The sequence below is a fragment of the Phymastichus coffea genome, unplaced genomic scaffold, assembly GCF_024137745.1.
Source record: "Phymastichus coffea isolate CEN01 unplaced genomic scaffold, Cenicafe_Pcof_1.1 PCOF00001, whole genome shotgun sequence".
In the NCBI taxonomy this organism is placed as follows: domain Eukaryota; kingdom Metazoa; phylum Arthropoda; class Insecta; order Hymenoptera; family Eulophidae; genus Phymastichus; species Phymastichus coffea.
In genome coordinates this window covers 17,115,271-17,176,218 of record NW_026706812.1, presented here as the reverse complement: position 1 = coordinate 17,176,218, position 60,948 = coordinate 17,115,271, and the positions used below count along the sequence as shown (strand labels likewise).

The 60,948-nt window shown below is 36.1% G+C and overlaps 5 protein-coding genes across 6 annotated transcripts; all 5 read left to right on the top strand.

The window, feature by feature from the left end:
• The first annotated feature begins 3,517 nt into the window (after positions 1 to 3,517).
• LOC131675220 (uncharacterized) lies at positions 3,518 to 5,712 on the top strand. The gene is made up of 2 exons (XM_058954131.1): positions 3,518 to 3,580; positions 4,771 to 5,712. Exon 2 carries the CDS (start codon positions 4,935 to 4,937, stop codon positions 5,361 to 5,363), a length of 429 nt encoding a protein of 142 aa, XP_058810114.1. The 5' UTR covers positions 3,518 to 3,580; positions 4,771 to 4,934; the 3' UTR covers positions 5,364 to 5,712.
• Positions 5,713 to 9,775: 4,063 nt separating this feature from the next.
• On the top strand, positions 9,776 to 11,987 carry LOC131675444 (uncharacterized). Its single transcript, XM_058954426.1, has 3 exons — positions 9,776 to 10,007; positions 10,498 to 10,726; positions 10,816 to 11,987. The coding sequence occupies exon 3, from the start codon at positions 10,937 to 10,939 to the stop codon at positions 11,756 to 11,758; it is 822 nt and encodes a 273-aa protein (XP_058810409.1). The 5' UTR covers positions 9,776 to 10,007; positions 10,498 to 10,726; positions 10,816 to 10,936; the 3' UTR covers positions 11,759 to 11,987.
• An 84-nt stretch (positions 11,988 to 12,071) lies between these two features.
• Positions 12,072 to 26,939, top strand: LOC131669048 (uncharacterized). The gene is made up of 10 exons (XM_058943663.1): positions 12,072 to 12,577; positions 13,548 to 13,778; positions 13,846 to 16,608; positions 16,674 to 17,034; positions 17,097 to 17,488; positions 17,563 to 18,212; positions 21,489 to 24,165; positions 24,249 to 24,603; positions 24,767 to 25,153; positions 25,236 to 26,939. Exons 3-10 carry the CDS (start codon positions 13,986 to 13,988, stop codon positions 25,915 to 25,917), a joined length of 8,127 nt encoding a protein of 2,708 aa, XP_058799646.1. The 5' UTR covers positions 12,072 to 12,577; positions 13,548 to 13,778; positions 13,846 to 13,985; the 3' UTR covers positions 25,918 to 26,939.
• Positions 26,940 to 29,577: 2,638 nt separating this feature from the next.
• LOC131675419 (exostosin-2) lies at positions 29,578 to 33,619 on the top strand. Its single transcript, XM_058954398.1, has one exon. The coding sequence runs from the start codon at positions 30,393 to 30,395 to the stop codon at positions 32,502 to 32,504; it is 2,112 nt and encodes a 703-aa protein (XP_058810381.1). The 5' UTR covers positions 29,578 to 30,392; the 3' UTR covers positions 32,505 to 33,619.
• Positions 33,620 to 34,712: 1,093 nt separating this feature from the next.
• Positions 34,713 to 38,927, top strand: LOC131675408 (neprilysin-2-like). Of its 2 annotated transcripts, XM_058954386.1 has the most exons (10): positions 34,713 to 34,972; positions 35,038 to 35,117; positions 35,202 to 35,270; positions 35,574 to 35,819; positions 35,883 to 36,094; positions 36,238 to 36,402; positions 36,513 to 37,013; positions 37,479 to 37,770; positions 37,862 to 38,109; positions 38,457 to 38,927. In XM_058954386.1, exons 1-10 carry the CDS (start codon positions 34,950 to 34,952, stop codon positions 38,820 to 38,822), a joined length of 2,202 nt encoding a protein of 733 aa, XP_058810369.1. In that variant the 5' UTR covers positions 34,713 to 34,949; the 3' UTR covers positions 38,823 to 38,927. The 2 variants fall into 2 exon arrangements, with proteins under 2 accessions (XP_058810369.1, XP_058810376.1); XM_058954393.1 differs by lacking the exon at positions 36,513 to 37,013.
• The last annotated feature ends 22,021 nt before the right edge of the window (positions 38,928 to 60,948 follow it).

The window sequence follows — 60,948 nt, the reverse complement described above, 5'->3', positions numbered from 1 at the left end:
AAGAAATATAGTCACCATCGCGACTACGATCTACCAGATCAGCACATATTCGACACATTTTGTTTTAACGTAAGCTGCGTTGTTATGGGACACGCTACGAAGGTCATACAACCGCATAAGCCGTTATTTACGACTTTCCAGTCAACGGTCAAAAAGGGTTGTAGCCGGAAAGTAAACTATCATGATAATCTTTGACCTGCTCAAGTGCTTACGTCATAAATGCCACATGTTTTCCTTGTATGCGCAGATCTGTTAGATTGCATAGAGAAGGAAAAATATATTGTAAACACGCTATATTCGCGCTTAATTGTACTCCCTTTATTATGAATGTGATTTGAATAAAATAAGTAGAATATAGTAATACCACCAGAACAATAAGCGCCAAAACAAGACGATATTGCGAAAGTAATAGAAAGAGATGTAGAGTTCCTCTATTATCACGGAATAGGCTAAGAGACTAAAAATTTGAAAATATGTAACATTGTTAGAACATTGTTGATAGGGAACAGAAGCCACCCCATCAACTCAACTAGCAAGCACATCGACAGACAGATGTACACTTTGCTATAGCGAGCAGATCGGAATATACATTCAATCTCAATTAACAAGAAAGATCTTGAAAAGATCTTTGAAGCGCGGCGTCATGTGACAACACTGCACAAGACATCTATAGTTAGCGAGAAGCGCCCTCGTGAAAAAATGAGAGTAAGTTCTTTTGGAAGAACTTACCCTAAGAACTTGCATAAGAACTAACGTAAGATATCGCATAAGTTCTTACGTAAGTACTTGCGGGTAAGAATTAGCCATTGATGATAAGTTTTTACACAAGTTCTTACGTAAGAGCTTACGTAAAATTTACTTAAAATCTTACTATCGATTGTTTTACAATTACTATCAATGGTAAGTTCTTACGTATCAACTTATGTAAGAACTTACTATCAATTTCTTTTTAATATAAAATAATTTATATGAATTTATTTTTAATAATTTTATATTTTAATTCATTTCTTTAATCTCGGATCAAATTATTTAATTATAGTGAATCAATTTTAGGTTTAAAGAATATCAAATGAATACATTCATGACAGTAAATTACTTTATTAGTATATACCAATATCACTTTATACCAATATAAATGGAATAATTATTTGAATTATTATAAAAGTATGCATTTAAAATAAGGATCAAAAAAATTAGAAGTGGTAGATTAGAAAAGAATGTATACAAGGTGTCCCATTTGAACTTGCCCAGTAAGATATCTCAAAACTTGGCAAGGTAATCGAAAAATGTTTCAAACGAAATTTGTATGGTTTGGAGGAGGTCAACTTATAATAACCTTCAACTTAACCTTGAACTTTAGTTTCAAGGTTATTTGAAGGTCAATTTTGTTTTTTTAAATGGAAACCCCTATTTTTTATCCCGGATTAAGATAGAGCGGGAAATTTTACGTTCAAATCATGTAATATATGTGGGGTCCAAATGACCCCCACCCCACCCCAAAGTCATTTCGAGGTCAATCTTACTTTTTAAATGGGACCCCTCATTTTTCGTCGCAGGTTTGAATTCTACGTGAAATTGTACGTTCAGATGATGGGATATTTATGGGGTCCGAATGACCCCCCCACCCCATCCCCAAAGTCATGAATTCAAACCTGCAACGAAAAATGAGGGGTCCCATTTAAAAAGTAAAATTGACCTTGAAATGACTTTGGGGGTGGGGTGGGAGTCATTTGGACCCTACACATATTACATGATTTGAACGTAAAATTTCCAGCTCTATTCGAATCAGGGATAAAAAATAGGGATTTCCATTAAAAAAAACAAAGTTGACCTTCAAATAACCTTGAAACTCAAGTTCAAGGTCAAGTTGGTGGTTATCATAAGTTGACCCCCTCCAAACCATACAAATTTCGTTTGAAACATTTTTCGATTACCTTGCCAAGTTTTGAGATATCCTACTGGGCAAGTTAAAATGGGACACCCTGTATATATTATTTCAATTAATGTATAAAAAGGACTCATAAATAATCAATTCACAATTTTCAATAGATGACTGTAGAAGTCAGAACGATCAGGACAATATTTCTTCTCATATATATATATATATATATATATATATATATATATATATATATATCAATACCTTCGCACGACGATGAGAAGGTAAGAATTCATTAAAAAATACAATATAAATTTAAAAAAACAAAGGACGAAGAAACCAATAAAATATATCGTACAACAGAAGATGTAATATTGATAGTGCATTATTATCGAAGTTAAATCCAGCATCAAATTAAATGTATCTAGTAGAATATATTATTATGTTATGTTTTTTGAAATTATAAAGTTTTGATAATTTGTTTAAATAATTTGGCTGCTTTTTTGTTCTCATACTTTGACGTCACATGATATTAGTACAGTCCCTTTTATTTTTTGAATAGCCTTGTGACACCGTGTATGGATTGACTTGATACCTTAATGTTTCGGTAATTCTAAATTTGAAAACACCATGCCAAGTAAACGCAAGAAACAGTTGAATATTCGACTATCTTGAATATTCGATTGCATATTCATAAAATGTATATGTAAACATAGATTCATGAAAAGCAAAACAGGGAAGGGAATAAGTATAAATTATATAAAGTACGTCGTGTTTAATTGTTACACTATTCGAGTAAATGAAGGAAAACCAGATTAGAACACAATGAAAAAATAATCGTTCTGAATAATTATTGCAATTATTGCTTATCGTCGCTGGTATGTAAATAAGTTAAATATCAAGCGATTTCATTGCTACTTAGGTTGAAATACGATTATTATTTTCCTCAGTCGAATTAGAAATAATCAAGTTTAATTCCAACAGAATGATACTTAATTTTCAACGACTCAAGTTTACATACTAATTATTTATTGTGTTTAAACTGACAAGATGATTATATAGCACAAAAATGCAAATATACTCATACATAGAGGGTATACATTGAAATAGTTGACACATTGATATTCTATTAGAACAGATATCAAGTTAACATCATCATATAGTCTTCATTCGAAAATTATAATATTTTACTTTGAAATAATATAATTAAAAACTGAAGTTGTTTTATGACTTTACATTATTTAAAGACCTAAGTACCAATAAGCAATTTGACGATAACATAATTTGAAATGCTTCTGTTTGTTCACAATTAGTATCAATTAAATTGCAACTTTTGAATAATTCACTTTAAATGCAGATAGATATGTACATTCCTTCGTTCACTGCATTTTGAACTTATATATACAACTAATTTACACATCAAATCCCATAACACTATTTTCAAACAGGCTACTACATTTCATATACTGCATTTCAAATTCTTTACGCCTAAACATTGATTTGTAATTAGTTTTTTATTCATTTTTTTCAACGGAAGTCTGGAACAAGAATGGCAAGATAGGATTTTCGTATCATTTATTACGTTTAATCATATTTCACACTAAGTTTTTTTCACTTTCCATAACAAATTAGCATAGCGACGCCTTCTACTAAGAAAGACCTATCTCGGCGAGCTATTCGAGAAGGGGGTCTATATCGTTGGTGAGTAAAAAAGATCTTAGTATTTAATTCGAAAAAGAGCTATTTCGCGGACAATTCAGAAGGTGCTATTTTGGCGATCTATGTGAAAAGGTGCTATATCAGCGATTAGTTCAATAAAACGCCATATCGGCCGCTAAATTCATAACGTTTCATCGGCAATACTCTCTGCTTACCGCGGAATATGAAAACGGTAAGTTAATAACATTTATATGAGTAACAACTATTTAGGAGTCCGACTACATTTATAATTTTATGCTGCAAATATAATCAGTAGCAATATGCCTGATCATAATTATGATATGTCTTGATTACTTTCTGTTTGTTTCTGATCAAGTCAAAATCAACGTGAGATAATTTTCTTTCGTTGAAGTATTAGTCGTATGCAATAGGTTGATGATAACAAATTTGGAAATATTTGCAGCGGTCAAAGTCTCTAAGAGCATACTTTGTTTTTTTGTTACTTAGCAACTTGCAATATCACATTTGGAATGAAAGTATATTTTTTCTCTCAATTTTAATATATTTTCAATATTACGTTGTTGGCATGCAACCACTTACATAAATTTATAAATAAAGTCGGACTTTCAAGTAATAGTTAGCACGCATTACGAGCTTACCGTTTCTATGTTCCACAGCAAGAAATGAGTTGTGTAGATAGAATGTTACTAATTTGGAGAGAGCACTTTATTTTTATTTTTCAAATTAGAAATTAGCTCTGACATTTTTATAGCTTGGCGTCTTTATAAAGTACGAATTTCAACATATAATTCGTCTTTGATGTTTTTGAAAAGTAGAATTTTCAACTGAAAATTTCAAATGAAAATAGCATATTTCTGAATTTCATTGTTCTCACTCACCGAATCTTTGATATAAATAAATAATTAATTACTCTGTCAGTTTTGTTGAATCCACTTTCGTTATATGAATTTAATTTATAATAATTAAAAAATTCACAATTAAAATTTTATTGCAAATAATAACCAGAGATCATATAATTCATATTTGTAAGTGATATATATAAATTATCAAAATTACCGTATAGGCATATGTTAATATAAGTATCTCATTACTAACATGAAAACTGTTATTAAGAAATGAAATACCTTGAAGGCCCGATTCCTTATGCATTATCTTTATTAATAATTTGAATTGGTAAAAATATAAATTAATTTGTTCCCTGACCTTTGTAGAGTCTACAGTCTTCAAAACACTCAAACTCGACTCAGCCATATCATACTTTGTCAACCGTTCTTTGGTCCTGCCTTATCCAGAAGTTTCATTGCATACGCCAGAACTAATAAAGTGTGATTTCTTCTTAGTTGTGAGAACGACTACTATTCAATTAGAAATCAAAATGTTGGCGAAACAAATGCTATTGAACAAATGCTCTATAGCACCGGTTATTCTGATTGTGATAGTTGTCAATGTGAGTTACGCACATGCAGATTGGGAGGTGATTATGAAGTTCGGAGAAGAGGTCAGTCCGAAAGTACAACACCGATACAAGCTTGCAGAAAATATAATCACCATTCCATCAATTAACAACTCCGTTAGGAACTTTGCCGTTACCACTCAAGCAAACCGCCAAATGGCCACTAAGGTCATATATGTATTTAGAGCAGAGGAAAATGCAAAAACAAAAATCAACAAAGACTATTTTGTGGGCCTCGTTGGCGGAGGTGTCGGTTATACTTGGGCCACTTTCGAATTTACGACACTTCCGAATGCCAATAATGAAGAGATGAAGTTTGCCGTGCAGCTCATTGGATTCTCAACCAGTTAATGATTACTTTTGTTAACAAATCAAAATGTTACGACTCATATTACAACCATAAACTTCAACATTTTACTTCATTGTTATTTTGAAAAATATCAATGTTAACCTCTTTGAAAAATGATTAATAATATAGTTATTTACTATATCACCAGATCAATAATCGTTATACCTACAGTCGTTTATAAAGAACAACACCGAAACTAATTTTTAAGTTACTTATAGCATACAATTTAATCAATGTAAAAGTTTTTATAAACAAAACAAATTCTAAAGTCTACAAATCTTATTCGCAAGATTGTATATCTCCAGTGTTCTAAACTAATATTATACAAATAAAACTAAAAAAATTCTTCATCTCGATACATATCTATTTTTATTCCATGTTGATGAGGGGAAATCTTGTATTTGACTACCTCTGAAAGTGCAGTCCGTAAAAAGTATGGAGAATCTTACAAACTAAAATCTTCCCAAACTGAGTTACCCTCGCCACTTATAGCACTCTCCGGTACTCCTTTTCAGTGGATTCTATTCTGATCACAAGGATCCCTCTTTGTATGCTCTTTTCCTTAGCCTATCAGTCTTTCGCTCTCTTTAGTTATCTCTTCTCATTGCTAGCTTCTCATTGTTCTCTCTTCTTTTTTTTTTCTTTCTAATTTTTTTTTCTTTAAAAAACGGAGTACATTTTACTTACAGGTTTCATACATGGTAAATACGGTATTTTAGAAATATGTGTCATTATTATAACAATTTTACTATATTAAATTATTTAATTTTTTATTATTGCTATATTTGCCGAACTCGAATGCTAAATCAGAACGTATATGTAACATTGGACTTTGCAAATAAGGAAAGATCAACTAGGCTATCAAACGATTTGTAAGATTTTATTATCGCTGCAATATATTCACAATAAAGGAGAAATAAAAAAATTTGTGCTTATTGAAGAAATAATTAAAGAGATGGAAGATAGCAATACAAACTTAAAAGAGAAAAAGTCGAAAAATTTATGTATAAAAACTAAAAGTGATGAAGCTATTGAATACAGGAGCAGAACAATATCGCAAGATTTAATAAAATCTTTTAAAAGGGATGATAGTAAAGCATTCTGGAGCTGGTAGGAACTCAGGCCTTTACGGCGCGCTACCACAGTACTTAGGGCCTAACTTGGATGCTATAGCTAAAAAAATGATATGGTTCTTAACCTATATAGTTTGTCATCCACCTTGTACGTAAGTCTCATCGCGGTGCTTTTTAATATCGTAGATGTCTTGATGATTTTGAGCAGCAATACTGAATTCTCGGTTGCCTTAGTTCTGTATTTTTCATGCTTTTCTATGCGCATACACCAAACTTCCTGAGCTTCTTGTAGCTCCTTAAACAAATTAAAGTCTGATGAAAAAGTGTTAAATAAATTTCTTTCATAATTTTTTCCGTAGAATCGATTGCCGTGATTAGTTTTTAAAAATACTGGCTTCTTGGGAAATTTTTTTAAATAACTTTTTATAAACAATTGCAAAAGGCAAAAGAAAAAACACGGATAAGTTTTTTTTTCGATATGCTATAAATGGCGTAGTTAGTTTGAAGCTATCTTTTCCAATTTCGCCTTAGGTCTTAATGGATTAATTTAGGCGGTAGTCTCCAGGCGTATTAAAGTCATCCTGTTCCCGGGGTTGGTTTTGGTTCATTGAGGTGGTTGCTTCTGGGTTGGCTCGGATGCGTCTTCTTTCAACCTTCTTATTTCCTCCTCCTTAGCGGTGGTATTCTCTTTCAGCTTTCGTATTCCGCTGAACGTTGGAAGGAAGGAAGGGCAGAGGCAGTTCTTTCGTCCACTTTTTTGATGAGCTGGCAGATTAGCCAGGACACTAAGTTGCTCGAATGGATAAAGGACCGACCCTGCAGAAATGGGATAAAACCCCGCAAGTCCGCGAGGTCTGTTTGGGTAGAGTTATCCTTTCTATAAAAGGTCATAGCCAAAAATTATTGTGAATCAATTCTCCGAACATGCGTGCATATGCAAATGTTCGGATAATGTAATTTCGTGTATTAATAAGACTTTTAGTGGCTAGAAGTGAAAATAAAAAATCATACGTATTATAATAGTTATCAATAGCAAAGTGGTAAAATACCAGTCTGCTAACATGAAGGTTTCGGCTTCAAGTCTCAGTTAGGTCAATATTTTCTTTCATTTTTCCATTTTTCGTATCTAGTTGAAAGTCTATGGAAGCTGGCCACGTTATTTTATCCACAATATGCATGTATAATTTATTTATACAACTTTTAAGAAAAAGTTGATTATTGGTATACAAAACTTGTATAAAACTTTTACCAAACTTGTAGAAGGGTTATACAAATTTCGTACATATACTTTAAAAAATTTGTATACATATTTTCAGTGGAGCTTGAAGTTTTCTTCTGAAACACTAATATTTGTGATTATCTTCTAAAGTTTTTTGAAACAGCTATCTGCAATAGAGAAAGATATATATATATTACCGTGGTATTAAATGCAAAATTTTGGTGAATTGTCTCATACAAGTTTACAACACAGATATAAATTTGAACTTCAGACGACACTTTGTGTGCAAAGCGCGTTTTTGGCAAAAAACGTGCGTTGAAAATCTCACTTTCTACACGTCGTATCGAAAAATACAGTAAGATACATGTTCGAGAAAGAGTTTTTCGTCTCGTATATCTTTCCACCCTCGTTTCGCTCAGGTATATAAACGCCATACGAGATAAAAATCTACTTTCCCGCACTTGTATCGTAATGTACTATTACGCAACTGAAGGATGAAAGTGGAACGTGGAATATATACCTAAATCGATGTTAATAATTTGATGGAATAATTTCCGGCCCCTAGACGCAATTTTTCGAGCGGTAACGCTGCATACGTTCATACATATGCACCCTAACGTGCCTATTCGCTATGTAAGAGTTGATGAATAATAATTTTTGAATAAATAATATTACTGATTGCAAACAAAAATTATGTAGAAAAACTGCGTATTTTTGTTAACGACTGAATAATTTTTTTTGTACAGAAACAACGTTATTACGCCACGTAGATACAATTACTTACAAATTAAGAGGTGTCAACTTTGAGATTTTTTTATTGATGAAATTGAAATTGCATGAATTTGTTAATAAGTTTTAGAACTATCAACCTGGTTTTCTTAAAATTTTTTTGGAACGATTTTCTTTAATTTCCTTCCGTTATTTGTAAAAAAACATCAAATTATTATATTATTATTATTACCATTAATATTAATCAGATTCAAAAAATAAGGATGTTATTATAATAAATGGAAGTGCAGTTTTTGTACCTAATTTATTTTTTATTATTTGCAATTTTTCCAAACTTATCACCATTACATGAAAGAATATTTAAAATATTATTAGATAACTTAAAGGGTGCGCTTAAAATAATCAGTATATATTTAAAGGGTTTCACTCTAAATACATCCAATGGTATAACTTTCTTTTATTTATTATTATAGGGAGAGTCTACATGTATATCTTACCCCTACCCCTACCCTTACCCTACCTGTCCAATGTTTCAATGGAGTGTCCTATTTTAACTGTTATGTATTCAATTGCAGATTGATTTGATAGTAAGCGTTGACACATATAGCATTTTTATATCGAGTTTTTTGCTTCGAATTTAATCAACACGTTTTCGTTAAAATATTTGTGAATGAAATGAAATGGTAAGTGATTTTATAATTTGTAAATATGTAAAAAAAATTTGTAAATCATTACTAAATAACATCTTAATGTAATTATTTTTAATTAAAATAAACTTACAATAAATACAAAAATAATATATAAACAGTGCAAAATTTTAAATATACGTAGCCTAAGCAATACAACTTCTGTACAGAGAAGCGTTTAATACTTACTATCGAATCTGCAATACAATAGATAACAGTCAAGATAGGACACTCTATTGAAACATTGGACAGGGTAGGGGTAAGGAATTATGTGTGGAATCTCAGTAATGAGTAATCTCACGTCTCTGAAATATATCTTACAGACTCGCGTGAGGGCGCTGGCTCATGTTCAAGTTCTCGCGTCCCCGGTCTTAATCCCAGACCTAAGGGTCTGTCTCCATAGGGCCTGCCTGAGTCCGTCCGAGCCGGCCGAGATTTTTTATGGGCACGCCATCTCTATAATTTCGTGTTCATGCGTTTCTCGTATTGGCTGCGTCCGATCGGGCTCGTTTATGTAAACGCAGCCATTCACTATGAAACTCGCCATTGGATACGAAATTATAGAGATGGCGTGCCCATAAAAAATCTCGGCCGGCTCGGACGGACTCAGGCAGGCCCTATGGAGACAGACCCTAATGCATCATGTCTATCTCAATTTTCGATTTGGACATTTGGACATCAGCTTCTGCATGATAGTGGCAACGCGACTCATTTTCATATATAAAATATATAGCATGCCTGTAAAAAATTCACAGAAATTGAATTTTATTATAAATGTTTCTTTAAACATAATTAGTTATTATTTATTGTAGAAGAATGCCTTTTTATTAATTCAATTGTATAATTGATAATTATTCACTGATAATCAATCAAATAGATTATTTGTTATTTATTAAAAGCCATAGAATAAGTTCTAACATCAAATAAATTTTAGATCAGGTATGTATTTTTTTTAATTTTAATATCTTGTTTTGTTATTAGATCTCAATCGAAATACAATTTGTAGTAGTTCTTGAAATGGTACTTAAAATGAATAGATGGTCTTTGTGTGATATTGTTAATTTACAGGACTTTATTACATATAACAGTTAGTACCATTAAAAATGTGTTAGTCAATGAACATTATAATTTTTGAAGAAACAATTAGTATAATTAGCATTCAATTTGTTTTTTTTTATTTCATGCTATCATAGATAAATACTAAAAAGAAAAACAAATGTCATCATTATTAGTGTAGTTATTATGTAAAACAATGGTAATTACGTAAAATTTTAATTATTACAAATTGCAAATTGGATAATAAAATTATGAAAATAACTTTATTTCAAGATAAAATGAAACAATCAAAATGATTTCAAATCTTTTTATTATTTCTCATATTCATAATTTAATGTTCATGCTCAACTAATTCAAGTTTTATCATTTTTAGAAGTAAGCAAAATCATTATTTTAATATTGATGGCGTTGAAAAAATCAAATTCAAATGAAGTGCAGCATAAAAGAACAGAATAATTCTATGGTCTTGATAGTTCTACTCATATTAAATTTGTCATAACTGGGACCGTAGTTTAATCGACTTGGATTATTACATTCGAGTTGGAGGTTTTTTCTTTTGAAGGATACTATCGAACAAAGTATTGTCTATTTTTATTTAATCTGTAAGTAAATATACAATTTAAAAACATAAAAGAAAATGAATGAGGTTATGTATATTTAAAATAACTAAACTAAATATGAATTCACATAGGAAATCCATATTCCAAAAATAGTGAGAATTACATGAAACAACTGGCATACATGTATAACTAAATTATGATTCTGTATCATAGTATAACATCCACTGATGTAAATTAAGTATAAAAACAAAAATGAGTTATGACCTAGAGTTAGACAACACATCAGATGCAATGAGCTCACATTTGGTACTGCACAATATGGTGGCAACTCATCAGCCAAGGTCTGATTCCAAACACTACATGCGGTCAATGGAACGCTATCTTGATGAGAGTGATGATCACGAGCTCAACATACAAGACTCTCATGGTCGCACAGCTCTTCATGTAGCTGTTCAATATGGAAACGTTGAAGCTATTGCCGGTCTCCTAATGTGCGGAGCCGATGTAAATGTGGCTGATAAACAGGGTAAAACGCCGTTCACCTACTGTCTGGAAACATTTGATCAGCGCAAGTACCAATCAAACCACATGTTTTACATTTTTCTTGGTCATGTGCACAAGCTCATCGAACTGAATCTCTACGTCAACGAGGAGAACCGCCAGTGTTATTCGAAAGCTCGCACCCGACATGTATTTAATGACAAGCAGCTTCGAATAAGTTACGCTGTAGAACTGGATAAAATGGAAGATGTGAGAGTGAGCAATAATACAACCTTAAGGAAGGTTTTGTACGAGGGTGCCGAACAACTGTCCACCTCGACGCTAAAGAGACAAATGCTTGAGGAGATCGTTACCGCTAGTGACTTTTACCGTGAGTTTCCGAAACTCTGTTGTCTGATCAAGTTACAGTACAGGCGGGGTATTACTAGAAGAAAGCAGATGCAGCCTCTGAAATATGCATTACGGATATTGCTGGGTTTGAGTATGCCAGATCCGTGTACCGAACCCATTATTAGCTATCTAACTGACAACGATCTTCTCAACTTACTAAAAGCTGTAGACTATGATTGCTAATGACAACGACGTTATTACATTATCATTACGGAACGTATAATGATTTTTAAAATATTGTTTTTATAAATAGAGATTGTTTCTAACGAGTGCTTGTTTATTTTTTATTTCTTTTTTAAGTTGTTTTAATTCTAATTGTTAGGCTGTTTTAGTCAACGAAATTTTATTCAATAGCCTATTTTTTATTATTTTCTTTTGTAACCACAAAATAATGTTTATTTAAAACATTAGAATAATTTTATGGCAAGTACAGTGAATGACAGTTTCAGTAATCGTTTATTATTTCTCAATAAATTTCTAAGAAAATCAAATTATTTTTAGCATTGTTCTATTGAATGAAAAACAATGAAAAACAAGGGTTAAAAAATACTGTTTTGCATGCGATACGCATGTAAATAGAATATCCATTACTGTAAGTAACCAATTAATATTAATTTAGATTTTACAGGTTAAGTTGTCTCAAAACTTGTATCATAATAGTTTGAAATTTTCCTGTAAATACCAAATTCGTGCTTCAGTAAAATCTCGCTGTTAGTATACAGCACTACCCTATGTGCCTTAGCGTGGAAAGCGCATGTGCAAAAATGACAAGTGCTTTAACTACAGTTTGCAGTCTGCAGTTACACAGCTGATTCACAAAAACAACCGGTTACGATGAGTAGTCGGGTAATTTCAGCAAAATAAGTTTGTTTCATTGGTTTTATGCGATTATTTGGATTTTGTGATAAGATTTGAGAACTTACATTTTGTTATTCACTGGATTACCTTGAACGCAAATAACAATATATTATTAGCACCTCGAGGTTAGTCAAAGTAACATAGGTACGTACGGAAAAAATTGAGAAATTGAATTTATGATAATCGAATATATATTCGATTAAAGGGAAAAACAGTGCTTCTAATTATAGTTAAACATATCAATTTGATTTTTTCAATGTTGATTAACTATTTAAAATATATTTTTAAATGCGGTCATAGTAGATTATTTATAGCTTGATTTCATTTCAAACTATTCCGCTTATAAGGATCATTTAATCATGAGTCACAACTAGAGATTTGTACACGCGCTGCGCGTTTCAACGTAACTCGCAATCAATAAAAATGTATAAATATTGTAGAATAATTTATAAATATAAAATTAAAATTTAATAAATGTATGGAAAACTATTTGAAAAAAATTGCATTTTTCCAGTTCAGTATATGTTACTTGTCAGTTCAATACTATTTCTTATATGTCACAATAATATATAGGTCTTACATTTAATGACTGGAGAACACTGTATGAAATTAAGTTGTAAATTTATAAAGTATAAGAAAAGAAAGTACAGAAAATATTAATTTTTAAGGTAGAATAAACAAAGCTTTTTTTATTATTTTTTTAATTACATTTGTTTAATAGCCTTTTAAATCTTATCATTTATTTAAAGTTATAATTTTATTCAGATCCGTAGAAACATTAGAATATAAATTTTAATATGGGAAAAAAATTGAATTATAAAATATGATCTTTTTTCGTGATTGCGTAAATTAATTGCAATGTGTGTCTACTTTTTCCCACGTTTATCACGCCGGTCTTATAACGATCGTTTACTTGTATTATTTCTGCTAACATTAATCGACGATAATTAGTTTATTCATATTTCTTGATAGACTTCGGACACTTTGAAAAAAGTGATATCATAGCCTCTGTTCTTTTCCTTTTATAAAAGACGTTTTAAGTTACTACAGTACATTTTTTTGTATATTTGTATTTAATAATGCTACGATGATATATTTGCTATTTAACTTGCAGTACCTGTCCCTCTTATACAGGATTGTGTATCTACTAGCATCCACTTTATTATACATTTTTTTGAGAAGTCATTCAGATTATGGTTGACGCTGGCCGTTGAAAAATATTGAGAAAAATCTAGTCTTAGAATGGTTGTCTCCTAACGATACCATCTCCTACATGTTCCAGAAAGATGTAATCTTAATAAAAGGTTAAATCATAGATCTATTTGAGTATTTGGAAGCAATGTGTGTGAGTTGTAGTAGCATAGAGAATATCATTTGTATTAAACGTGTTAATAGAAATTTAATGATCGTAGGTATTTGTAAAAGCAGATTTCATGACATACTCAAGTTGAATATTGACCTAATAGCATGATAGTTTTCTTCACATATTAATTTGATTAGATGATTACTCGATAATCCATCTTGACTGCATGCATCATTCGCCAAGGGAAAAATGAACTCTAAAGATTACATCAAATTAGCTCAGCTGTGTGCTGCGATGCAAGAACAATCAAATAAAAAACACGCTATTATTCATGAAATCCTACAACGCGAGGGTGACATCAACTTTAAAATCCCAGCTCAGAGCTACGTAAAGCAATATGGCGATGATTACCGCAGTTATGCGGCTTTGCGCTGGGCGCTGGATTCTCGAGAAATCGACGTATTCAACACCCTGCTGGCTCATGGTGCTGATTTCAGCCTGAAAAATGAGAAAGGAGAGACCATCCTTCACCAAGCCCTCGCCAACAGTTACATGCAGTTTGCAAACTGTTGGAAAATAAAGGGCAGATTGGAGCATCCGTTCATCGATTCCATCTTGTTGGCGCACGTAAACGCTAATAATTGCGACAATTCCCGCAACGAGTATGGAATTTCGTACTTTCACGCAGCTTGTATGACGAACAACGTAAAAGCCGTTGAATTTTACTTGAATCGCGGTGTGTTGGTTAACGAGGCTGTTAATGCGGATTCTTCGGTGCTAGCCGGTTACACTGGCTTACATTTAGCTGCGAGATACTGTTGCCTTGAAATTGCCAAGCTACTTTTGAGCTCTGGCGCTGATCCACAGCTCAAAGATAATAAAGGTCTGACACCGCTGCACATGTTGATCGAGCGAAACATGCAAATCGTCGACTGGATGAACACCAGCAAACGAGCGTGTTACGATCAGTTCATCGCTGATTTCGAAGATAACGAACAGATGATCGAACTGATAATGTCAAGGAATTACAGTAGTTGGAAATGCCTTGATGGCATAGGTTTGTCGCGTTTCCACGTGGCTTGCACGATTTACGATCAGTCGAAGATCGAGCAGTATCTCGGAGAACTTATCGATTTGACGCGCTCTATCAAGGCCAATTCTCCTATTTGGCCTGGTTACACAGCTCTTCATTTTGCGGCACATTTCAACGTCGAGACGGTGAAGCTGTTGGTGAAAAATGGAGCGAATCTACTAGCTAAAGATGCCAGGAATATCACGCCTTTCGACCTGTGCTTGCAGAGATACGAAGCCGAACACATTCACTTTCTCATAACGAATCAGCCGTCGTGGAAATACATTCTCCTATCCGACAATAAAACTCGCTTGTCCGATCTCGTGTTTGCCATGCGGTCGGCAATGGAACTCAATTTTTACCTAGACAATATTGCGCACGTAAATACGTTCGTTTCGATGAACTCGCCGCTCTGGCCAGGTTGCACGCCTCTACATTTGGCAGTAATACTTCCCGAGAGAAACCGCGACATTCAAGATTTGCTGGCAAGCACCGAATACAATCCGCATGAGGAAGCCGACAAGAGGTACTACAATTGTAGCCAAACCAAGGAGAAACTCTATCTGTTACGAATTAAAGTCTGCTTGCAATTCAATGCCGACGTCACTGCCCAAGATGTTCGTAACTCAACCCCTCTTCATCAAGCCTTCCGTTTGCAGAGGGAGAGTGCTGTTAACGAGCTTTTGCGCAACCTACGAGAGATTAGAAATTACTACGACGACGACGGTCTGACATATCTGCACATTGCTTGTGCCACGCAACGTCGAGACATCATCGACAAATTGTTGGACAGGAGAAACGTGAACGAGCCAGTGCCAGCGAGTTGCAAGTGGTTCATCAAACCTTATTACTGGGACAGCAGCACCTACGCATTTCACATTAGCGCCGAATCGACATTACTTCATATTGCCGTCACCTGCGAGAACGCCGATTTGGTCGAGATGCTCCTGAAACACGGCGCGGATGTTTACGCCAAGGACGTGAATGGCTTGACACCGATCCACCGGGTATTCGTCATACGTTCCCGCAGTAGCATCGCGCTAAACCTCTTCTCGACAAATCCTCTGAGAAATTGCGTTATAGAGGGAGGTTTGAGTCATTTACACGTGGCCAGCTTGATGGCTAACAGAGAGTCAGTAAAGAAGCTAATCGACAACGGAGCGAACATCAATGGAGTCGTCAATCATAAGTCGTCTGTGCGTAACAACGACGACGGCACATTACTGTCGGGCAACCCAGCGTTCGACCTCTACGATGACACTTCGTCGGACCCAATGCGCTTTTTGAGTCTCTACGACGGCCAAACGCCACTGCACTTTGCCATGGACAATCATCAAGATCCGGACGTCGCGAAGTTATTGTTGGAACATGGCGCTGACGTGCTAGCTAAGAAACCCGACGGTTCAACGCCGCTTTACAGCGTTCTGGCGGATAATAGGCATCACAGTTTGACGGACTTTTTTGTTTCAATGCTGAAAAAGGATTCCACATTGCAAGAGCGTATATTAAAGGACGCGGGAATAACAATGTTGCATGTTGCTTGCGCTACATTGGACGTAGATTTCGTGAAAGAACTGCTTGCATGTGGTGCCAACGTCAATGCTCGTACACACGATGACTCGCATATTTGGCCAGGATGTTCTCCTCTTCATATGCTGATGACGCCGCTGTCTGAAGACGAAAGAGATAAGATTGGCGCCGTGATTAATCTGTTACTGCAGCATGATGCTGATGTTACATCAATCAATGTCAAGCAGAGCTCGCCAATACACAAACTCTATTCTCTCATCGAACCCTACGGTAAGTTTGATATATTAAATTATGCCAATTGCAATTGTTACCAACTGTGACTCGATTTATTTCAGTTGAAAACCATCTTCATGTGGACGCTCTTCTCACGGCTCAAAAGGATTACAGTATCAATCCTATAAACAGTAAAGGACTGTCGCACTTTCACGTGGCTTGCGCCAGGAATCAAGTTGCTATTGTTGAGGAGTTTTTGAAGCACGGCATTGATATTAATCAAGCAATTGATCATTTTTGCATCAGTTTTGGAGGTTACACGACTCTTCACATTGCCGTTTTCAAGGACAGCCGAGAAACGATTGATTTACTGCTTAGACATGGAGCCAACGTGAACGCCGAAGATCGCTATGGGAATACTCCGCTTCATGTCACCGCTGAACGAGATGATATTTCTAGGAGATTAATTGAACAAATTATCAAGTATAAATATATTCCATGCAAAAGCCATCATTCGCATATTTTTCATGCTTTTGTCGTTTCAGCGGAGGAGCAAACATCCATGCAAAAAATCTGCTTGGTAAAACTGTCTTCGAGGTTCTCATGACAAAATGGACCGATGTTTCCGCCCCAGTGTTAGAGCTTTTCCTCAAACATGGTTGGCAAGTCAACACGTTTAATCCATTCAGCGAAGAAGGTACCATTGCAATGGCTTTCAGTACGAGTAATGAAAATATAAGGGGCGTCGAAAAACCTGCCTTCCAAGCGCTAATGAAAGCTCCAGACATAGCGGTTGTAGATGAAATTGGTCGTAATTCCATTCACAATATCGTTTCTATGCAGCAACCTCAGCATAATAATTCAGCCGACGATTACGCGGATGCTATTGAAATACTTGTACGCTTAGGTTGTGACTATGATCATCAAGATACTTTGGGTAATTTTATTTTAATTTGCTGAATATTGTTCTTACCTTTATTCTCAAAAAAATTTAATGTCTGTCTGAAACAGGACGAACTCCTCTACATCTTGCTGTTGAATTCCGACAAATCGAAGCCATAACAGGTTTGCTGCAATCTGGCGCGGATGTTAATATAACGGATACAAAAGGCAACCCAGCTTTTTCCTATATTTTGAAATATCTTCATAAGCATTTAGAACACGATCGCCAAATAGTCAATAGATTGTCTGTGTATTTGCTAAAGATGGTTCGCTTGGGACTCGACGTTAACAGAATCAATGTGGAGGCTATCGTCGCATCGCGAAAGTCCATCCCGTTCAAGATAACAGTGGACAAGGCATTCGAAGAGCAATTAGAGAAGGTGAAAGAGCGAAAAATCAGCTCGACTAATATTAGGCTTCACGATTTTTTGTCCGAAACTGGCGCAGTGTCTTCCTATCCATATACAACTCCACAAGAGCGATACGCCATAAAAAATTTTTTTGAAAATGACTTCGAGGCATTACGAAAAGAGTTTCCTGAGGTGGCTGGCTTCCTCAGATTGCAGTATAAAAAAGCTCGCGCGAGACTTGCGCTTATTAATCCTGCGATTGCATCACTCGGAATTGTTATAGGGTTTGAATTGCCTGTACTTTGCTTCGATGTTGTATTAAAGTTTTTAAGAAATGAAGATCTCAGAAATCTGATAGCCGCGGCTGATTATTAATTATGATGACTTAGTATGATGTTCTTTGTAAAATTATAGCTTTAGTATGAAAAATCATATATTTTTTTAATCAATTTTATTGATAAGTGTGAAAAGAGAGTAACCAGTAAAAATTGTTATATATTTTGCGCTGGTATGAACATTATAGGCTTATTTACAATCATTACTGTGACAGTTTGTTGGATTTATAACAAGAGAATATATTTATATTACAATTATAAGATAAAGATAACCCATTAACGCCTAAATGACATGAATTGTTAGTAAATTTTCAATGGGTTTATTTTGTATGTTATTAGACTAAAAAACATTTGTAATACCACTATTCTGACGAAAAAATTGATGTTCTTTCATAATCAAGGCTTGAAATTTTGATTAAACACCAAAGAATAAAGATATGGTCGATTTAATTATGAACAAGGTTCAAATTTTCGAAAAGTTTTACTTTTGGCAATTTTTTTGGTATGTTAATAGACGGAATTCTTGCTCCAATCGTAATCAGAAGTGATCAGGATACTTTAAAATTAACGGTAAATTTTTATACAATTATTGAATCACTCCTTTTTACTATATAGCGGCTAGAACTTGAAAATTCTATGAAATCATTAACTATTTCTTTTTCGGAATCTATTAAGTTAAGAAAAAATTATCTAAGAACAAATATGCCTTAAAAATGATCAAAGAACACCCTTAAATTTTTTTCAGAATTCCTAAGATAAATTTTATTTGTCAAAAATAGCACAAAATTGAAATATTCAGAAATTTTTTTTTTAAACTTTAAAAAAATTTGAGGGTGTTCTTTGATCATTTTTACGATATATTTATTCTATATAAATGTTCACTAAACTCAATAGTTTCTGAAAAAAAAAATTAGCGAAATACGTCATTTGAACTTTAATAATTTTTTTCTCGAAAAAAATAAGCCCGTTGAAAACTTATTAACAATTAATGTCGTTTGAACGTTAATGGGTTAATTCTAGTATATAAATTACATGCAGCTGTTAACAGTATATATTTTTCATAAAAATTTTTAATTTATTACTTCAGACTTGATACTTGTATTTAACAAATTGTAACATTTTGTTTATAACTTGAAAGTCTATAACATAGTTGTTAAACTTATTAAAACGATGTGATTTAGTCTTTACTACAATAATTATAATAGAAATTGTAAATGCAAAACTAGTGTATAATTACCTGTAATAAAATATTATATTCCTTCATTGAACTAAGAACATTAATTGTCTTGAGTTTTCATTTTAATTTTCATTTAGTTTTCTGTAACATAAAATTTGTCAACATCTTTTAAATATATTTAAAGTTATATTATATGAATATATATAGACGTAATGAAACGATATGATATATATATTATTTTTTAGGATTTTTCATTCTCAAATAATTTTCAAAGTTCAATAATATCTTATGATTTATTTAAAAGATGTAGATGCTATATATTTTTAAATTATACTGTACATCATAATATTAATAATCTAATGACAGTTTTGGAGATTGCGGCATGGAGTTCCGGATTCCGGTCCAGCGCGGCGGCGTGTGCACGTTGCACGAGTAGCATGACGATGACCGATTGATTCTAAGACTGCGCATGTGCCAAAATATGTATAGTGATGTAAAAACAGCTAACAACGTAATTTGGCCGGGTGCTAGTGAGTGCACACTCGTGCTCTGTGGTTATGTGTTAAATGAAATGTAGATTTCAAAACCATTTGAAATATATTTTCATAGAATATTACGTTGGAAAGTGATATATCTTTATTTTCTTCGTACTTATAAGTGATGATTGAATGTAAGAATTCAATTCTTTTTTGCAAAATAAGCCGAAAAGTAAGGTTAGCAAAAGTAAATAAGTTACTAATTTTAACACGTAATAAATGCATATGATACCATTTAATAAAATTTACTAATCTAATAAGCTTGTTTATTATCCAACTACAAATGATTAACAAAGGAACCTTCAAATTCTTCAAGTTGAATCTTTATAAAACGTGATATTGCTAAAAATAGATTCATAAAGAAACTTGTATAAATAACATGCTGAAAGAATGTTATTTTATACTTATATGATTAAGAGATGATTAGATGCGGTTTATTATGTCCAATTATCCATATTTAGATAGCAAGGATACTATATATCATTTATGATATTTTTAAAGTTAATATTTTTAGTTTCTCAAAAACTATAATATCAATGAGAAGTTTAACATCTGTATCAATGAAAATTGATTTTAATGATTTTTAACACTAGTATTACTATTATTATTATTTTTATTTTTAGTTTACATACTTCATAGATACTTAGATATAGATTAATAATGAATTAAAGTTGTTAATTAAAATTTCATGAAATTTTTCTCTTTCAGAGTCTGTATCAGAAAATACTCTAGATCTTTGCAATAAAAAGAATATCAATTTTAAAAAATTAACCCAGGACAAAGTTAATAAATGATCTTTGACAGAAAGCGTAAGTAAATATTCAAATTGAACATTTGTTGTTACAGTATATCTCTACATACAAACAATATCATGAAACTTTTTATCCAATGTTAATATTTTAGAATATAAATATTATACCAAATTTATATATTCATTAATTGTAAAAAAACTGGTTTGTATTTTAGTCTGAAAAATAATCAAAAATTAAATGCTATGCGTAAATGTAATATAAATGTAAATGTAAATATAATAGTAAAATAGAGTTACAACATAATAATTAACAAATGACTCACTTAAAATAATTATTGCAGGAATGTAAGCATCAATTTCATTGATTACGCTATAAGAAGTATGATTATTATAAATGCCTGATAGACATTCATAATAAGTTATTAGAATAAATTGTATTAAATAAGATTGTATTGTACAAATATCAAGAGTATATTATACGTGAGTAGCTAAGAAATTTTTATTTGATTTCAATCATAAACTGTTTTGTGTCTATTGTGCTTATATTATTTTTATTTATAAACAATGAAATAAATTTATTTTTTACAATATTTTGAAACATTTTAAATAGATATAGTTGAAATTTTTAGATTACAACAATATGCATAAAGTATAGTTAATATGCTCTTTTTTGAATTATAAAGAATGATATTTTATTGAATTTTTATAATTCATTTAAGTGTTTAACATTGGTATTTTCTTGTTAGTTTTGAATTGAATCATTTTTCAACTTTATTAAAGAGATTTTTATTTTTTGTAACAAATAATTTGTATTGCTCAGATATAAATATTCAAATGCTTTGTTAGCATATGATTTGGATTACTGAGGATAACAAAATGTCAACCCAAAACGGTGAATCAAAGAGTTTGAAAAATTATACAAGATTAGCCCAGTTCTATGGAGCGATTTCCGCGCTTTCACTTAAAAAGTTTACCATAATAGAGGGAATCCTACAACGAGATGGCGACATCAATTATAAAATCTCTTCAAACAGTTTTGTCAAGTATAGACGACCACATTTACTAGGTTACACAGCTCTGCATTTTACACTTGATGAGGGTGAGGTCAAAATATTTGATTTTTTAATCAAGCGTGGGGCAGATTTTACAATAAAAAATGACAATGGGGCAACTGTACTTCATCAAGCCTTCGAGAACAGTTACAATAGATCTAAACGTTGTTGGAAATTGAAAGGCAAGCAGAATCATCCGTTTGTTAATTTAGTATTATCAGCACACGTAGAATACAAAATCTCAGCAAATCCTTGCAACAAAAACGGCATATCACATTTTCACATCGCTTGCATGGTAAACCACGACAAAGCCGTTGAATTTTTCTTGAACAACGGAGCTTCGGTGAATGAAACCGTTCATAGAAATTCACTAGCGTTACCTGGTTACACGCCGTTACATTTCGCCGCAAGGTACTGTGCTCTAAAAACAGCCGAGCTTCTCCTCAGGTACGGTGCTAATCCAGAACTCAGAGATGCTCAAGAAATGAGTCCGTTACATATTCTCATCGATCGAAATATGGAAATCGTCGACTGGATGAAAACAAGCCTACGAGAGAATTTCGGGCAATTGGCATTAGATCTCGAAGATAACGAGAAGATGATAAATCTACTATTTAGCAATTGCAACGATTCGGACGTTGTCGAGAACACAGGTTTATCGCGCCTACAGATAGCATGTACGTTGCAAGACACGAGCTTAGCCGAGCAGCTAATCCAGAGGGATGTAGATTTAGAGCATTTTGTAAATACGGATTCAGCCCTTTGGCCAGGTTACACAGCTTTACACTTTGCAGCGCACTTCAATTTCAAAACCGTTAGGATACTGGTAAATGAAGGAGCCAACATTCTGGCACAAGACTCCAAAGGAGTGACGCCCTTCGATCTCTGCTTGCAACGTTACAAAGCTGAGGAAATTTACTTCCTCGTGATGAGGCAACCGTTGTGGAGGAACGTGACCTTCTCGGACGGCACAACTCGATTGACGAATATAATCTTAGCGATGCGTTACTCTTGCACTTTCTACACTTTTCTGCAACAGATAGACGGCAACATAAATATGTGTATTCCCTTCGATTCACCAATCTGGCCTGGCTACACGCCTCTCCACTTGGCTATTATCTTCCCTGAAAGGATCAATAACATGAATGACTTGATCGAGGACACCGATTATTTTGGAACGAAGAAGGTCACACCGGCGTTTTACAATTGCAGTTTCGATGACGAGCGAGTCTACCTCGAACGAGTCAAGGTGTGCTTGAGTCTGGGTGCCGACGTTACTGCTCAAGACGCGCGTGGCTTGACGCCGATACATCTGGCATTTCGACTGCAGAAGGAAAACGTTGCGCAGCTTCTGCTGCAATTCCACCAAAAAATCGTCAATCCCGTGGACGACGACGGCTTGTCGCACTTTCACATCGCTTGCGCCACCAGGAATCTCCATCTGGTCGACATTTTACTGCGTAGTGGTGTAGACGTGAACAGCCCGGTAATGTCGAGCTTCAAGTGGTTTGGCATGCCGTACTATCGAGAGACAAGGCCTTACGTGTTCTACATTAGCACTGGTTCGACACCGCTGCACATCGCCGCTGCAGGCGAGAGCCCAGAGTTGACGGATATGCTAGTAAAGAACGGAGCCGATATCTACGCCACTGATGTCAACGGCTTGACGCCCATACACAGAGTACTGACGACTCGGGGCTATAAGGAAACGGGCAGTTATTTGACTTCGGCTATCGACCTCAAAGACTGCACGGTCAGAGGAGGACTGAGCCACCTTCACATCGCTTGTTTGGTCAACAACGTGGCTGCGGTCATGAGCTTGCTCGATCACGGATCCAACATCGAGTCGACCGTCACCTATCGGCTGCCGATAGAGTATGGTCGAGGGCAGGCACCCGAGCTTCGCGATGTGTTCGTTGATCCCTACGATGACCGTTCGCTCGAGCCGTTGTCCTTTCTCGCGCCCTACTCCGGTTACACGCCGCTGCACTTCGCTATGCAGGAGCATTGTAAGGACGTGATCAAGTGTCTCATTGAACGTGGCGCCGATGTGCTGGCAAAGAAGGCTAATGGCATGGCGCCGTTGTACGCGACCCTCGACTGCTCGTATGCCTACATGGCTAGTGTTTTCGCGCAAGTGCTCAGGAGTGATGTCAGAATTCAGAAGCGCATGGAGGACGACATCGGACTGACCATGCTGCACTTAGACTGCGTCAGTTTGAACATTGAAGGAGTCAGAGAAAGGCTCAACGCCGGGGTTGACGCCAACTCGCAAGTGAAGGCCGAATCAAGTGTCTGGCCTGGATGTACTTCTCTGCACGTACTCATGTCCAGGTCGCACGATGAACGTAATAGCCGTTCAACTCTTGAGATCATCAAGTTGCTGCTACAACACGGAGCTGACGTTACTTTGATGAATGAGAAATGCGTAACGCCGGTTCACGAAGCTTATACGCTATTCCATCTTAACGGTAATCTCCTACTAAACCTTAAACCTTCAGTTGCCATCTGACTACTCGTTCGCTACTCGATCTTACTTTTTTTTCTTGGGTAGCTCATCCTTACGTAGATATCCTTCTGGAAGGACAGCGAGATTATAGCGTCAATCCATACAGTGTCGACGGTATCTCACATTTCCACGTAGCCTGCAGAAGAAACAAAGTGAAGATTATTAAAAAATTTTTAAATCACGGCGTTGATGTCAATGACGCGATCGATCACTTTTCCAATGATCATGGCGGCTACTCGGCTCTCCACCTGGCTATGGTTCACGATGCGAAAGAAACCGTCGATCTGCTTCTATCGCACGGAGCTGATGTTTTGGTTGAGGATTATCTTGGTAATACTCCTCTACATGCTGCTGCTGAACATAGTTCGTCTTCCAAAAATTTGATAGAAAAAATAATCAGGTACATTGCTTTTTTATAATCTTGTGTAAACATTATTCATCTGCATATAATCATTGCAGCATTTATTATTGATTCTAGTTCATGAAAGTGGATTCTTACAACATAACTTTATTCGAAGTAATCCGTTTCAAATTTTTATAACGAAAATGTTATACGTTTACAGCGCTGGAGCAGACATTCATGCTAAAAACGTATTAGGGGAGACGCCTCTCGAGTTACTGTTGAATTCAAGCGATGCTCCAGCATCAGTAATCGAGCTGTTTTTAAAACGCGGTTGTAAAGTCAATGTATTCAACCCTATCAGTCAAGAAGGCTACATCGCAATGGCATTTAACACGGTTAATCAACGTTCGAGCGCCATACAAAGGCCGGGTTTTCGTGCAGCACTGAGTGCTCCCGATGTGAAAAATCTTGACACAATGGGTCGCAACGCTGTTCACAATATCGTCTCAACTTTCAAGAAAAATAATTCAGCTGCTGATTACGCTGATGGCATCGAAATTCTTACCAGAATGAATTGTGACGTTGATCATCAAGATAACCAAGGTAGGTTATTTTATCTTGACATTTTATTTTGAATGAGAGATGAAATGTGGGATTATAATAGCACTTTTTATCACGCCAACAGGTAGAACACCTCTCCATCTTGCTGCTCAATTGCGAAACTTCCAAGCAATAGCTGGTCTATTGATGTGTGGCGCCGATGTAAATATTTTAGATGCAAACGACAAACCGGCATTTGCCTATAGCTTAGAGCATAGCGAACGTGGTCGAGAACGCGATTTACATATTATCGTCACATTTTCAATGCATTTACGCAAACTTCAATTACTCGAGCTCGACGTTCATCAGCTAAACATAGAGGTCGACATCGAAGCAAGGAAAAGGTTTCCTTTCGATGTTAAAGTGGCTGAACGTTGTCAAGACGAGTTAGAAAAGCTGAAGGAGCGAACAATAGATCCTTACTCGGTAACTTTGTTCGACTTCCTGTCAGAGACTGGGGCGGTGGCTGCTTATCCGCATATGCCGCAAATCCAGCGTCACGCGATTGACGAGTTTTTTTACAACGACAGTGTCGGCCTATGTAAACAGTTTCCTGAATTGGCTTGCTTACTCAAACTGCAGTACAGAAGGGCAGTGGCCAGGATGCCACTTATGGAACCTGCGACAATGGCCTTAAGTATTGTTTTGGGATTTGAGTTGCCTTTATTATGCTCCGATGCTATTGTCAGATTCATGAAAAACGAAGAACTGAGAAAACTTATTGCCGCTTCGGAGGAGCAGTGCGACACAAGGAAACGTTTGAAAACTTGATAGTGGATGAATGCAAAGTTAGAAATTAACATGCGTTTGTGTTTACCTATTTCCAAAGCGTATTTATATCTACTTTTGAATACATTTGTTGAATTTTTACAATGAACTGATACTCGACATTTAAAAAATAATGTATTCGAGAACTTTTAATAGTATAACAATTGTAAATCTGCGTGTAGTTTACGACAAAGAAGTAGAGCTTTGGAAAAGATACATATAGGTAGGCTTTTCAATACATTGAAATTGTAATATATATTGAATAAAATTATTTGGTTAGACTTATTATGTTGTTAGTATTATAGTTATATGAAACATTTACAACCATCAACTTGTTCTCCTCTTATTAATAAATTCAACAGGGAAATAAAAAATTCTATGTTCGAAGTATCAGTGTAATAGTTCGGAAATTAAATTATTGTACTCAACCGACATATTACGCATTTTTTTCGCATACAAATATTTTTACTTATTTTATACAAAATATTGTTTTAATTTATTAAATAAGAAAAGAAAACGAAAATTCATAACAAATACGTTTTTTCTTTAAGATATAATATTTTGACTGTCTGGTACAGGAACGAAATAGTGAACGTTTAAATAAAGTTTATTTTAGTAGTTGGCCGGGGTTATTTATAACGGTTAGTCGTCAATATTTGTTACTACATTTTGTTTTTTGTGCATTAAATGCAAGTCAAGATTAAATAAATCATAAAATTGAAATTTATATAACAATAAATAAATACATTTAAAAAATTAATTCTGAATACCTTTATAAATATGTTATCATGCATGTTTTACATAGTCTTTCATTTTTAAAAGGTGAACTAGTCATGTTTATCAATTTTTCGTATAATAAATAATTGGTTTTGGTAGGAGAACCACAATTTGCCTCGGTGGTTAATCTATTAGACAATTTTTTCTTTACCATACTTTGAAAAATATAACTATTGTTCTTCATGTAAACTTTATGGTTTTAATGATACGCGACCATGAATACATCATTTTAAATTAACTTAGAAACTCCAAAAATAAAACTTGTACTACGTTTACTTATACTTTTTCTCTAATATTGTGTATGTAAAGCTCTTTACACATCTACTCCCTCCCTCCAATATAGTTATAAATTTCTTTTTTTCTCCTATATTATTTATTTTTTAATAAATTCCAGTATTACAAAAGTATTAATAATTTTAAAAGCACGGCTGAATTAACCGCTGTCTCATTAAGAATTGATTTTTTTTATTCAAACATAAATTTTAACAATTCGTAAGAAAATTTAAAATTTATATTTGCCGAAATATGGTGGACGGACTAATACAAGGTATAGAAATTAAAAGGAGTTTTAGTAGTTGGCAATATCGAGAATAAAATATCCATCAACTTAATTAATCATAACTAGAAACATGCGCACGATGACTTAGAAGACAAGTTAAATAAAATCGACTGGTAATTAAAATCTGAGTAGAGAGATGTCTTCAAAATTACTTATTTTAACAAGAAATCATTAATTTAAAATCGCCGATACGGCACTTTTTAAAGTTTTTCGGTCAAATGTAATTATGTTATATAAACGCTTAATTTTTTATTTGGACAGTTTTTTTATTTTCTTTTTGCATTACATTTTACTCCAAATTTATACTCGGAAAAAATTTTTGCAAATATCAAATAACAGCTTGAAATATAATTTTTTATTAATAAATATTAAAAAAAAATTAAAAAGATGATGAGTGTAACTCAATAAATATAATGTCATATGCGTCAAAGTAAACTATACCGTGTAGTCAATCACTATTTTACTCGCGCATAGTGTTTATATTTAACTTTTGCCAGGAACTTGAGTAGATTGAATATGCGTGGAAAAAGATTCTATATGTGTCAGTCAAGCTTGAGCCTTGTTCGCGAATACCTTTTCTATTCTATATTAAAGTCTTCGTAGTAGGAATTATGATGAGAGTATATTATATGAATGAATTCCAAATATTGAGTGATCCAACGTGTGTCGAAAAAAGATGGTGTTAAAACAGTTGAATCATGGTGCATCACATGAAGAAAACAGATATAGTATTTATTTATTATGTTTGGGTGACTCCAAAAATCTATTCAACATTCATAACCCTGCTAAAGTTAAAATTGAAAAACTAATTGGATTAGAAATCTTATACTTAGTACCTTGTGTGATTTGTAGCTTATGCCAAAGAAAGTTGTATTAATTCAAAAATTTAGAGGATATGAAAAAAAATCAGTTTATCCAATTACTCACTTTTCAATCGAATTATCAGTACATGATCAGTGCATAATGATTAGTAATTTGCGAATTGCAATAAAATGCTACTTAAGTTCCTGGAAAAAGTCAGATATAAACACTATATGCGTAAGCAAAATAGTGATTGACCACACATTATAGATTATTTTTACGCTTATGATATACTTATTGAGTTACATTCATCATCTTTTTATTTATTTTTTTAATATTTAGTAATATAATTTTATATTTCACGCTGATATTTCACTTTCGTAAATTTTTTTTCCGAATATAAATTTGGAGTATAATGCAATGTAAAAAGAAAATGAAAAATAAACGTTTATATAAAATAATTACATTTGACCGAGAAACTTTAAAAAGTGCCGTATCGGCGATTTTGAATCGATAATATTTTGTTAGAATAATAGTAAAGTAATAGCTCATTTATCCACTCAGATTTAAATTACCCAATCAATTTTATTTTACTTGGCTTCCAAATCACAGTGAATATTTAATTTTAATCATATAATACAAAATTCTACTATGAATTACAAGTACATAAAAGCCTGTTCTAATGAATTTTATGTTTAAACTGGAACTACTAAGCACCGAATACAAAAATGACGGTCACACGTATTGTGAGAAAAAGTGAAAAAGAATTTTTATTTTTGTATTATTTGTATTTGATATGTGTTCCAAACATCAAGTAATAAAAATTCAAAACACAATTTCATATTAAAAAATTATAATTTCAATTTTTATTACAAATAAAAAATATGGCCGATTACTCATATCTTTACAACAAATAAAGCATTTTTTAAAGAAAATACTGTTAATACGATAACTTGGAAAGTTTGTAAAACATTCTAAGCAATGTCCAATATTTTCCATCTGGTTATGAAATAAATATTATTGAAATAAGATTTGTTGAGAAAAAGGCATGTTGAATTAGTAATTTTTTAATTATATTAATTTTGTCAAGAAAAATGTTATAAAAAAGATCTATATAAACTAATTATATTTTTCTTAATAGAGATGTCATAGGTCTACACTTGTAATAAGAAGTAACATAAAAATTAAAAGTTTGAAGATTCGCGCACATATCACAGTTCTGTAACATACAAAACATGAAATATTTTCTATTGAAAAAAATAATCGGAAGATAAAAAGAATAATTTCATTTTCTACTTTGAAACGTTAACTTTAAAAATATGTGTTAATAGATATTTATATAATTGTCATGTTATATTTAGTTATATTGAGAAAAATAAAATGAAAATTAAGCTCAGTTTGCTAAAATAGATTTATATCAATGAGTGTCAATTTGTTGCTTTGATAGAATCATCATAACTAATAAACACGATATAATTTATACTGATGTAAATTAGTATTAACAGATACAAAACAGTAGTAAATGATGCTTGTTGTTTGCAAAAAATTTCATTATTTCAATGAACACTTCATTAATGAACTTTCATATTTCATATTTCAGAAACATTATTATTTGATCTGATTTCTTATACTTGTTTTTCCCGCTTTACTGTATATGCGCGCTGCGCCCACGTAGTGGCTGGAACGGAGACTATAAGATCTGCTGAAATGTGTATATATTCTGCTCTGTAGCAGGAGGGAGTAGGAAGTAAATAATGTTGATAACATTTTCTTCACAGTATTTAATTTACCTTAGTTGAAACTGTTTGACTCGAGTAAGTCTTTTTTTTACTTATAACAAGTCAATAGCAAAGATTAGGACGAAACTAGTTGTGCACGAATAGATTCAAATGACAGTTATGTTATATCATCGAGTAAAGTGAAAAGTATGTGAACGGCACGCTATTAATTATGATGGTAAAGCAAGGCTGGCTTAAAACATTGTTTGTAAGCATTGTCCTTGAACCAAATATCCAACTGTGCCAAAATTGTGATGAAGCTGTTATTATCTCATTAGTAAAGCTTTACACATCGTATAAGCAGTGCATCCATTGAATCTCTCTCATTCTCTCTCTCTCTCCTTCCCTTTCTTTCTCTCCCCGCCACCTTTGTGTACTTGGGTGATACACCGACGCGCGCAGCAAGAGATCACGTTGCGCAGAATCAAACCACGTGCAAGTGACAATTACGCGTACGAAAAATTCAACATTATTTTCAACAGTGCCAACCAATGGAAGAATGACAGTTAAAACATTGCAGTAGTTTCCTACAAATGATTTAATTTTGATAAGATTGTAAAATCATGACTGGGAATAAAACTAAAATAAAAACTTTCATCTTTATCAAATATAATAACTTGAAGCAGAGTATCAATGAATTCACAAGCCATACGATTCTGTTTTTTGCGCTCGTTCTTTTGATTGTGTCAGTGTTAGTATTAATACTTGCGATCCAGAGAAGTAATTATCAGAATAATAGGTACGGAAACAAGAATAACAAATTTGGCAGTTATTTGGACATGGTTCACAGAAATAATTTGAGAAACACAAAGTGTAACTTCATCTCTTGCTTCGACATATATCGCTGTGGCAATGTCGGCAAGGATTTATTTGTTTACATCTATCCTGAAGCACTAGAAATAGCTCATACGAACAATATGACGAAAGAGTTTCACACAATCATACAATTTATACATGGAAGTAAGTACTATACGTCGAATCCTAACAAAGCTTGCATCTACATACCATCGATCGACACGCTTAGCTCAAGACAAAGGAAGATCAACACCAGAGATGAGCCTGACAGGCAGCGTTTCTTCAACGCTGGCAGAAATCATTTGATTTTCAACATCGAACGTAAAGATGCTCGAACTTTTAAAAATAATTCGGATAATCTTTTGACGTACGCGATGATAGCCGACGTTAGTTACACAAAATCGGAGTTCCGAAAAGAGTTCGACATAAGTTTGCCCACGTGGAGTGACTCGTTGAAAAATTTTCAATCAGATTTGTACGGTGCGAGAAACTGGTTTGTCACCTCTTCGCAATTGAATATCGATTACTTTCTTGAGAAGGATTTGGCGGAGTTAGCAGTGCAGTATTCGTCCGAGGTACGCATACTTCACAACTGTTCGCACTTGAACGAAGTGAATTTACGCTATCGTTGCTATAACCACAACAGATACAGGTATCCCGATGTCTTGAAATCGTCAACGTTTTGCTTGATTTCGCGCGGAGAAAAGTCTGGTTTGTCTATATTATTAGAGGCACTAGCTGCCCAGTGCATTCCAGTTGTCATAAATGACGCGGTAGTTATGCCGTTCAGTGAGGTGATCGACTGGTCGAGAGCCGCTGTATTCGTAAGGGAAGCGAGCGTAATGCAAACGGTGGACACATTGAGAAGATATTCTTCGCGCAAGCTCGATGAATACCGCCGACAAGGGACGTGGCTGTACAGCAAGTATTTTAAGACCATCGACAGAATAACGGAGACGGTCTTCGAAATAATATTGGACAGAATTTACCCACACTTTGCAAGGAATTATCAAGCTTGGAACGAAGCCGATATTTCAACGAGTGTGCCATTTGTTCCGTCGCCATCGGCCGTCTCCAAAAATAATGGTTTCACAGCAGTCGTTTTGACTTACGACAGAGTCGATTCGTTGTTCACGCTTCTCGAAAAGCTCGCGAAAATTCCAAGTCTCGTAAAGATTTTGGTAATATGGAATAACGAATACAAGCTTCCGCCGAGATCGTCAAAATGGCCCAAGATATCCAAGCCCATGAAAGTTCTTCACACGGAAAAAAACTTGCTGTCTAATCGTTTCTACCCGTATCAAGAAATAGAAACCGAGGCAGTTCTATCGATAGATGATGACATACTCATGCTGACCGAAGACGAGATCGAATTCGCGTACGAAGTGTGGAAGGAGTTTCCTGATCGAATCGTCGGATTTCCATCGCGAATGCACGTTTGGGACAACAAGACCAATTGTTGGAAATATGAAAGCGAATGGACGAATCATATATCCATGGTTTTAACTGGAGCAGCTTTCTATCATAAATACTGGAATTATGCTTACACTATTCACTTGCCTGAAAGTGTCAAGGAGTGGGTAGACTATTACATGAACTGTGAGGATATAGCAATGAATTTTTTAGTTAGTAATATGACCAATAAAGCTCCTATCAAGGTGACGGCTAAGAAAAAATTCCGTTGCCCCGAGTGCGTTAGTACGGAAATGTTGTCTGCCGATTCCAAGCATATGATTCAGAGGAGTGAATGCGTTAACAAATTTTCTAGTGCTTTCGGACGAATACCACTTATTCCAGTTGAATTTCGCGCAGATCCAGTTTTATACAAAGACAGTTTCCCGGATAAATTGAAGCGTTTCAATAATGTTGGAAATCTGTAAAATTTCATAATTACAATTCATCAACAGTATCATCTTCTCCACTGTCAAATAACTAACATGGATTGTGAAAAGTTAATTGCATTGCATATAATTACATCAATAAATAAATACATCGCATATAATTACATCAATAATCAAATAATTAAAACAGGGACAGAATGTTCAAAATTTTTTATTTTTGGGATAAGGAATTCCAAATTATTTAGAATAAAAGTTGAGATCCCTTGCCTTAAATTATTTCCTATTTTTGAACGAGTTCTTGAGTCACTGAGGTCGAACAATATAGTCACATAATTTTTTTGTACAAGTTATTGATTTTATAAATACTTTTTGAGATTAATGCAGAAATATTGAACACGTTGGTATCTAATCACTTTTTCTATTTTATTAAGTTTAAATAGACAACATTTTATACAGATGAATTCGACAAATCTTACTAAATTTTGGCGATTTGTAAATTATGGATAGTGCTATTTTTTGAAATTATAATAAGTGTTCCAATGTAGACGGTTGTCGGATACTGGTGCACGTACCTTTAATGTATTCTGCAATTAGTTGTACTATACTATACTATTACATTTGTTTCATATTTTTTTATTAGAGAAATATAATTATATCAATGAGTTGATATCTTCATATGGCGATATTATGATTGAATAATTCGTATGTAAAATATATAAATGTAAATATAATTAATGCTATAAAATATTCTCAAATTCGCATGAGATAATATATAAAAAAATGTAAATATGTAAATTAATATAAGATTATATATTAGATTTTAAACAGTGAATTAACTGATGTAGTCAGTTTATTTAACAAATTAATCATGATCGTAGATCGATACTCAAAAATATAACAATACTCAAAGTGTTAAGAAAAATTTATTTCACATCTGATGAATATTTTATGACTTTTGATACTGTCCTGTGCGAAATGTCATTTTTTATTGACAATTGTAATAACATGTATTTATGAAATAGAAAAAGTGCAATGGTGTAATAAATTATGTTTATACGGGTATATAGGTACAAAATGAACCGAACATCCTGAGAAATGCTGTTTTGTTTAATAGTTGTAAAAATTTGATCGTTTTTATTTTGTTACAATTTGAAATGTGATCAATAAATTAAATTTTGATTGAAAACTTATTATCAATCTTCATTTTAATTTTAATTTATTTTTTAATATTATGTGAGTAATGGTAAAATTTTCACTTGAAAAAATGAAAATTTTTGATTACTATAAGACCAAATTTTATTTTTTAGAACTAATCTGAATCTCTATATAATCTATTTATCGTAGAAAAAGAAAGAAAAAAAGGTAACGACTTGGTTTTTAAGTAACCTTCATAAAGAATATTTGGAAATACATCAATTAAAGTGTCATAATTGTTAAAGTGTTAACATGAATATATATTAAGAAGTAAACGTTATAACAAATTTACTAATTAATTTATGTCATTTTAATACAAGAGTATTTGTTACTCTTGAACACTATATTGTGATAATATAGATTTATGAGTATTTAGGTAAATAGTTGTGTTACATTTACAAATATATAGCAGTCCCACAGAAAAAATATATAAATGAATGTTTATGATTTTAGACCAATGAATATCTTCTGAAAAGAGTGCAATATCTTCTTTTCGCAACAAGCCTTCTTAGAAAGGTAAAGCCTAATGCGCAATCTGTTTTTCTAGCTGCAAGCCAGTTCATAGATTTGAAAAAAATCAATCGTTCTCGGTCGGAACATCCCGCGTGGTATTCCATGTGGAATCTTTCGTGGGATTCCATACGAAATCGTACAAGGGATTTCACGCGGCAATCAAATAGAAAATTGTGATCTTATAGCTACAGGAAATAACTATATTATTTTATTATAAACTCGCGTGACATGATAAACTATTAATGCACTTTTTCTTAATAAAAATAGATTTAATGAATTCATTATCTCAGTCTTGGAATTTGAAACTCAAAATAGAATTACATAAAATATAAGAATTCAAAAATTAATATGGTTATAAGAAATTACTTCAATAGTTGTCAGTGCCACTATTAAGTATTCATGTAGATTGAAATACACAAAAAGATTGTGATAATAAATTTTATCTCTACGCGGTCACTTTGAAAACATTAATATACTGTTATTGCATCTATCACTTTTGTGATTGCTCGATGAGAATTGCAATAAGGATTGCAAAGCGTCTTTTATATTTTTACTTTGACCTCATATCGTCGTTTTATCATCTTATGCTTGCGTTCCACGATCAGTTATAACAAATCTATTGCAAGACAGTTATTTGCTATATTTATTTATACGAAAAAGTGACAACTAATTAGAAATCTAAGGCTAATGTAACTTACGGTATTGTTGATACATTATTAAAATAATACATTTTTCCGTACTATAGAACATAATATATAAAATATACTGTACGTCAAAATGAAGAATCCTATATTAGTAAAGTAAGTTAAACTTTTGTTGATTATCACTCCATTTTTGTCAATATTGTAATATATAAAAATTTCAGGATAAAAAAAATGTATCTTGTCATATGTATTATCATTTTTGCTACGAGCAATATTACATATGCGCAAAGTCTTGAAAAAAGTTAGTACACATTTCTACCTGAATATGTTAAATTACAATTATACAAAGTGACATTAACTAATAATACATTCATTTAAAAAAAAGGTTCAGATAACCATGATGAAAATTCTAATAATAGTAATATTTGTTCAACTCAGATATGTAAAAATGCAGGTTAGTTATATTGTGTAACGCCAGTAAATCTTTGTCGATTCTCATTTGCAGCGAACATAAAAAAAATAAATTATAATTTATGTCATTATTTGTTGGCTTGAAAGTGCCCAGCTAATACAGACATTGTTTGTTTTGTGTCTGAACTTAAATGTGTTGTTGATAAACAAACAAATATTTGAAAATGATAAAATATCTTATGTAAAGTCATGAACAGTGACAAATTATTGTTTATTCGTTATTGAGGATACATATTACCATCAATTAAGTAATAAGAAGCTAATTAAGTATGCAAGTTTATTTTAGCAACTGCTTTGTCAAAAAGTATGGACTTCACCGTAAAACCGTGTGACAATTTTTTTAAGCATGTGTGTGGCAATTTCAAAAGAGACATTGAATTTCCAAAAACGAAATCTCAACTTGATAAGTATTCAATGATGTCAGACGTGATTGTAGAACAGATTGCTAAAATATTAGAAAAAGATATTGGCTCCGAGAAGCCGAAAACTTTTGAGCTTATTAAAACTTATTACCTTTCGTGTTTGAACAAATGTAAGTGACAAACTTTTTATATGACATAATCTATATCTTTCAAATGATATAACTACGTCGTAGCTTCAATTGAAAGCCAGGGACTCAAGCCACTGCAAACAATTCTGAACAAACTTGGCGGTTGGCCAGTCGTATTAGGGGATACTTGGAAAGGAGAAAATTTCTCTTGGATAGAAACTGACGAATTGATTCGATCATTAGGATATACGCCAAAGTATATTTTTCAACCGTTCGTTATGAGAGATATGGATAATCCGTCAAAAAATATCTTATACGTAAGAAAACAAGTCTAATTTTACTGTTCAATTGATTTAATTTTTATCTGCGAACGCGAATGTTCTTCGATTGGATAACATGGTCTCTAAGCATAATTGCCGTGTAAAATGAAAATTCTCATTCGCCGGAATTAATGTTACAGATAAGGAGGCCCCAAACAATTGTAAAAGATTTTAAGCATGCAGGCTACTTAATGAAGGCTTATTTAGATTACATGATTGAGATTGCAGTATTGCTTGGCGCTGATAGAGCTCGCGCACAAAAAGAACTCAATGAAACCTTGGCTTTTGACCTCGATCTTACAAGTGTAAGTTATTGGTAATGTGTTTTTACCAGATTTCAATGACTGAGAATGACAATGTATGTAAGATTAATACTGGGATAATGATATTTTTTTATAATTTATCGCTTGAGTAGCCGTACAATTTTATAGATTACATTTCACTGGATATGGATAAAGATCGATTGACCATTAAGCAATTACAACAAGTATATCCTAATATATCCTGGTTAGAATACTTGAACAATTTAACGTATCCCAATTTCATGGTCGATGAAACATTTGAAGTCCGCTTGGAAAGCTCTATCTATTTAGCAGGAGTACAAGGTCTATTAGCGAATACGACACGAAGAGTTGTAGCTAATTACATGATATGGAGAGTCATAGATGATTCTATCGATTATTTAAATGACGAGATTCGTAATAAAAAATTACTATTTAAAAAAGCTTCCAATGGAGTATTAGAATCTGAATCTAGACAGGCAGATTGCTTAGATAAAATGATTACAAGAGGCGCAGGATTGTTGCAGGGTATAAGTGCAATGTACGTGAAGAATTTATTCAAAAATAATACACAAAGAAAAGTTGGAGAAATTGTGTCTGATATATACAATCGCTACAAAAATGTCTTACAAAATGTAAATTAATCAAAAATTAATCAAAAATAATTTCCGGGATTATTAGTAAAGAGACCAGACCTACGGGATATTAATTAGATGAAACCTTCAGAAAATATTCTTCATCAAACCGTTCAGAAGTTATGCCATTTTTAAATTTATAATTGTAATACCTTGTAAATTTGACATCGGAAATTTGTTTAATAACCGAAGGAATGTTGTTTTAGTCTAACTTCTGATTAGTTCAATCTTTTTCAATAAAATTTTTCCAAAAGGAGTTACTTAAAGTTGAAGAATGAAAAAGAGAAAAAGAATTCGTTTTTCAATACAAAAAAGACAAATGATATGAAATAAAAAAACAAGTGTCTTTTTATTTTTTATAAGGAACGCTTTCCCAAACTTTCATCTCAATCGGTCTTTCGCGGGTCTAGTAGTCTCATTGTAAATTTTTAAGTTTTATCGAAATTTAATTTTTTTTAATTCTAGATCTCATGGTTGAGCGAAAGTACTAAACAAACGATTTTAAAAAAACACGAACGCTTAAGGAAAGTTATCGGCTATCCTGAAAAAATTCTTGACATGAAATCTCTTGACAAATACTACGGTGGTCTTCATTTTGAACTAAATAATTATTTTCAAAATGCAATGATGCTCAATAATTTTACCTATGAAAATTCTATCAAAGAATTAACTCAGCTTCCTGAAGAGAATTTTTGGCTTGAAGTTGGAGTGTCTGCGAATGTTCTCGTCCATTATCACAAAATTTACAATGTTATTGGTATTTAACATATACATGATAATCAAATAATTTTATTTATGTAATTCTATCTCAAGCTGATTATTTTTTCAATCTTCAATGTTTTCTTCAGTTTTGCCGGCAGCTATTTTACAATACCCATTTTTTGACGAGAATCAACCAAATTATATAAATTACGGAAGTATTGGTTTCTTTGTCGGTCATGAAATTACTCACGCTTACATATTTGAGGATATGCCTTTGGATGAAAATGGTACTCAAAATGTATGGTGGACTGTAGAAGACCGAGACAAATTTTATCAAAAAGCGCGATGTTACATAGATCGTTATAGTAATTTCACACCAGAAGCTGACCGAAGTGTATGTATTTAACACTTACTATAATAATAAATTTATTTTCAAATAAATTTAGTACGAAAAAAGGAAGTTTAATCTTGAGAATGTTTATATCTTAATTATTCGAAGATATAAAATACGTTATAATTTAATTTTGATTGGATTTAATAATTGATAATGTAGATATTTCTTTTAGTAATAACTAAAGCGTTGTTTACATCATCGCAAACAACTCAAAAAATATATTTTCAAAATTTATTAAACCATTGGGTATTCTCAATTTGATATTTTTTTGAAATTTTTCTCATTATTTTTTAGTATATTTACAGATACAAAAATATTTAATGCAATTAAAAAATATTTTCGAAAAGGTTTTTCGTTCTGCGCAAACGTTCAGTCTTACCGAGAATTTAGCAGACAACGACGGATTTAAAGTAGCTTACAGTGCATACAAAATTTGGAAAAATAATCATGGCGATGAACCGCAACTTCCTTCTTTAAACTACACCAGTGATCAGCTATTTTGGATTAGCGCTGCAAGTACTCTATGTACTAGAAGAAGAGAAGAAAATAGAAAATTACAATTATATACTGATGAGCATGCAGGGGAAGAATTGCGAATAAATGGAGCTATTTCAAATATGCCAGATTTTGGCAACATCTTTAATTGTCCAATCGGTTCTCCTATGAATCCTGAACTAAAATGTACATTTTTAACGGATACTGTTTCTGCCTGATAAAATATTCTTATGCGTAATTTTTCGTATAAATGTTAATCTTCAAATTTATAATCAGTTGCAAAATATAAGTATGAAAAATTATAAAAGTTTAATTGTAATATAATTCTTTTTTTTTACTGACTTTTTAAGATCCCGAGTTCGTTGTTTGATAGCAACGCTTCTCATTTCTACGAAATTATTGTCAATAGCAATTACATCAATTGGAGTATACTTTTCTATTAAGAGTTTTGGCAGTGACCGACGGCAGCGTGTCAAAGTCGAATATTTTCATTAAATAAGACGTTAAACCAATGCCAATTTTGTGAAGCGCATATTTGAAATTATTAAATGTATGACAAAGAAAATTAATGGTTATACAGAGTACTTTAAAATGAAAAAAGTTTCATGACGATATCTTTATTAGAACGATTTTTATGTCACAAGAAAGAATATTCTTAATTTTCCATGTTTAAGACAGGCTGGTTCCTTTGAAGCTTTGAGATAGAAAAAGGGTATCATAAGCATGACCCATTATGGGCATATTTTTTTTAGGTTCCTAAAGCTCTAAGAATGGTAAGAAAAAAGAATTAGGAGCATACCTCTTAATTTCAAAATTATATGAACGGTGTTGTATTAAGACAGATTTTTTTGAGAATTGCACATATAAGTGTAGGGCCCATGGGAATGAGTATATTGTCTTATTCGACAATGTGTTTTGTAAAAACAATTGAAAAATCAACTTTTGAAAAAAGTAATTTATGTAAAATATGTTAATTTATATTATAATAAGCAATGAAAAAGAAGATAAAAGCGCGTAATTAGCAAATTTTATCCTATATATTTTTATTTTTCGATATAAAAAAGTGATGGCTTGCCGAATGAAGTGATTTTATTTGTAATCCGATTGACTAAATGTTGTCACGTGGATTACTGTTATGAGTAAATCGGCACTGTATAATTAATCAAGGCGTTTAACATTTATTAATGTTCTATATTAACACAAATAAGTATAATAATTTATCGAGATTGAAAAGACCATGATTCCCATATTCTTTCAACGGCCTAACTCTAAAGTAATACGATAGACTAATCTTAATTTATAGGACATATAAATTTATTGAATATCTTTATAGTAAAGCTTAGCTTCGAATAAAGATCATCAACAATGAATAAAATTATAAATCGATATTTCATATGAAATTCTGTGAATTGATTTCTTTATATTCGACACCGTTATTTTATTTTTTTTTAATTTGGAATTTAATTTATAAATGTAAACAAAGTTTTCAAATGTTCACGGGAAAATAGTTGAAAAAAAAAGATGACAAACAGTTAAAATAACATATCTGTAGATATATAGAGATATCCAGTACAGCTGACGATTTATTTATTTGAAAAAGAAAAACTAATTTGGTATGCTTTCCATTATCTATATAGCTAAACACTTAGAATATTGTTACGTTATAAGGTACAAAGTTATTGCTAAATTGGCGAATATCTTAAAATTTATTTATTTATGTGGAAAGAACGAAAGTGTAACGAATATTATTTTCCACGTTTATCGATAAATATTGATCTACGGTGAGCATTTAAAAGCATAGAATTGTTTTACGTATGTAGTGATTTTAGAATATTACTGAATACAAATAATAGATAAACGCGCAAAGCGCAATATCCTTGTCTATCTAGTTTTATAAATAATACGCTTTGCGCGTTCTATTATTATTCTTCTGTTATCTATATAATTATATAAATAACAGAATTCTGTATATTTATATGATTAATTATTTATATGATTATATAAATCATTTAAATAATTTTGTCTTTTATCTATTGTTGATATGGTAATATTCTGTTATTATACAATTTATTATAACTTTAGTGACTTTAGAAGTTTAGTTTAGCAGTAGTTTTATAGGACCTCAGTAATATGCCTCTTACTATTAGTAATAGATTTCAACATCAAATGTTTTCTTGTTTCTTCCTCGTTGAAAACACCCGTAAGCATTCTTCAAATTTAATATTCTGATAATTATTAGTTTCCGTTTCCTATAAAGTTCCCACTGTTCAAATGTAAAATCATAAAAATATGTTTTTCTTCATTTTATACTATTAATTTTTTTCTCTTCCAATCACATTTTTAAATTATGTTATTATTTGCACAGATGGTAATCAAATTATTCCAGCATAATTTCAAATGATAATAATTTCTTTTTTTTTTAAACAATTTATTAATGGCATATTTTTATTTTTTCAGATTACTATCCACATTAATTATTCATAAATTGAATTTCATACTCCTAGATATATAATACAAATATTTTCAAGAATACGAAAATTTTAATTTTCCTACTCTTTCTTAGTACGAACCCATCGCAACATTGGACTCATCATTTTTTAAGATGGGATATAATATTCCTAAGAATATTTACTACGACTGTTACATGACGTTCCATTATGTTATAATTATATTTTACGATTAAGATTTCGCTCTCGAGAATTCCGTTCGGACATAGTAATAAAACACTATAGCTAGTAGTATTCGTGTGCGCGACTCGGTGGGAATGAGCGGCAGAGACTGATTCAAGCTGCTGCAGCATGCTGCAGTCAGCGTGCTTAGCTAGGTAAGACGAGCCGATACGAGAAGCGTAAACGTCTAAAGCATATGTGCGAGAGAGAGAGACGGAATGCGAGGGACAAAGAATATATAATAAACCGGCGAAAACAACGAGCAGAGATTAATCAGTCAGGACTGAGCACTAGAGCAACTAGGCCGCAATATTTCCGCATTACAGAGTTCATCTCGCCGATTGAAATCTAAATTTAGTTTGATTCATCCGAGTTATCCGGTTAAAAGTTGAGTTCAGTCTGAGTGTTAGTAAAAGGCAAAGAAACACAGCAACCGTGCAGCCAACTTGTTCACCTCGCTAGGACCAAGAAAAAATATAAATTAATCGATAGTATTAATTGGACATACACGAATATACGTGTACATTTGACGGATCTTACAATCCATTTAAAGAGAAACAGATAGGAGAGAGGACCGATAAATAGAAAATACTAAAGGACCGATTGTCAATAACTGTATTTAAAAAATAAGTGAGTACCATATTGTTTATAGATAATAGACAATGCGAGGCGAAGAACACGCGTCTATATATATATATATATCTTTTTAATTTTCGCTCTATCATTTATTCATGTACTTAAGCTTTATAAAATAAATTTTATAAGTACTATTAAACGCGCTTGAGTATATCCATATGCTTCCCCGTTATTATATATAACTGATTACAGATAAATATATACGAATACGTCCGATCGAATATTTCACGATGGCGGTATCGGGAGTCCGGATTCAAATCTACGGAGACTTTGTTATTGACGCGCGAACGGGACGGGGTGCCCGAGAGCCTGATTGCCGCCTGAGTCAAAGGCCGCTCGGCTGTTGAAAGGCCTTCGTACGGGACAAACTCGCCTCGCGCGAGTTGTCACCCATCAACGACTTATACCATTCATTATAAAAAATTTTAACATTTTACACATCAACAATTTCAATAACAATGAATCATTTACTAGCAAAAATAATAGTTTGTAACAAATCGATATTAAGAAACTAATTGTTTTGCCGCTTATGTTATACATTTTTCTTATTACGTAACTACTACAGGGTGATAGATCAACTGTTAAATAATATATCAATAGAATACGTTAAATAATCAATTTAAAATTCAATAATATAATTTAAATAATATAATCAAGTAGTATAAATTATTTCAAGACGTGTATATAAGGTGATCAAATACTTCCATAAGTAATACAGATGCGATAAAATAAAAAATTTATAGAGAAATGTTAAAACATGAATATTTATCAAATGTTTAATAGATTTTTTAATAAAGTTGAAGACTTCCAAAGTTTTTTTCAAAATTTTATCAATATGAGTTTAAAAATAAAAATGACAGATTATTATGAAACAATATACAGTTTTTTCGTTTTAAAAGTATATATATATCTTCATTATATATATACATTTTTGTATTGTATGTGTGCGGTCGCGCACGTGTGTATGTACATAACTTCATTTATATATACGCATACGTAACTTTTTTATTATATACGTATGCATGTGTTAAAAATTAAGATTAAAGTAAGAACTATCCATGAAATTAATTAAATTTGGTAATGATTTTATTCAAATTTGGCTTGTCTTTATAGTACGTTTAACTGCATGCGTATATAATATACGTAGTTGCTTCAGGACAACTATAGCGGTTGGCACCACTGAACGACAGAGTCTGCGTTTAATCTTGCAGTTTGCGTTGTGTCGAACATGTGTCAAATATAGCTGTCGAACTGCGTTTTGAAGGAATGCCATAAACAAAAGTAGACGGAAGGACGAATACCAGATGCTACAGGTCAAGAGTGTGAGCTATAGTTGTGGCAACCGCGCGACTGAACGACAATGGTACAATATACGACCTACTCCTGATCCGATCAGTCAGTATATACCAAGCTGGCAGCAAGACAAGACACACGTTTCAAAAAGCTCCAAATTTTTTTATCAAAAATTCGATAATTCAATAAATAGTGGAGATCGCATATGAAATATATATATTCCTGTGAAAACGTCGTTATGAGCATCTCATGCAGTGTAAAGTTTTGGCAGTGAGTTAAGAAAGAGAAAATTTCAGAATCAGAAAACCAAGAGAAAAAGCAGAATACGCTATACAAATTCAAGCGGCAATCTTCGGGGAATTACATTTGGATCACAAAGGATTATCGTAACCCCTTTAATTATTTTAAATATTATTTATGTAAAACGAACGAACGATGCTGGTTTACGTACCACTTATCTGATCTGCAATTTTTTTCTTGAACCTACGTAGAATCTCGTTACATTTATTTCTCAAATTTAGATTTCCATGATATTTTAGAATGATACCTGCTATTTAATTAGTTAAAATAAAATATTTACGGTTCATAGATTTTGGCCAAAGGTAGTAGCAATTGAAATTTAACCTCGATGCTGCAGTTTACGTCGTTCATGATATTTCAAATAGACAAAGTGAAATAGTGTTTTATAATGCACTTATAATTTTTTTATCGGATTATAAATTACACAATTAGTTTCGATCAGAATCTATTCGCAAAATTTAATTAGGAAATCGTATATATTTGTCTACTTGAAAATTTATAAAAATGTTACATATATCACATAATTTTTTACAATCGTAATATTTTTATTGTATTCAATTATATAAGATCTTTTTATATACAGTAATAAAATTATATTTTTTATTCTTTGAGTAAATCTCTAATAGGTACACTTTGAAAGATGAATTTTTCTTCCGTTTTTCCAAACTTTTGAACAGAAAAGCTGACGTATAAAGCTTTTTATATAAAAATATACTAGATGATGTGTTTTTTTAATTCTTTCAATCGTAATTATATTTTGCTATATTCAGTAATGGCTCATAAATTATAAATTTTTAAAATCATATCTTAAATAAAGTAAAAGGGCCAATCAACGGTAAACAACGAAAATTAAAAGTTTTCTTTGAAAGCTTGTAGAAACCATTCTAATGATGATATCATGAAACAATTTTCATCTTAAAGTATTTCGAATGAGCTTTGATTTTCTATTTTAAGAATCTCAAATATATGTCTCAGAAAGTCACCGTTACCATAATGCTTTGTTTATAAAAAAATGTCGAGAAAGGATTTGAACTTAAAGGTGAGTGGAGCATTTATTCAATAATATCCATTTTTATCTGTAAAAAATATTTTCCGATGATACCAAATTTTTTCAATAAAATTCGAAGAAACTACTCTTTAGACGTGAAAAAAAATGATTTAATTGAAAAAGTGCATCATTCATTTCAAAATGCAGATCCCAACGAATAACATTCCTTCACTCTAACTTTCACAATTATGTACGATGCTAAATTTTTTTATGTAATAATATGTTATGTTAAGAGAGAATCTCTAGGACACATTTTTGAAATTGTTTGATTTACAACCGAGAAAATAAAAGCTTCGTTCAAGTCCTTTAAATGCAAAAAGTTTCATAGTGATATATTCATTAGCACCGGTTGTTGCGAGCCAATAAAAAAGTCTTTCAATTTTTACTGTTTAATATTACCTTGTCACCTATTACGTAATATAATACTCATTCACTACAGCTCTGAATGTGTACATCGTACGACCGAAGAAAGTAAAATGATTTACAAGTGCTGGGCTTCGTCTCTTAATGGACGTATCGAATCCAAGATAAAATATTAAAATTATAAACGTTTTTAATTGAATGATTATTCAAGAAGTGTGTTTAATTCATTAGAGAGTAACGTCGCTTTTCTATTTACACGATTGCTAGTCCATAATGTCAATAGACAAATTTATTAGAAAAATATTAATAGAAAAAGATGGTAATTTTCTTTCAAAATTTTATATAGTGTATTACGTGACAGTTTTGATGTCTCTCCAAAACGGGCACGTGTTAGACCGTTTTTAGCTCCGAGTGGTCCTGACTCGGGCGGACTAAACCTTCAGTACGGTACCCCGACCGTGTCAGCGAATGGATCGCGTCTTTGCCGATAATATCCGAAGTTCGTCCCCGCGAGGGGTAGGCGGCAGTAATCGGGAAGGAAAAAGGGAGGGGGCTTCGCCGGTTTACTTAAATGAACTTACACGGGTACGTTGGATAGATTTATATATATATATATATATATATATATATATATATATATATATATATATATATATATATATAATTATTATTATTATATATATTGATACGTCAGATAACACGTCTAGTAATAATATTGCGCTACTATCTGGTTCGCGATTTATTAAATAAGTATTCTAAATTGCGCGGTCAGTGGTGCTTACACACTTAGTCCCGGTACGCAATCACGCGGATTCACCAAAAGGGGAACCTTGAATATGCTAAGTAGTATTAGAGCGAAGAGAGAGAGATAATAAAAAAACAATAAGGAAGAGATTTCACCTTATCGAGAATAGAGCCCAAAAGTACTCACTCTGTTGTCTAGGTCCGAAATATTGTTTGGTTCGTTATATGCGTAATCACTGCTTTCGAATTCGTTTAATTAACTGGTCCAATATATCTCCTTTATCCAATAATATTCTAATAGCCAATAAGGTGAATCCTGGTATGATTTTTGTTCACGCAAAATCGTTAGAAATAACGGCACTCGGTATTTCGATTATGTAATTTTACTGTTATATTCTCAAACTCTTGTATTTAAGTAGGAAGATTGCAGGCTTCTTAGTCGAGCGCTGACTCCTGACTAACTAAATTCTGTCGCTCTGCTTTCGCTGGTTTATTATATAGCCTTTGTCCCGAGCATACCGTCTCTCTCTCGCGTATACGCTTCGGATGTTTACGCTTCTCGTGGCGGGTCGTCTTACCTAGCTAAGCACGCTGACTGCAGCGTGCTGTCCCAGCATGCCGGCTCAGCGTGAATCAGCCTCTATCGCTCATTCCCACCGAGTCGCGCACACGAATACTGCTAGCTATGCTATGTCCGAACGAAAATCCCGAGAGCAAGGTTTTATTCGATAGTATATTTTTGTAACATAATAAGACGTCACCTAACATAGTGGTTTTCGAATGTGCTATTCTAATATCCTATATTATAGTTTTTCATAAAACTATCTGTTTATTACCTTATTATTTTTCTAATTAAAATTAATTAATTAATTAATTAAATTAAAATTAATAAATTTAATAATGTAATTGTGACGTCCGGCTCACTATCTCAGGAACGTCTGAGGCGGACGTTATCTCAGATGCTCTTTTTGGTTTGCGTGTGTACGCCTAAACTGGGATGAGCAATTGGAGAATCAGAGCTTTTTACTTCGCGTTTCGCGTTAAAAAGAAAAGTTTTTGACTATAAGTCTTCCATCGAACACCATGATCTAATGGAATTGGGACTTATATGTGAATATCCTAGACCTGGCTGGAATTGTCATAAAAATTTATTTAATTAACTTGTAAAGGGGATTTAGACTACTATAATATTAAAATTACTTTTAAGCTCCTCAAAATCGGTATCTGCACCACTGTTTTTAGTGATGAATTCATTGAGAGTTAAACCAGTCATTTCAAATGTCTCAGCAATTGAATGAAGTTAAGAAATGGAACCCTTTTAATCGAGCTATGCTTTGTAAAAGCTTCAGACAATTCTTGTTGCTTATTCGCAATATATATATATATATATATATATATATATATATATATATTACATATCCTTTCATAGACGAAAAAGATTAACTTATGCTTGATACTGTAACGTCGGTTGACGAGACAATTCTCAGGCGCACTTTTTGGTCTATCCTTTCGGACAATAACCGGGACGTGCGTTGCCACTATCGCGGGAAATTCTCTTTTCGGCGACGGAGGATTGAAGCTTCACTATACCACACGCTTGGCAATATCGTTATGCTTCGCGTTATTTTACCACACTCTTGGCAATAAAATAACGCAACAGGGAGCCTATCTAATATGCACTCGACCACACGCTTGGCAATCGAGTGTAACTAACTAAAAAAAACCGTACGCGAAACTGGGAAAGAAAAGAATGAGGAAAGAAATGAACCAAAAATTAGAGAAAAATTAAACGAAAGATATTAGAGTTTAAGTTTTTTATTTAAATTCTTTTACTCACTTTTTGTACTTATTTTCCCACACACGCGGAGGTCCTTTTTATAAAATATTAGGCTGAACGGGCTGAACAGACTGAGCGAACTGGAAAAACTTGAACAAACTAAACGAATTAAACGAATTCGGCTGAACAGACGGAACGAACTGTGTGGCGGGGAATTTCGGGGGTTTTAACCGCTCTCCGAATTTCTTCCGCCACAAGGCCTGTTTGGCTCTTTTCCCTCGATTATTTAGGGCGCCAGACCGCCGGCTAATTAAGGCGATCGTCGGGGGTAGGGCCAAAATGGTGAACGCCGCGTATATCCCGGTTTGCCTTCACGGTGACTGTGCAGGGTGGGCAAACGAGTGATTACTCGCGATTTCCTCGTTTCAGGCCTTGGTGTCCAACTCTCCTTCTATTTCTCCTTGATCAGGGTATGCCGGCAGCTCAGGTGATGGCTCCTTGATTCAGGTTGTGTATACGTTCGAAATCGCGCGTATGTTACCTATCGAGTGACCCGAAAATATAGCGAATTAGTGATACCCGATTATGACCGCTCGCGGCTGAAAATCACTAACATACAGTCGAGGTGGGATATCAAAGTAAATTATATGTACATAGATAATTAATTACTTTATTGATATTTTAATAATTTACAAGTAAGAGGTCGGAGTGAATAGGGTTGGTAAAAATCTGAATAACTATAAATCCGTAAGGATACAATTTAATCGGAACGTTAATGATTTTCCGGTCGGTCTTCGGTTAACAAAGAGAGAGGGTCAGCGCAAATAATTCAGTCACGAATTTCCTTTGTCTGATCTTACCGCTCACTCTCGGTTCATAAAATGGCGGAAAGGTCAGCACGAATATCCTCGATCTCAATTTTCATGGGTTAATCCTAACGCTCACATTCGGTTTACGAAATGGCGGGAAGGTCAACACAAATAGCTAATCAAGACAATTTTATTCGATTAAACCTACGTTCGTAATAAGTAACTAACGAAAGGTCAGCACGAATCCTAACTCGCAATTTTTATTCGTAACATCTAACACTCAATAAAAGTTAACGAAAGGTCAGCGCGAATACTAAATCGCAATTTTCTTTCGTAAAATCTAACACTCAATGAATAGTTAACGAAGGGTCAGCGCGAATCCTAAATCGCAATTCTCTTTCGTAAACCGAACACTTAATAACTAGTAAACGAAAGGTCAGCGCGAATCCTAAATCGCAATTTTCTTTCGTAAACCGAACACTCAATTTATCTCTACGGAATGGCGGACAGATCAGCACGATCCGATAGGCACCGGCGTCGACGGATCCACGCGTCGCGACGACCTACGGCACTGAGCGATTTATTCCCGCACTCCGCGATTAAATAAAATGAGTGGCACTTTGCCTACTTACAATTTTTTTTCCTTGCGGTATTGGCAAACAAAATTGGCAAAATATCTGAGAGGCGTCTAGCGCTAATAATTTGGCAGCGAGATTAGCTGATAGAGAGGCTCCTTCTATCTAGATATCCAGTGGCAAAATGGACGAGAATCGGCTTCTCGCGGTCAAAGATCGCTTTTCTCTCCCTCGGTGGCCTTTCCCGGTATGGAGCTCGGCCCTGGGTTGCCTCCTGGTAGGACGGTGGAGGGTTTTCCGTCTCCCGAGGGTCCGAGCTTAGCTGGGTTGCCTGGTCTTGATGGAGGGGCTCGTGTGTGAAGTTCCGGTCCCAACCGGACCCGGAAGAAGTGGACGCTGGTCTGTCCACTTCATCCCACCCACTCCGGCGGTTGGTGGTCTGTTATCATTCAAAGGAGAGAACGCCTGTAATTTGGAGAGGATCTGTTGAAACTTTTGTTGTGGGTCCTGGTGGTAATCTACAATCGGAGACTCTTGTGGATTTTGTGGGTTCATGACGGTTTTCTTTAGATCTTTGATTGCCCTATTTGTTGAGCTTCCCCGACACTACCGACAATTTTTTCCGCACGATGGGAGCAGAGCCAGCTGGTCTCAGGGCAACAGTAGGTGCAAAGAGAGGAAGGCCGGCTGAGGGCTTCGAGGGAGCAGGGGGTGTGTGACTTGTACTTCTGCTTATGGGAGTGGTGCTGGCTTTGACTGACTCCCCTATCCTTCGCAGTTCATCCAGAGCATTCAGGGTGTTTGCTTTGAAGGTCTGGGTAGAGTCTATGATAGCCCCTCGGTGTGAAGCTGCCACCCTATTGATGTCCCTTCTCATGACTTCTGCAAAGTCCCGTAGTCCCACATTGTACTGTCGGACCTCCTTCATCACTTTGTCTAGTTTCTCCAAGATTGCCTCAGAAAGAGCACTCCCGTGTGCTTCTGGGTATGGGTACTCATAGGGTAGTGCCATCTCCTCTGAGGCCTTAGGATCTCCATTTAGGGCCTGCCTGAACCTTGATGTAGCTAAAGCATTGGCAGCCAACATGTGGTCCTTTTGAGCCTGTGTATTTGGACGGTCTCTTGGATAAAACTTCATAAAGTGGTTGGCCGACAAGCCAATAGGAGGGGTAGTAAGTCCAGCCCAATTATCAGTATACCAGAGACTAAGCTGTAGTGCAAAATCTGGAGGTCGACGGGTGGACTCTCCTTTTAGGAACTTCAGCATCTCTTCGCTCACTGTGTATCCTTTCAGTGGCTGAGCCAGAGCCTCTGGGTCTACGCTAACAGAATCAACTGTGACTAGGGAATCCCTAGATAGAAGAGCTGCCAGGCCCCTATCTTCCTGCTCCCTCAGAGCTGCCTCTATGGGGTCTACCTCGGCCTCCTCTTCTGGTTTGTCTCTTGCCTTGTGAGCCCTCGATCCCTGACTGGCATCCTTGGCTGGTGGTGCTTGAGAGGTAGACTTCGAAGGATTGCCTACCCTTGTGGACTTCCTTGTGGCTACTGTATCTGCAGATTGAGTCCCTCTCCTGGAGGGCTTAACTGCCTTGGGCATAGGTGGTCCACTGGTTGGAGATGTGGAGCTGGGGCCAGAGGAACTATCAGCTGGTTTTCGCTTTTGTCCTGCTATTGACATTGCATCTGTCGTATTTGATTTTGGGGGCTGGTTGGCAGTTTTGTTAGAGTCAGTTTCATATTCTTCATTCCATAATATTCGAGCGAACTGCGGAAAACTGTCAATTCTCTGACTGCGGGTCATGGACGGATTAGCTGACAATCTCTGTTCTCGAATTACCCATCGCAGTAGTTCTAGTCGGTCTGTGTTTTCTTCTTCGTTTGATATTCGCCATCCAACTTGACGCAATTCATTACGAATTTCCTCTTCCGTATTATCAGTTATTCTATGTGCTACATCTCTGGCTGTTTTATTTTTCTTTAAAATATATAGCAGGTCAGCGTTTGATAGTGGCGGTTTAACTGTTGTTCTGGCTGGGATGTCATCATGAGTCACAACCATTTTTATTAATTTATTTTATCTACTATCGGTTTAAGCTAATTTCCTATAATATCCGTTCGGAAGTGACCAAATCCGAAACCTTCCCAGAGTCTGAACCAAGCTATACACGAACCTCAAACGAACTTGAACTGTCGCTCCTTGACATAGTTTCAAGTTAGACTTCGAACTGTCAAAGTCTGTGGCAACGTAGTCGTACTGTTCAAGTCTGAACTGTCAGTACCTGACACAGTCGAGTTCAACTCGTTGTGAGTCCAAAGTCTATAGCCAGGGTTTTGGGGCTTCGGAATTGGCCTTCACGGGTACGTAAGATCCGTCAGATTTTGTGCTATCCTGATTTTCTTCTAATAATATACTGGTTGTCTTCAATAATACTGTTGTTCAAAATTACTGTTTATCAATTTAATATTGATGGTCAAAAATTGCTAATAATACTAGGTATCAGTAACTTGTACTGATGGTCAGAAAATACTATGTATCAGTAACTTGTACTGATGGTCAGAATTGCTGAAAATAAGTATCAGTACTTGTACTGATGGTCAGAAAAAATGCTGAAAATAAGCTTGTTAAATAGTTATTTCAGATTCAACAGTCAATTACATAAACATGCTTATTTAAAAATATTAATAACACATAATAAACAAATATATAATATAATTATCAATATATAATAATAGGGCGGTCTGACTAATTCGCAAATTTCTGATCGGTAACTATACACGGATTTAAAAGTTGGGCGCCACTTGTGGCAGGGAATTTCGGGGGTGTTGACCGCGCTCCGAGTTCTTCCGCCACAAGGCCTGTTTGGTTCTACCCCCGATTATTTAGGGCGCCAGACCGCCGGCTAATTAAGGCGATCGTCGGGGGTAGGGCCAAAATGGTGAACGCCGCGTATATCCCGGTTTGCCTTCACGGTGACTGTGCAGGGTGGGCAAACGAGTGATTACTCGCGATTTCCTCGTTTCAGGCCTTGGTGTCCAACTCTCCTTCTATTTCTCCTTGATCAGGGTATGCCGGCAGCTCAGGTGATGGCTCCTTGATTCAGGTTGTGTATACGTTCGAAATCGCGCGTATGTTACCTATCGAGTGACCCGAAAATATAGCGAATTAGTGATACCCGATTATGACCGCTCGCGGCTGAAAATCACTAACATACAGTCGAGGTGGGATATCAAAGTAAATTATATGTACATAGATAATTAATTACTTTATTGATATTTTAATAATTTACAAGTAAGAGGTCGGAGTGAATAGGGTTGGTAAAAATCTGAATAACTATAAATCCGTAAGGATACAATTTAATCGGAACGTTAATGATTTTCCGGTCGGTCTTCGGTTAACAAAGAGAGAGGGTCAGCGCAAATAATTCAGTCACGAATTTCCTTTGTCTGATCTTACCGCTCACTCTCGGTTCATAAAATGGCGGAAAGGTCAGCACGAATATCCTCGATCTCAATTTTCATGGGTTAATCCTAACGCTCACATTCGGTTTACGAAATGGCGGGAAGGTCAACACAAATAGCTAATCAAGACAATTTTATTCGATTAAACCTACGTTCGTAATAAGTAACTAACGAAAGGTCAGCACGAATCCTAACTCGCAATTTTTATTCGTAACATCTAACACTCAATAAAAGTTAACGAAAGGTCAGCGCGAATACTAAATCGCAATTTTCTTTCGTAAAATCTAACACTCAATGAATAGTTAACGAAGGGTCAGCGCGAATCCTAAATCGCAATTCTCTTTCGTAAACCGAACACTTAATAACTAGTAAACGAAAGGTCAGCGCGAATCCTAAATCGCAATTTTCTTTCGTAAACCGAACACTCAATTTATCTCTACGGAATGGCGGACAGATCAGCACGATCCGATAGGCACCGGCGTCGACGGATCCACGCGTCGCGACGACCTACGGCACTGAGCGATTTATTCCCGCACTCCGCGATTAAATAAAATGAGTGGCACTTTGCCTACTTACAATTTTTTTTCCTTGCGGTATTGGCAAACAAAATTGGCAAAATATCTGAGAGGCGTCTAGCGCTAATAATTTGGCAGCGAGATTAGCTGATAGAGAGGCTCCTTCTATATAGATATCCAGTGGCAAAATGGACGAGAATCGGCTTCTCGCGGTCAAAGATCGCTTTTCTTCTCCTCTTTCCGAGAAGAAATGTTATTATTGGTCGGTATGCTAATTCGGATATCGGTAGCGCCCTCCGAATATTTTATCATTGGTCCGTATGTAAATTAGAAGGATACAGCGCCCTCCTTAACTCTCCTACTTTCGTCATTATTTACCCTCTCTCACCCCTCACTAAGGTAGCTATCGTTAGTTGTTGGAAAAGATCTACCCTTACTCTTATCTATTTGTCTATCCGGGCGGAAATCAAATTTTATTCTAATTTGCTCATTGGTCGTGACGTCACTAGCTAATTTTGTCAGAAGTTCGAATTCGGTCAGTTAAATTATTATTTAAATCTAAAGGGGGTAGTTGTCGCTCGCTATCATAATAGCCGCGTGCGAATTTTATAATTCGATATTTGTTCCACGCTCATTATTTTCTAATTTATAATTTTAATTTTATTGTCAGAGAGACGTATATATTATACGCCGTTTCATTTGTAGCGCCCTCATCTTCGCATTTGCATATTATTCTATCTATTATTTTATATCGTCTGTCTCGCTCGCTCTTGTTTCGTCTATTTCGCTCGCTCTGTCTCGCTCGCTCTGTCTCTGTCTGTCTCGCTCGCTCTGTCTCAGTCTGTCTCGCTCGCTCTGTCTCAGTCTGTCTCGCTCGCTCGCTCTCAGTCTATATCGGCGCTTCAAGATGGCCGCTCAGTTCATAGCGCGTACGCCTCGTGTCCTTGTGCCGGTTGTTGGAGCGCCTCCTGGGGCGCTCTCGTGTCGGTTCTGTGATGTTCCCCCGGGTTTTTGTGTGTGTGGTTGCTGATTTTCGTGTGTGTGGCGCTCAGGATGTCGCCGATGGTGTTCGGTAGCCCGACACAGCTGATTGCCGGCTGCCACTTCATCGGCGATTTTCTGCTCGCCCCAGGAGTGTCAGTGCCTCGTGAGTGTTCGTGTTAGTGTCTGGGAGTGTAACGGATCTGCATGTCATCAACATGCATCTCCGTTGCATTTCCCAGTCAGGTTTTGCATTTTTCTTTTGCCGGCCGGCAACACGTGGTCGGGAGTGTCTGTGAGTGAGTGTGTGCGTGCGCTCTCTTTTTCTGTGGTGCGCTCCTTTTTTTTGTCTGCTCTTTGAGCATCCGTCGGATCGCGTTGGGCAAGTTTGTTTCGCCTATATCTCCGGCGTGGTCGTTCGGACATGGAAAATAATAATTGTTCGGTGTAGGGCGTGTTTAGCTTTATTTTAAACAACCGGTTACGGGGCGGCAAGGGACGGGGATGGCCTTTCTGAGGTATTGCAAACAATGCAGCACTCAGGAGAGGCCTTGTAATGTGCCACATTACAGAACCCCCCACTAAGCCGGTACACTACCACGTGTACCGCCAGTTTGCTTTATTCCCTTTTCTTGCCGTCTCGTTCTCAGTTATCGTCAGATATACCAAAGTCTTACCTGGTGGGGTTGTCCCCCCTTGGTCCGTGATCTATTCTGGTCGGAGTCCGGTGCGTGCTGGGTCAGCGTGGCTGCATTCTCCCTTTCCCTTGGTCCGTGATCTATTCTGGTCGGAGTCCAGTGCGTGCTGGGTCAGCTTGGCTGCATCCTCCCTTTTCCTTGGTCCGTTAAGTCCAGTGGCTGGGTCAGCTTGGTTGCATCCTCCCTTTTCCTTGGTCCGTTAAGTCCAGTGGCTGGGTCGGCAAGGAATCGGTCAGGAGGGGTTGAAAATGAATACGCAGGTTGGTCAGTTTAAGCCAGGGCATGGCCCTGGCATTTATTGCGGTCAGTACAGCTGGTCCGTTGGCGGTCAATGATACCCACGCCTGCGGGAGCGATCGCGCCTCTTCATCTCCTCTATCTCTTGGAGGGCGCGCTGGAGCTGTTGGAGCTCCCTCAGGCGTAGGTCCCGGTCGTCCTCTTCGTCGGAGGTCTCGCGGTGGTGTGACCTCCGGAGCAGTTCCCTCGCTCGCTCCTCCGCCGATGGCCTGGCGGAAGAAGCGGAGGGTCCGGCGCGGGGTATCGCTCCGGTGTCAGCCGTCGGCCTCTCCCTCGATGGTCTTCCCCGGTATGGAGCTCGGCCCCGGATTGCCTCCTGGTAGGACGGTGGAGGGTCCTCCGTCTCCCGGGGGTCCGAGCTCAGCTGGGCTGCCTGATCTTGGTGGCGGGGTTCGTATGTGGGGTTCCGGTCCCAACCGGACCCGGAAGAAGTGAACGCTGGTCTGTTCACTTCGTCCCACCCACTCCGTCGGCTGGTGGTCGGTCGAGGTCTCGGTGGAGGGATGTCGTTCCCCACCGGGTTGTTCGAGCCCGAGGAGCCGTGTCGGCGGTGGTATGCCTCGGCACACCTCGGGCAATCGAAAACCTCGACCCCCCGCCGGCCACAATTTCCGCAGAACGTCCCCTCTTTGGAACGGGGACAGTTCCCGAAATTGTGGTCGGTCTGCCAGCAATTAAAGCATGCTCGGAGGGGGGGATCAACCGTCGGGTCGGTTGGGATCTCCCTCAGCTGCCCGAACCCAGCTCCGGTTCGGCGAGGGAGTCGACCCCAGGATGGTATCCTGGCCGCAGCAGCTGGTTGTGTTGCTGCGCGGCTGGTCGGGGGTCCAGGGAGGTCATCCTCCGATCCTTCGGAGGATAGATCTCCTGCACCCACCAGATCGTCCAGCTACAGGTGGCGCCGCGGGTTGTACTTGCGGCGCTTGCCGCTGGCCGTCCGGTAGTGCAGGCCCTGGACTTCTGGACGGTCGACCGGATCCATCCTGGTTGTCGCTATTGGCCGGGTGGTGGTGGTTCGGCCAATTGGGATCGAGGTCACAGGCAACCAGCCTGGGTGGCCTCGACTCCTTGAGGCCGACGGCTGGATGGTGGTGGAGGTTGATGGTCGGTCAGTGGCTGCGGTGGTGGATGGTCGGTGGCTGGTGTGTGGTTTTGGCGTGGTGGCTGTTGGTGGCTGCGCGGTGAATGGTCGGTGGCTGGCTGCGGGGGTTGATGGCTGGTCGGTGGTGGATGGTCGGTCGGCGGCGATTCTGGAGGTGGATGGTCGGTCGGCTGCGGTGGTGGATGGTCGGTGGCTGGTGCTGACGGACGGCTGGGCGGTGGTGGCGGAGATGGTGGAGGTAGACTGTTTTGCCGTCCCTGGGCGTCGGAGTGAAGGGGGTGGAGTCGGCGGTCCAGTTGGTTGGGGGTTGATGGTCTCCCCCTTCCCAGCTGGCGCCGACTCCGTTCCCCTGCCCAGGTAGTCCTCCAGCTCCTTCTCCGCTTGCCCGTCTAGGGACAGCTGGGACCCCTTTGAGGTGTCCGAACAATGGGATTTTAAGGTCCCATGTTCGGACAGAATCTCAGCTGTCCTGCCGTCCGTCTGGTCTGCCTCCATCTCCTCCCGGATGGCGCGGACCACCTCCATTCGCCGGCGTTCCTCACGCCTCCAGTCCGACTCAGGGATGCGGGCCTGGAACGTGAGGGCCCAGCGAAGGAGGCGCTCCCTCTCTTGGCCCTCCGGGAGTGGTTGTGGTGGCTCCTCCGGTTCCTCCTGGTCCGCCACCTCCATGGCCTCCAGGCGAGCCTTCTCCTGTTCGATTTCTTCCACCATGTCCTGGATATACCAGGCCGACGGGTCTTCTGTCGGGGGGGGGGGGCTCGATGATGGGCTGAGCCCCTACCCTCTCCTGGTATCCAGGCATGGTGGCCAGTGCCTGCAGGCGAAGGCCCTCCTCACTGCGGTCGGTTTCTGGGACCTGAGCTGGCGTGGCTTCCCGCTTCCTGGTTCCCATGATGGTCCTGGGAACGGTGGACAGCGGGATTTTCACCGTTAGGCTCAGGCCCTTTTTCTTGGCGATGAGGATCCTTGGGGCCATGGTAGATCTGAAAATTAAACAGGTTAGTGCAACGGTCTGTAGGGCAGTATCGGGACAGTACAGTGCATGCACTTATCTGCTGAGGGGTGTAGCTTAGTCAACGACTACACCCCCCACTAAGCCTGGAGAGGCTAGCCTGTCCAGGCGTGGGACAGCACATTTAGAGGTCAAACACCAATTGCCGCGGAATCATACCCCACGCCACAACCATGTTAGTACGCGAGTTAAACCCATAAGTCGGACAATACAGGGTAAGGTCAGATCGATCAGATTATCTATGTTCTCTTCATTTTAGTTTTATCTAAGGTCATAATTATTTTTGTCAGGGTACTTGAAAGGTTTCAGTTGTTCAATATGAACTTTACCAACTTTTTTCTTTGTCAGTGTCTCGATGGTAAATACTGTGTCTGAGAGTTTATCTAGCAATTTGAAAGGTCCTTCATATTTTTCGCTTAATTTGGTCGAGAATTTATTTGCTGTATTTGATAGGTGATGTGTTTTGATTAATACTAGGTCTCCGGTTTTATATTCGGTCAACTTTCTTCCAGTATTAAATCGGTCAGCCATTTTCTCATGCTTTATCTCTAGGTTCCTTTCAACTAGTTCATATAGGTCTTTTAATCTTTTAAGCCTTTCTGTCCATTCCTCTGGTTCTAGTGTCAGTTCTAGTTCGTTTGATTCTACTTTTCTTCGTAAACTTTTTATCAGTTTCGGTTGTCTGCCGTAATTCAGGAATGCTGGGGATGTTTGAGTAGCTGATTGTATTGCCGTGTTCATGGCGTGTCGGAACTCATTAATATGTTTATCCCAATTCCTGTGGTCATTTTCAACGAACATTGCTATCATAGTTTTAATCGTTCTATTACTTCTTTCGACGGGGTTAGCTTGTGGATGATATGGGACTGTCGTGTTGTGTCTGATACCGTATTCCTGTAACATGCCGTCTAAGTGTTTATTGACGTATTCTTTCCCATTGTCGGTCAGTATGTAGTCAGGTGTTTCCCATCTGAATATGACGAGTTCTTCTAATGCTTTCGCAACGTTTTTCCCGTCTGCAGAGCGTACTGGTTTCATTTCTACCCATCGTGTGAAGAGGTCTTGGAAAACTAAGAGGTATTTATTTTGCGTTTTGCTTCGGGGAAATTCCATTGTGTCAATTGCTACTATTGCCCATGGTCGATCTATTTTCCGTGGTTTCATAAGGCCTTGTTGACCTAGTTGGCTGGATTTATATCTTTGACATAGCGGACATCTTGTGACGAAGTTGTAAGTGTCAGTGTACATTCCTCGCCAGTAATATTCGGTACTAATTCTCGTATACGTTTTCTCTATGCCCAAATGTCCCGCTACCGGAAGACAGTGTGCGTTTTTCATGATCTCCATTTGGTATTCGTCAGGTACTACCAGTTTCCATTCCGTTTCTCCATTTGTTAACGGGTCCATAATCGGGTCTGGTCTGTTGTAGTATAACATGTCGTCTTCGATTTTCCAGTCAGGGTATTTGTCTGGTTTTTCTTTTACATCTCTGCGTTTTCTCAGGTACCAGTTGTCTTGTACTGTGCTGAAGGCTGCGATTTTGTTAGCCTCTTCGTCCATTCGTGACAGGGCATCAGGTACTTTATGCATCGTGCCTTTACGATGTTTAAAGGTCACGCGTTCTTGCATCAGGTCACATATCCATCTTCCTGTGCTGCTCTGGGGGCTTGAGGCAAGTAGTCAGTGAAGGGAGTGAGGCTCTGGATTGCCAGATGGATCCTATTCTTCCATTGGCTGATCAATTGGAGCCTTTCTGATCTGGTGGCAGCATTTGGAATGCCATCTGCAGCATCTCGTGCAGTGGTGTAACGGGAATCAAGGGCTTTGTTGAGGAGTGCTATCCCCTGCCCTAATAGGTCTTTCTGATAAGCAGCAGTCTCCTGGGCAATGATGCCATCAGCCCAGTGTCCTGGATTTTCAGTTGATCTGAGAACCTCCATCACAGCATTGGCTTCGTCTTTGGATCTGGTGCTCATAACAGCTTTGGCCTTATCTAAGGGGAGCACTCGAACAAGTTCAGCAATTGACTGAACAGAAGGAGAGGGGAGAGATAGTAGCACTGAATCAGCTACTTGTAGATGGTTGACATCTGCTAGATGTATCTTGAGATTTCCGGTGTTATATTTGGTGAATGCTTCTTTCTCAGAAGCCTCCACCAAATGATTCCTGTGGTATCCCACACCGCAATGCACCAATAGTGGGAAATTCTTGATATGGTATGCTTCTGGGATTGAGCTTCTTAATCCTAAATAAGGGGCCGTTCTTAGAGTCTCTTCTATTGCTCTAAATCTAATGAACTCCTCTCTAAAGACAGCATTGTCTGCCGTTACCATATGGACTATCAGTGGTTTCACTGTTAGGACAAAGTGGATGGAGGATGCATGGAGGTGACTATATACTAGCCTGGCTTGGGTGAGTAACTGCCCTGCCACTTCACTCACACCCATATTGGTCTTTAGAGTGGCTACATCCATCAGCTGATGAATAGGGGCCTCGACATTGAATGTCTCATCTCTGGTGATGCAGACTACTAATCCCAGCAAATCATCAATTCGCTGGGAGACCTCTCCTATGTTCCACACTAGGTTAGTAAGTGCATCCTTAACTATCCTCTCAGAAGGGGCAGTGGTCCTCATAGACACTGCCACAGCTTGAGCTCTCTTGGCCAACTGTGAGTGGATCATATCCTCCCGTCCATAGGCCCTACCCAATACGACAGCAGTTAGTAGTGCCAACACTTCTCCTTCATCCCCTTCTTCCCCAAAATCTATGGCTGGGGACTAAGTTTGGTTCTCTGCGGGGTTGTCCTCCAGACTCTCATAGACAGTGCAAAACCTAGCCGCTTCTGTCCGGATATAGGGATACAGTGTCAGCAAACCTGTTATAATCTTCTCATTGAGAGATCGGTCTGGGGAGTTGAGGATCCCAACCAACCTGTTAGGAGAGACTACAAACCCTTGCAGGCTCTCTCTGGTGATACCTGGCATCTCTCTAATATTTGGGACACTCCCCAAATTGTCTAGTACCTCATCATCGGCTATTATAGCTATATCTGGTATAGCTGCTGATATTGTCCCCCTAACCATCTGACAAAATGCAGGAGTCCCAATCCCAACCAAGAGGCTAGATATGGGTCTACCGGCTATAACGAAGGGAGCAACTAGAACATACACATAACATTCTGCATATGTTATGCCACTCCCCACAACATAGGAATGTTCTAGGACACTGGCCTCCGGCCCATTTGCATCAACCAGGCACGTAGACTGTGTAGTCATCTTGGAGATGGCTAGACTCAATGCTTTTGGAGTAGTGATGGCCCACATGGCTGTGTTGGCGGGGAAGGTGTAGTCTGGTCCGGCATCTATTTATGTCCCCAGAGTTTGTGGGGAGAAGACTATCCTGCTGTTGGCCCCTAATCTAATAGACATAATTGTTCGGGCGTGTGGGGACTCGGAAATATGATTGCTTAAGCTAGATACTTTTTAAATATCTTTGATTGCATGATTATTCTGTACAATTCACAGTGGGCAGTGGAATTACTGATCCATTGGGACTGGTATGTCCCTATTAATGTCTGTCATGATCGCAGTTAACTGTTGGATTATTTGCTGTCGGATATCTTCCTTCTGTGTCGGTGGATATGTCTTGATCGGTTCCGGTCAGAGTGGTCAGGTCGTTGTGGCTCTCTACTGTAACGATTGTCAATGGATGTATCGTCTTCGCTATCTGAATATTTATTTACTCATCTTCTTTTTCCTAATCGTTTGTTATGTCTGTGGTTATCTCTATCACTATAAGTTTCTCTTGATGAGCTGAAGGGACTAGATGGTCGGCGAGAACAATTATTGTGACGTTCTTTTACTCTGTCAATTCTTTTAATTTTGTGTATCTCATTTATTCTGTCTGGTCGTGATGTATCTCGTTGTTGATTGTCATTGGAAGATTCCTCTTCCTCTGAATACTGTTTCTTATGTCGGACTGGTTGATCTCTGTTCATTTTTACAGGGTCCTTTGTAGGTTTCACATAAAAATTATGATTTTTATTTAAATTTGTTTTTACAGT

Excerpts from the sequence above, each read along its gene's own strand:
- LOC131675220 (XM_058954131.1), top strand. The coding sequence starts at position 4,935 with ATGTTGGCGAAACAAATGCTATTGAACAAATGCTCTATAGCACCGGTT.
- LOC131675444 (XM_058954426.1), top strand. The coding sequence starts at position 10,937 with ATGAGTTATGACCTAGAGTTAGACAACACATCAGATGCAATGAGCTCA.
- LOC131669048 (XM_058943663.1), top strand. The coding sequence starts at position 13,986 with ATGAACTCTAAAGATTACATCAAATTAGCTCAGCTGTGTGCTGCGATG. Across the intron at positions 17,035-17,096 it reads TTAATTGAACAAATTATCAA|CGGAGGAGCAAACATCCATG; the intron begins GTATAAATATAT and ends TTGTCGTTTCAG. Across the intron at positions 17,489-17,562 it reads TGATCATCAAGATACTTTGG|GACGAACTCCTCTACATCTT; the intron begins GTAATTTTATTT and ends TGTCTGAAACAG.
- LOC131675419 (XM_058954398.1), top strand. The coding sequence starts at position 30,393 with ATGACTGGGAATAAAACTAAAATAAAAACTTTCATCTTTATCAAATAT.
- LOC131675408 (XM_058954386.1), top strand. The coding sequence starts at position 34,950 with ATGAAGAATCCTATATTAGTAAA. Across the intron at positions 36,403-36,512 it reads TTGACCTCGATCTTACAAGT|CCGTACAATTTTATAGATTA; the intron begins GTAAGTTATTGG and ends TCGCTTGAGTAG. Across the intron at positions 38,110-38,456 it reads CACCAGAAGCTGACCGAAGT|GTTTTTCGTTCTGCGCAAAC; the intron begins GTATGTATTTAA and ends ATTTTCGAAAAG.